Genomic DNA, 72,089 nt, shown 5'->3' on the forward strand with positions numbered 1-72,089 from the left:
GATGGAGGAAATCTGCTTCTTCTGCAGTAAGGTGAAGTCTCCACAGAATGGATGGAAGAAGAGAGGAAACGGTTCTGCTACAAGACTGGGGAGGAGACTATAGAGATTGACAGGAAGGAAATTGGATGTTGTTTATCTGAGTCCAGACCAGGTATAGTTTTCAATGTATAGCATCATTATTAAAAGATATTTTCAAGGATTAAAATTCATCACAGTTTATTTTATTGTTAAGCATATATTTCATTTTAATATATGTACTAGTGAATTATAAAGAATTTAATTCCTGGATCTTCTCTCTCTCTCTCTCTCTCTCTCTCTCTCTCTCTTTCTCTCTCCCTCTCTCTCTCTCTATGTGTGTGTGTGTATGTGCGTATTCTCATTTCTAGATTTTTAATTTATTACCTTGACTATGCTAGGCAAGCACTCTTCCACTGAGAGTTACACACAGAATTTTGTTGAGTCTCTTACAAATTAAATTGAAAATGGGTTAACTCTTTTGTTATTACCTACAAAAATGAATTCTTTCACAATTGAAATTTTTGTGAGACTCCCATTGAACACATTATAGACATTTAATGTTGCTTCTCAAATATTGATCCCAATTTTTACTGGCACTTTGAATATTTTTTGTAAGAGCCAGCCATGATAAGCTAAATATGAACTCATCACCCAAAGGAAGTTCTTTACTTCCAACCATTATCAGCTGCTACAGTAGGACTCAGCCATCAATAAGTTTAATGGAGGCTTGAGTCTCAGCAGTTTACCTTGAAGTAATACCTGGTTGCAGCAAGGACAATAGACTAAGATTACCTGAGCACCACCCAAGAACAGACCAGCCAAAGGAAATGGCTAATGTTCCAACTACTGTAGATAGGACCACCTGCCAGCACATACATACCAGGACACCCCTAGACAAATATCAGCCAATAAGGGGTCTTGAATCTCAGAAACTTCTAACCCCCACCTTTACTACTATAAAAACCCAACTCTAACTGAACGCTGGGCTCTCTATTTATTTCAATACATTGGACATGCCGAGAGACCGAGTTTACAAATTTGCATAAAATAAAGGCTCTTTGCTTTACATATGAGACTTTGTCTCCTTTTTGTCTTTTGGTGGAACTTCACAGATATGGGCATAACATTTTAAAGTATTTTTCTCTTCACAGTTCATATTGGTTGTTTCAAAAGTCATTGTTCAATCATTTCCTTCTCTATCATGTTCTCTGTACTTAAAGCAAATATATTAACTAATACACAGCACACTTACATCAATATAGATAACTTCTAGTTACCTTAGGGTTTTCTTCTACATTCCAAAAGATTCTCGAAATTTCTAGATTTCTGTTTTTGCTGACAGGTTTGTGGCTTGGTAAGTTTATCAGTTGGTTCATCTTTAAGATGGGTTTTGGTATGTACCCCACACTACCCACAAACCCTTGATCTTGGTTCTTCTTTCCTATGCTGCCTTGTTTTGTGATTAAAATCCAATCATCTCAGCATTAGCATTTAGTTACTGATCATTTTTTACTTTGAGAATTAGTGCTATTCTGCTGATCCACTGCGTGCCAGTTATATAAAATATGTTGAATAATTCTATACCTTGATATGTTTCTCTAGAGATTGTTAAGTTTTCAATTCCAAGTAACTAATTAATGAACCCAATTAATTACAGACCAGCATACTTTTGTCTACTACTTTGAAATTTAATTTGATTTATCACATTTTTCCTCTGCTGATTTGAAGAGTTTTGCATAGAGCAGGCTTTAATTTCAATAAATCAAAGAGGTGATTCTTTGAGAAGAAAAACAAATATCATCAAACCTTTGGTACAGCTAACCAGAGAAAAGAGAAAGGTGACCCAGATTAATGCAATCAAAACTGAATAGGGAAACATTGCAGCAGACACTAAAGAAGCTTCCAAGAAATAGATACAAGGGGATATTTTTAAGCCCTGTAGTCAGTTAATTGTGGCATCTAAGAGCAATTAACAAATGTTATATTCATCCAAATGCCCGATGTTAACCAAGAAGAGATCAGTTACCTAAACAGACCCATTATAAACAAGGAGAGTAAAACAAAACAAAAACTTTTCAAAACAAGATAGCCCAGGTGCAAGTGGATTCTTGTAGAATTTTCTAGACCTTCAAAGATCTATAAACAATAATTCTTAAATTATTCAAAACAAAAAGGGAGGACAGAAGGAAGAGAGAGGAAGAGAAACAAACAAATAAACAAAGAGTAAACTGTGGCCTATTTTAGTTGACTTTGCCACTCTGCTATTCTATCATTTGGGTAGAACTAAGTCAAAGATTTTCTATTTGGGAACCCTTTATGGACCAGGCTTGCAAGGGGTATATATTTTTTTCTTTATGGACTCTCAGTCATGTTATTTCCTTCACAAACTTAAAATAAAAATGCCAAATATAATTCTTTAATTCAGGAAGAACAAGCACAAACACTATTATTATATTTACTTTGTTATTTTCAATTTTAATATATAAACTAAGGAACAAAGAACATTATTTAAAATATTAGATTAAATAATGTTATCTTAAAAAACAAAAGTTCAAAAAGCCTTGGTAAAAGTTGGATTTTATTCACAGTATACTTTTTAGTCTTTAAAAGAATTAAAAATAATTGACTAATTTCAGACAAGGAAAATACAAAATATGTAATATATATATATATATATATATATATATATATATATATATATATATTTGAAACAAACAGCTCTTTCAATTTTTAAAAACTTCCTCTTACTCTGTGTGTGGGCGTGTGAGTATACGCTTTTGCACACAACTGAGTATGTGTGGCATGGAGCACCTCTGGGGTCAGACCACAGCTTTTAGGAGTTAGTTGTCTGTCTTTACCCTGAGAGCCATGGGATCAAATTTAAATGATCAGGTTTAGTGGAAAATGCTTTTACCTGCTTAACTTATGACCAGGCTAAAAACTCTTAAAAGTAAGTAACTCTTAAAAGTTAAGATTAGAGACAAAACTATGCTTAATATACAATAGGAAAATCTATAAACATAGTTCTCAAAGTCTAAAATAGTCATTAAACAAATGGAAAAATATTGAAACTTATTATTTAACTGAGAAATCCAAGTTCAGTCAGAATGAAGAGCAACTGCTTAGCTGCAGGGCTGCATGCCCTTTCCAAGCTGTCCTTTATGATTTTCACATGTTAGTTATCTTTGTTTGTAAATCTGTTTCCTTTCCGGCCCTCTTTCTTGAACTTTCATTTCTCGTCATACTCTAGGCATTCATTTGAATGCCAACATTTACCAGCTGCAAGGCCCTTCAAAGTCTACCATAGTGTTGAGTCAGACACTGATACTAAGTCTTACAGGAAGCTCAGCAACATATATTAGATTGTAGTTAAATTCAATAACATCCAAATTTAGGTAATTTAGTAATAGGACATTTTTTGCAATTGTAATTCTCATAGAGAAAAGACAGGCAGGGAAATACACAGTGAAGGCTAAAGAAAAGTATCAGTGAAGACTTCAGAACTAGCCTTAGAGTTCAAGTTACCTGAAGAATAAAGCTCAAGGCAGTTTTCTCCCTCAGTCAGATAAAAAAAAAATTAACTGTTGCCTGATGAATCAGATCTGAATAAAAGAGGCTCTCCAAATTGGACTCTTCAGTCTAAATTTTAGCAGAGATCTTTAGTCCTCAAGAATTTTCATGAAGAATTTTCAAATTTTAAGAAATATTTTTTAAGCATCTTGATTCTGCTAATATGTGATTGCCATGGTCAAAATAAAAACTGACCTGGGAAATCAAAGGAAGTTCATATAGAAGGAAGCCTTTAGTTAAGGCTGAGGTCATAGGGAGCTCCATTTGAGAGAACACTTGTTGACTGCTGAGGGGCCGTGCTTCCTGAGCCATCTGAAAGCATCCATACTGTACAGAGATGATGTGATGACTCATGAGCCATATATGTGTACTAATTGTCTGAGAACAAATTAAAAAACTTGGTCTATGTTTTTATGACATGAGAAAATTTGATATTTTGATCAAGGAATTCACCATTGATGATAGGTAGCTTAGGATCCCACCTCCCAGAGAAGTTGGGAGATAAAATCATATCCTTCTGAAGATTATAATTCAAAGGTCGTTCTTACTTTGGTCCTCCTAAATTAGAAAACCAGCAAGTGAAATTTTAAAATATTTTTCATCATCACTTTGTTTACTTAAAGATTTCATGGTCTCTTCTTGTCCTTCTCCTCCTCCTTTTTCCTCTACTTCTTATCTATTTATCGGTATGTATATATGTGTAGTTTATGTATTTACCTATTTACTGGCTCTAGAGATTCCCCTGTTTCCATTTCCCCTCCCCACAGATGGTAGTATAGACCTATACCATCATATCTGCCATATTTATGCATTCTGAGGCTCTGAATGCTTGTGTTCATGCTTGCATGGCAGACATTTTACCAGCCAAGCCATCCCTTGATTTCAATATTTTATATTCTGCTATTAGTTTTGGTTTAGTTACAACAGTAGAAATTATCCTTAAGCAAAAATCTTCTGCTGATTAGGAAAAGTACATTGAATGCCTATTACAATATACTGCTTTTTTCTAATGTTTCAAGGCCAGAGCAAGGACAAAATTGCTTTGAGTAGCTTGCTCCAGTTGCACACACACATAAGAATTTAATAGGAATAATTTCTCCTAATTGATCAAGGAAATGCATCTTTCTTCTAATAGTAAATGAGAATAAAATTGATAATGCTTGCCAGGCTCCAACTTAAGTCTTTTCTACACAGTTTGTCAAAGATGATGTGACATGAATATTATTTTGAGAGTGATTGAGGTTGAATTTAATCAGTGCCTTTTGTTTTCCTGCTATTTGCTTTGATTGCTACAGCTCTGCTCTTTAGTTCTGTTGAGTCATTATTTGTTACTCCCCATAATTCCTTACTTCTCTTTGTTCCATTAGCATCTTTATTTTATAATTACTTTACTGTTCAATCTGAAGCACACTCAATGCTTAAATGATTGTTTTTTTCTTCTTTAATGAGAAACTTTTACTTCAACGGAAAGTAATTTGAACAAATCTGACCTAAACTTTAAAATTATATATTTTTTTACGTAGCCCTGGGAGGTAGTAGCATTATAGTGAAAGTGAGAAAATTATGTGAATTCCCATCAGGTAGGAGATGCTGTATTGATTATCTCAAGTGATGATATCAGGATATCCATGCACTTTGCTACTTCTGTTATCCAGCAGTAAAAACCATTTCTTTACCCCTTGAACTTACATGGATCTTAACTTGCATTGTTGTGCAGAAAAATAATGATCTGTTCTTGCACATTCTAGGACTATAGACTCAAAGTAAAATTATTTTTTACAAGAGAGTAAGACTGGATTAGCCTAAATGAAGATTTGGACATAACTGAAGACAAAAGAGTGTTCTCAGTTTCAGCTGTCCGACATCAGGGAGCCCCCAGAAGTGCACCATAAATGAACTACAAGTGCATAGCGTTTCAAGATCAAGATCAGCTGCATTTATCCTTAGAACAGGGCTTTTTTATACAATGACACTAAAAAACAATAATACTTGTATTTCCCAACATTGAGGTTTTGTGACACTTGCTACACAGTTGTTACATAAATTCATCCAATTCTTGTTTATTACATTCGCCCATATAATTTTTTTAATTTCCTGCTGAGGGTCATGTTGCTAGCCAAGGTAGCAGGATAAATACCAAATGAACAAATGCCAATGCCACTGACAATGTTTCTCTCAATTGATATTAGTGAGAGAAATGAAAGTTGGTCTATGTCAATACCACATGGCCTTTTGTATCAGATGGGAATCAGCGTTTGCATGGTCCCTGATGGGGTACTTAACTCAGGTCAAATTGTTCTTCTGATGGTGATACCTGTGGGAAGTTTAAATTAAAATGAGAAGATACTAAATATATACAAAAATGATAACAGAGAAACCATGTTTCTTTGTTAGGGTTTTCATTGCTGCAAAGAGACACTATAACCTCAGCAACTCTTATAAAGGAACACATTTTAATCAGGGCACACTTTTAATTTCAGAGGTTCAGTTCACTATCATCATGATGGGGAGCATGGTGGCATGGAAGCAGACATGTTGCTGAAGATGAGGGTCCTATATCTTTCAGGAAACAGGAAGTCATCTAATCCACTGGGTGGTAGGTATCCTGAGCATAGGAAACCTCAAAGCTTGCGCCTACTGTGACATTCTTCTTCCAACAAGGCTATACTCATTCCAACAAAGCCATATCGCCTAGTAGTGCCACTCTCTATGAGATTATGGGGGCCAATTACATTTAAACTTCCATACCTTGTAAATTGGTTTCTAAAGTAAAGAGGAGCAAAGCATTTGTGGTAGACAGCATGTGAGAACATAAAGACACATGTGTATTTAGGAAAGATAAGTCTGGGGATCTAAGCAAAGACATGACTACAGTATAAATGTTCTTGTGCTCCAAATTCTGAGTGCAATACTGAAATTATATGAAACAATCTGAAGGTGGACAAGAACTATGGGTAATGTGGCTGTACTATCAATAGAGCTCTATAAAGCAGCTGTGGGGTAATAACTGTGTGAGTATATGTATATGTGTGTATGAGAATGTGTGTGTGTATGTGTGTGTGTGTGTGTGTGTATGTGTGTGTGTGTGTGTGTGTGTGTGTGTGTGTGTGTGTGTGTGTGTGAAGAGTTATAAAGAAGAGTTATACAGTAGAAGGCTGGTCAATAATTCATGCAAACAAAGAGAAGGATTGCTTATACATGAAACCATGAAGACCAAGCAAATGCCAAGAGTAAAAGCAAGGTTGATGTTTTAGGAAAAGCTCTCCTAAGTATTACAGAAGGAAATATACTGGACTGGATTATGCATAATGGAATGGGTAATCCAGCAATGGCCTTCTGAACACGACCTAAGCAGAGAACCAGGTTCACAGCTTGTAATACTGGACATCTCCACAACCCCAGTCCAAGGCTGGAAGCTTCCTGGAGAGGCACTGTTAAATCCACATTGAAATGTTAAGTAAGTGAGACTCTGATGTCAGCATGTGTCCAGAGAGAGATACACTCACTCAGAAATGTCTGGTTTTGTCCTCTGATGTCATTGAGACTACCAGCCAATCAGAACTGTCACCCATATTCGGGGAGGATCTTCTTCCCCTTCACTATCTTAAAAGGCTATGTTTTCTAGAAACACTCCCATCTTAGCCATCCCTAGCCATCTCCTAATCCAGTCAACTTGATAGCCAAGACAAACATCAGAGATGGGGAATTAGGCCATTATTCAAAGCAATGTCTCTTATGAGGACAATAAAAATTTAAAATAAAGGAAGGAGGGAGGGAAAAACGGGAGGAACAAGGAAGAAATCATGACAAACCCACAGAGAAGGAAAATGTAGTGTTTGACATCAATTATGTAATTGAATATTCCATGTGAATCTGTAAAATATTCTGAGGTGGTAGCTGACTGGATGATAATGTGACAAATGAATTCGAATAAGTGGCCTGGCAGTGATCTTTGGAGCTTATATTTATGCCAAAACTAGATAATTTTAATCTCTGGATTGTATCTTCATTGCTGAGAGTTCCAAAATAAAAATTTAGTAAACAACTAAATCTGGAAACCAATATTTCCAACTTCCTAGGAGACTATTTCTCTTTCCATAATCCTTTAATCTCAGAAGCCCAGAGGACTTTATAGGAATAGCGACATTAGAAAGGCTCATCTTCAAAATTTGAGTTAGATTTCAGAGATTTTTGATGCTTCTTGGTTTGGAGAGCCAGAAACTAAGTACACAGGACTGGCTGTCCTGTGGAGGCTCAAAATTCATATATAATAACACCCCCACATCTTTGCTAATATCTAATTGGCATGAACTGCATGGTAACCAGTGCTGCTCAACAAAGTTCTAGCATTTTTTGACTTTGAGGATCACAAATCTCTAGCACCCTTTTTCATTCATTTTGGAAGTTCTCACTAAGTACTGTGGACATTCTCTTGTACCTTTATCTTTGGGAAAGTTTGTGTGGGCTTTGAAGGATGAATATGTACAAAATGGCAACCTCTCTAAACAAAATAGTTATTTGGATAAATCCCACCACCGTGGAACAATAGAGGATGGTGACTCTGCGTACTTCCGTACAAATTAACAACAAGATGCTAGAAAATTTTGATAAGCAACATATGCTTGGTAAATAAGGTATATTTGATAATCAAGATTTATAAATTCCTAAGGTCTATTCAGGTTTACAATAATTATTGTCTAGCTTCATCTCTGCTCAGTTTTAAGCTTTAGTTAATTGGATAAACTAAGCCTTACAAAAAACTTTAGTGTCTGATTCCCCCATGAAAGTCTTTTTCCTAAGGTCAGGCACTTAGAAAAACCCCCATTCTCTCAGGGACTTGAGAAAATTCCTGCTTGCTAAAAAAGAGAGGTACACTCTTATCTATGGCACGGGGAACTTGTGACATTTCCATTAACACAGGACTAGTGCCTAAATCAGTGTTAACTTCCTTAATCACAAGCCACACTCCATCTCACCTGCCACTTTCTTCCATTTAATCCTTTGTGCAGTTGTGGAGTAAAAATGGTGTAGTCTTTTTTCAGTAAAGCAGTGGTCATCTCAATTCCCCTGCCATCTTGGCAGCTCCACTTTGGGACCTGAACGCCACTGAAGCAGGATTCCAACACCCCACTCATTTGACTTCCTCATATCTAACTTGAGTTTGGTATATGAGTGAGATGAGTGAGTAATACTAGGTGATGGGCTTTTCAAATGAGAGAGAGGGGGAGAGAGAGAGAGAGAGAGAGAGAGGAGAGAGAGGAGAGGAGAGAGAGAGAGAGAGAGAGAGAGAGAGAAAGCATATGAGCTGGAATGACATTTTACTGTTCTTTCTTTTGATAAATCAAGGAATTAATCAAAATATGGTGTGGTTTCTCTCTGCTCCCTTACCTCCATCCTATTCTCTTGTTCTTCTGCTGGGCCTTTCTCCTGAACTTGGGCTTTCAGTTCCTTTCACATGTTGCTACAGAGAATGGCCTTATATTGTTTGTTTGCTTGTTTCAAGACAAGGTTTCTTTATCGCTATGATGCCTTCCTGGAACTCCTATAGAACAGGCTGGCCTTGAACTCAGAGAGATCCACCTGTCTCTGCCTCCCAAGTGCTGTGTGTCACCAACAATTGTCTTAGAATGGCCTTCCTCAAGGTTTGCCTATGAACTCTTAATTCTCATAAGTATTCCCTATTCATAGTATCTAAGTTTATTCTATTTAAACTTTAAAGAGAAAAGAGGGAAACTTGACTTTATACATTTGGATTTTAATTCCAGCTGTAGGGTAGTATAATTAACAAGTTAATTAGTACAAATGATTTTTATCATTATTTATTTATTTCTCATTAAAAATTTACACTTCCTCCCTTCCTTCCCATTCTCCTCCCACTCCCCCACTCCCCCTTTTCTCTCCCCCTCCTTCCTTAAGAGAGGGCAGGGAACCCTGCCCTGTGAGAAGTCCAAGTCCCTCCCCCCTATATCCTGGCCTAGGAAGCTTTGCATCAGAATAGACTAGGGTCCCAAAAAGCCAGTACATGCAGTAGAAACAAGTCCCAGTGCCTTTATCAATGGCTTCTCAGTCAGCCCCCATTGTCAGCCATATTCAGAGAGTCCAGTTTGATCACATGCTCATTCAGCCCTGGTCCAGCTGGATTTGGTGAGCTCCCATTAGAATAGGCACACAGTCTCAGTGGGTGGACTGAACAACCCCTCGAGGTCCAGACTTTCTTGTTCATCTTCTCCCTCCTTTTGCTCTTCAACTGGACCTTGGGAGCTCAGTCCGTGGCTCTGATGAAGGTCTCTGTCTCTATCTCCATCTGTCATTGGATGAAGATTCTATGGTGATATTCGAGATAATCATCAAATGTTTTCTGTTATCTTTCTATAAAGTAATATAAATAGTCTTAATTTTGTATAAGAATATACCTGTGTGTATGTAAAAGACTATTTTTAAGATAGGTGGTATTTTAAAAATGATGAAATTGTGAAAGCTAATGTCAATGGATAAGAGAAATAGTAAACTCCTAAAGTGACTTAAAGGAGAGAAAAGTCTTACTTATGCTTAGAGGTTTAAATGGCTCTTGAAGTGTTAAATTATGTTTTTAAGAATGTATAAATATGCCAGAAAGAAATTTTTTTCAATGTCTGTGCTCAGAATATCGATTGTAGAGTATTCTAAAGGCTTCAAGTTAAAACTTTTACATTTGTATGGTGAGTCTGCAATAAATTCCAAACCACAGTTGTCTGTCTGTCTTCCATCAATTCATCTTCTTACCTGTTGTTTGTCTATATTGAGTGCTTGTGATCTACCCACAAATACACAAGCTGTGCAGTAGCAGTTTTTTCTGTCATCGGGGTGTAGAGAAATTCTGGATTTATATTTTCTAAAGAATGTTTTCATCTTTTTTTTTTTAAACTAAAAAAGGGTAACAAATGTTTTAAAATCTAATAAGTTTGACATGTTCTTTATCCAGGAATTCATTACTCAGAGAGCACATTGGTCTACAATTCAGATAGAGGTTGTGTGGTGAAAATACTAATTCGCCATTTGTTTGTCCTGTTATTCTTCTTTCTCATCATGTGTTTGTGTTGTGCGAGAGAAAGAGAAACAGAGAGAGGGAGAGACAGATCATTGGTAATCCATAAAGACATAATGAAATTGTAAGAAAATGAATTATGCCAATGGAAATACATTCTCTCCTTTTCCTGGAGAATTTACCCACACATTGATATTCATGCTATTTTAACTATTATTATAATAAATTATAATTGAATAATTATATATTATATATTATGTATTATAATAATTACATATTAAATATTACTGTTATATTACATAAACATACCATTTCATTATTTATTTATGCAGGTTCTCCCTGCATAGCCCTGACTGCCTTGGGACTCTCTATGCATATTATCCAAGCCTTCAGACTACAGTGATCACTTGTCTCTTGCTCCTGATTCCCTGTATTAAAGACATGCACCACTATAGTCAGCTCCAGGCTTATTTATAAATGTGTAAAATTGAATGTCTAAATTTCTGAAACTGTGTCTTCTCTTTATTGGACTCCAGGGAGCAGAATTTACTATTTCAACACAATAGGAGAACAATGATAGCAAACTACTTATCTTCTAGTTCCTGGCTGAACTAATATGGGTGATTCTCGGTAAAAGTTACTTAAACCCTCATTAGTGAAGAAAGTGTATGCATGAGGAATATGTAAATATGTTATAATTTTTAAAATTTATTCATCACATTTTTTTTAAATTTCTGGAAGATTGTAGTAAGGACGGTGCTTATTTGTTCCCAGCTGCTTAGCCCTGAAATAATGACACAGAAACTCTACTAATTAAAATACTGTCTTATTTTGTAAGTCTAAAGTTTTATATCAAATCTATCTTTTAAAATTATAACTATCTTTCTTCAGCTACATCAAAGACTCCAAAAGAATATAATATTACCTGAGTTAATATAAAGTGCATTGTAAGCAACTTCCAAAACTTTATAATTGACAGAGAACTATCACTACATGGACAGTCACTCAAAGTTTTTCTGTAACATTGGTGCATCTATCTTCACCTACTGGCCCACAGTATCCTGCAGGCTTTTCCATGAAGTGGGAAATTTGAAGGACTGTTTTGCCTACATTGTAAGTTTGTCAGTCACTTTCTTCTGTGTCGTGCAAAATGTCTGCCAAACTCGTTCATGAAGCAGGAACCCTGAAGGACTGTCTCACCTTTAAGCGAGTTCAGCAGTCATTTTTATGTGGGTCCTGCATGTCCAGTTCATACAGCATACTATTCAAGCAGTTCAGATGAGAATAGTTTCTTGTCCAAATAGTTAACCAACTTTATAAGGAGCCTCTTCAATGCCCATTATCCCCTTGAAGTAAATTGGTGCTGTCAGGAGCAGATGTGTCATGAAAAGGTCTAAGTTCTTTTTTTTTTCTTTTTTTTTCTTTATTTTTTTTATATTTAAAAAATTTCCATCTCCTTCCCTCCTCCTCCCCCCCCTTCCCTCCCCTCCCCTCCACCCATACCTCCCCTCCCTCCCTCTCAAGGCCAAGGAGCCATCAGGGTTCCCCAGTCTATGCTAAGACCAAGGTCCTCCCAACTCCCCCCAGGTCCAGGAAGGTGATCGACCAAGCTGAGAAGGCTCCCACAGAGCCCGTCCATGCAGAATAATCAGAGCCCAGAGCCATTGTCCTTTGCTTCTCAGTCAGCCCCCGCTGTTGGCCACATTCAGAAAGACGGGTTTGGTCGCATGATCCATCAGTCCCATTCCAACTGGAGCTGGTGATCTCCCATTAGTTCTGTCCCACCGTCTCCATGAGTGAACGCACCCCTCTCGTTCCTGACTTTCTCCCTCATGTTCTCGCTCCTTCTGCTCCTCATCAGGACCTTGGGAGCTCAGTCCAGTGCTCCAATGTGGGGCTCAGTCACCTTCCCCATCTGTCGCCAGCTGGAGGTTCCCTCACGGTCCTGACTTTCTTTCTCATATTCTCTCTCCTTCTGCTCCTCATCAGGACCTTGGGAGCTCAGTCCGGTGCTCCAATGTGGGGCTCTGTCATTTTCTTCATCTATCGTCAGGTGGAGGTTCTATGGTGATATGCAAGAAATTCATCAGTATGGCTATAGGAACTGGCCTTTTCAGGCTCCCTCTCCTCAGCTGCCCAAGGAACTAACTGGGGGCATCTCCCTGGAAACCTGGTCTAAGTTCTTAAAACACTTTAAGTGCCATATTCTCTTAGTCTTTGAAAGATTTGAAATATATCTTTGAATGGTATGCGAAATATATCTCTGTCCATCTAGAAAACCTAACAAACAAAACTATAAGTTTGACTATTATAGATGACTACCTATTAACCTGTATTTCTTAATTATACATATATTTTTAAATAAGCTGCACAAACACAATTCCTTAAACAAGAGCAGAAATACATATAATAATAAAATCAACTTAAAATTTGTATCAATAAGCCAAGATCCATACCAATGCAAAGTATTCATCTCTATATCATATCCCGCTTTAAATGTAAACATTTATAAGCAATCATTTAGGGAATTTGTGTGTAATTCTCTCCAAACAGCTTTCTGCCTTTTGTTGGGCAAAGTATTTTGGGTATTCACAGAGACCTTTTGGGTGATCTTAGTCCATCAAACCACGTTAGTCTGGAAGAAATCTGCAGGCTCTCATCATTTGTGGATACAAAAGCAAAAACTCTTTTCCAAAGCAACATATCCTTAGACCCAAATTTTGAAGTCTAAATACCTTTAAAGTATATATTTTGGTTTAGCTTAACAGCCCCTACTAAAATGTCTCCCTATACTTAGCTCATTCATAGTCAAAAAGAAAAGAAAACACAATAGTATACCTAATCCAGACACTCTTGATTATTTTCCATGTCTATGTCGCTTTTTTATTACTTCTTTGATCCATGACTATCTGTACTCCGTCTCCATATTAATGACTTAGTTTTATTTTTTAAAACTATTTATTTTTTTTACTGTCTATATTCTTTTTCTCTCTCTCCCAAGCCTTCATACATTTATTCAAAACAGTGACCCATTTAGAAGTCTTTTTTTTTAATCTGAATTTGTCCTTACTGTGTAGTTGTAATCCTTTTCTGACCAGGACTACTTCTTAAAACACTAAGCAGTGTGGCTAGGACTAAGACTGCTTTTCCTTTTGACACTGCTCAGTCCAACATGGTGGAGATCTGTTCAGCACCAGCTCTGTGAGCCATGCTCACAGCCCCATTTTCAGGCACACAGTGGGTCTATGTTGCCATTAAGCAAATTGTAGCACTCAGCTCACAGACCCCATTTAAGTGCTCTGTAGATGGACCACCCGAAAGAGTCAGAATCATTTGTATTGGCAAGCCAGGAAGCTGCTTCCTAAGGAAGCCATGCAGCCTTCCTTGCCACCACTGAGTCAGGAAGACTTCTCTTAAAGGAGTTGCTTGCTAGTAGCAAATGGAGCACATGTGAAAAAAATGCAGCTAACAAGAAGTAGCACTGAACTCTGTTTTGTTGTGTGTGTACCTAGATTTCTTTTTTAATCTCTCTCAGGTTTTAAGTGGATGTAGCTGCCCACTTTGGGTGCCAATTTGCAGGCAGAACTGCTTGTTCGTCCTGGCCTCCCAGACCCAAAATAATTACACAGAAATTGTATTAATTAAACCACTTCTTGGCCTATTATCTCTGGCTTCTTATAGGCCAGCTCTTACATTAACCCATTCCTGTTATTTTGTATTTTACCATTAGTCTTGTGGTTTATCACTAAGGTACCTAGGTGTCTGTCTCCTTTGCTGGCTACATGCATTTTTCTGACTCTACTTCTCTCTCCCAATATTTAGTTTAATTTTCCTACCTAGATCTATTCTGCCCTGCCACAGGTCAAAGAAGCTTATTTATTAACCAATGATAACAAAACATATTCACAGTATACAGAGGGGAATCTCACATCACAAATGGAATATAGACAACTCAGTAAATGAGTCTCTTAAATTTGACCTATTCCCTACAAAACCAAGGGGAAAATAAACCTAGAAACTGACACTGATTTTTTTTTAAGGACAAGCATTAGGTTCTTCCAAGGATGAGCAGTTACAAGCAAGTATATCCTAGACAATCTACTATATTTTGATGCACATCAAGTAGAGCTTTGATTGGTTCTTACAAAGCACAAATAAAAGATCAGATTTTTAATTTCAGAACCAATTGATGGGTAACTAACAATAAGCTTATTACTGTATTCTACCTATAAAAGGAGTGAATAATATATGACAATTGAAGGATGAAGATAACAAGTTTGGATTTTTATCCTAATGAAATTTTTAAGGCTTCTATTTCTCATTATGTATTCAATGGATTCACTGGGCAGGAAAATGACTTTATTATAATAACTTTCTTTGTTACATTTGTTTGTTTTCTCTTAAATCAAGGAGGAAGACAGACAAAATGACCATTTCATAGAGACTATTCTGGGAAAGATTTGAGGAATATGTATCACTTTGGAATCATATTGAAAAACTGAAGCAACAGAGGGAGATTATTGTTATTCAGAGAATGAATAAAGAAGGAAGACCACTGAGAAGACAGGAGTGACAAGCTTTGAATAACTGCACACAATGGTACTGATTTCCATAAAATTAAAATACAATAAAGTTGTGTCAATAGTTTGAAATATAAAAGGAAAATGCTTTGTTTTGATGTAATGAACTTGTCTGATGATATTTGTATGTGGTGTGTGTAGAACCTGGTGACATGAATTTTCACAATGCCACAGAATTTTATCTTTAATGTTGGGAATTCCAAGATGCTGAAATATGATTGTGTGAAAATTAACATTTAGTGGGAAATGCAAAATTTTGGAAAAATGTTCTCATCAAATTGGTTTACTTCACATCCGTAACAATTAAGAATGAAGCTATGTCAGCTAGAATCTTCTATACTAGGAACACTCTAATTTACATGAAAAATAAATTCATGTGGAGGTATTTGAGAATATGAGTGCAACAAGATCACCATTTGTCTGAGGTTATTACTCAGAAGATTCCGTAAAAGAGGTATAAATTTGCCCCAAAATAACACAGTGCATAATAACACCAATGAGCTTGTTTTGCTCTCTTTCTAAGTTTCATACCTCAGACCTTGTATTGAGTCTAGTAGTCAGCATTGTTATTCAAGTAACAATGCCAGCCATACATGGGAACATCACAACAATTGCTAAAAATGTTGCCTTTCAAGTACAGAGAGGCATGAGCTGTTTTATTTGAAAGGTTAAGTGTTTTTAGATGGGCACAATAGTGTAATACGTTGACATCAAAAACTAGAGCCGAATAATCCTAGGTTAAATCTAAGTAATTTGGCTATTTTATTGGCCTTGAAGACCAATGTCTTTGAATGTAAGTTGGGAACGATGGGGCCTAGGAAAATGTATGTCAGTCAAGTTCTTGCCTTAATTGCAAGAGTACCTGAGTTTGAAACTCCAGAATTTACATTAAAAAGCAAAAGAAGGGGAAATAGACTATGGTATTATAAAGAATTAAAGAGGAATAACAGAACAGAAAAAGATAAACTGGGTGGGGGCTGAAAGCACAGGTTAGAGAGAGAAAATACGTACAGAAATAACTAATTCTGAAACCATAATGAGAAAGTCATGTAAAAACTTACTACAGTAGAAACTTCTAGAAATAGATCCCTCCATATATAAAAATGTTCAAAGCTCTCTATAATGTGGCATCAATGTCCCCAATAACATATAAAATGTCAAATGCCAAGAATGGGATACCGTTTCTGGAAATATTGGCCAGCAAGTTCCTACAGACATCTCAATGTTACAAGCTACTATCAGTGCCCTTGACTACACTCCAGAACTTAATGGTAAGCCATTATTTTTGCAAACAACACATCCTCGATTCATATACATTGAAGAAATTAGGGGAGTGTTAACCCAAAGGCTTAACCTCAAGTGGCTATCATTTATAATGCTGGAAGACAATACAAGCTAGTGGATGAATAAAGCAATCTCACCAGTCTTACTCAGCTGTGAACCTTATATTCTACAGCAATCATCCTGGTAAGACAAGCACACTGGTGAAATAGTAACACACGTGTTATGGGACTAAACAACCACTTTATAATTGGATTTAAAGCCTGCTCTACAAATTTAAATCCATATTTGGCCCCATGATCATGGCAAAGAATCTATGGCTATAGAGGTCATATATCTAAATGAGAACCTAGTACTATTATTTTGCTAAACGGGAATGGTATCAAATTGAGTCTTACTGACTCATTATTATATCCATAGATTAGTGTATCTCTCAGCTCTCCGCAGAGAAACTTTTATTTGCAGTATATGACAATTAGCTCCATGATCACATGGTCAAGATACAGATAATCAGACGATAAAATTCTGAGCCCTAAAGGGGGACATCTACCTCACATCACTCTTCCCAGGATAAGGATCACATCAGAATTGTGTGTGGGAAGATTGTAGGAGCCAGAGCTAGTATATAACCACAAGTAAACAGTATTTTCCAGACAGAGTAAGACAGTTGGGAATTAAATTCATAATATTTCAGATGTTATGCATCTTGAACATGCCAAGCCAGAATAATGTAAGTAGGGACAGAGGAGGTAGGCATGAAGTCCCACTGGTAGGTGAGAATTTATATTAGCTAATGAAGCTACTGGGGGAAGGAAAGTCAGTTTTCTTTAAATGTGCAGCCCTTATAGATTGAGCATGCTTCAATAAAGGCCACATAATTTAATTTTTTTTAAATTTATACAATTTAAGGCTACATAATCAATACCAACTTTACTTGATAGGTAAGGAGGATGGACCCTTGAGGGTCTAGGAAAGATATTAATGTGATAAAACACATTGTATGAAGTTATCAAAGAATGAAGGCAAAAATGAGAAAAAGCACTCAACAAAGAAAACAAATCATGACTGGGAATAAGAACCTAGCAAACTAACTGGAACTACTGAGGTCAAGGATCTTGAAGAAGCAACTAGAACTGCCACATAAATGTTACTAAACCAACATATTTCCTAACTACATTGTAAATATTTATCTTTATGTGCAGAGATAAGTTTAGCTCTTATCTCACATCAAGAACCTTCTCTTTGAACAAAATGAAGGTAATTACAGAAATCTATAACCAATCAAAATGCACAGAATAGGAGATCATGGGATGCCCAGTCACAACCAGTACATCTACAGCACAAATTCTGCACCTAAGACTCAGGGAACACCACAGAAGTGGAAACATTTTAAGATCCAGAGAAATAGAATGCTGTGAGATTTGTCTCAAAGCACCATCAGAGAGATTCTTTCTGTGAAGTTTCATCAACATTGCTGCCTAAATACTGCCTTAACAATTAAAATACCAATAGAGCAAACAACATTGAGGGAGAAAATCTCATAGGACCTCAACCTAGATTGTGTGTGTGTGTGTGTGTGTATATATATATATATATATATATATATATATATATATATATATGTGTGTGTGTGTGTGTGTGTGTGTGTGTGTGTTTATGTAAACAAGAAATGCTGATGTACAGAATGAGCTGTCCTCAGGAAAGGGGACCCCCTATTGATTATTCATCACCAAGTGGTCACCACTATAATTATATGCACACACACACACACAAGTAAAATTTCAAGTAATATTCATATTGTACTTATAAATTTAGGAATATATATTGCATGTATAGATCATAAATAATTAAAGAAAAATCAGGCAATGAATTTGAGACAGACAAAGGAGTTTGCATGTAAAGGGTTGGAGGGATTAAATAAAAAGAGGAATTTAAAAGAATCATAATGAAATATTAAAAATGAGAAATATGCCAAGGGTGGTAGCAGGTAGTTATAGTCCTAGCACTGGGGAGATATAAATAGGCAGATGCTTAGTGTGTGCTATCAGGCCAGTCTACCTGTATAGTGAAACATCATATCTCCAGAAATATGGTGGACAGTTATAGAAGAACGCACCTAATGTTGCCTCCACGTGCACATGTACCAGGCACCTACACACATGTAACCAATTATTTACACACAGACATCTACAAGCACAAGAAAAATTACCAGGAAAAAATAAAGCTCAATAATGCTTTTTTGAAGATTATGATAGCTTTAGGCAAAGTAGGTGGTGTAGACTGATCATTTCTTTCTGCATTGAAATTAGGAGACTTTTATTGCACTGACTCATGTAGTCTCATGATGGTAGAGCATCCACTGAGAGCACGACCCCATGCTCTGAGGAATGACTCTGACCCAGTCTTCTCTGTGTCCCTGCTCATAATTAACTAAAGCACTTGATTTTGGTCATTAAAGGATGAGTGGGAAGAAGGGTGATTTTGTTCTTGGGACTGCTCAGAACTAAGTGACGCTAAATGGGGTCATCCCTTTTTGCTCATTCAGCACCAAGTTCCAAATAGCAGCTTTTAATTTAACTAGCTCTTGTGCACCATGCAAGGAAACTTTAAGGCAAACTTTCTTATTGAAAAGTATCTTAGTTAATTGCATGAGTAATCCCTGGCACCTTCATCCATATATAGCCTGTCTGTCATTGTGTCACTAGGAAGAATGATATGAGGAAGCACATCCACTTACCCATCCCATATTAACAGTTGGTAAATGTGGTTTCACTGAAACTAAAATGAAAAGCTAAACTCAGCAATTTAATCCCCATAATGAGATACCAATTATTTCAAGGATCTTCATGCCCCCTTTGATTATAGATTGCTGTTTCAGATATCAACTAGTCAATCATCTTCACCACAAACCTGATTATATAAAATGGTTTTAATCATTGAAGGTTTTTGAAGTTTCAGAAAGACAGCACAAAAATTTCTTAATAAAACACCCTAAATCAGCCACAATGAATTTCATCTTTATCTAGCTACAAAGAGAAAATTGAAATATTTGTTTTTGATAGATAAATAACATGGGATTTTCATTCCTGTATTGTCTCCACTAAATATATGCACAATTTGATATAGGCCTAATTTGATTAAATTATTTATGCAAAGAAAATAAAATATGAAGCTACTAGTTCAACATTAGAGGACATGTCAACTATTTAAAGTGTAACTATATTCTATACATTTAATCACACTCAAAAAAAAATCTGTCAATAGTTTGTGACATCTATAAAGTAGATGATTTAGTTACATGAATAGGCCAAACTAGTGGCCATTTTGTGTTAAAAAAAATCTTCTTTCATAACATAAGAATTAAAACATGAAGAATCAGACAACAGGGCGAATTAGAACTGCATAACTAGTTCTTGTCTACTTTGCTGGGGAAGCATTCACTCTAGCCCAGGTAACCTGGAGCTCTCTGCACTGGCTTTGAACTAAATGTAGTACTCCTACCTCAGCTTCCCAAGATCTCAGATTAAAATAGTGAGATTCCAAACCTGGCACTGTAACTAACATTTTTGTATGTTTGCTTATTTTTATTTTGAGACAGTGTCCTAGAAATTATTCCACAGACCAGGATAGTCTTGAATTTATAAAGATCCCCCTCAACTAATTTTGGTACACTATAGTCTAAGATTTTAGTAAGATGCCATAAAGTAATTCCAACCTTCAGATATATCTATCAAGAGTCAACTAGCGGGCTCTAATGGGTGCTGAAATACTAGAGTGAACAAGAGTCAATATCCATGTGGAATTACTCTAATGAAGACAAAAAGCAATGGATAAAGAATTGATCTTGTTGATCGTGCCCTGCAACAACATTTAATGGAGCTATGAGAAAAATAACAGGGTAAGCATAAAGAAAGTAATAAAGTTGCTATTTCAGACTGAGCAGAAATCTCCCTAAGGTGAAGTTAAAACTAAACGATTAAAGAAAGTGAAAGAAAAGCCACTTAGCAATTATCTGGGAAAAGGCCATTGCAAGTTTGTCATGGCAAGTGCAATGCCCCTAACAAGAAATAAACTTGGTATTGTAAGAGGCCTTAAGACCAGGGTGGTCTGGCCTCAAGAAAAGGGCAGGAAACAGAAGAGAAATAGAGAATAGTGGACCAACTCATAGTGAGATTTGGATTGTGTTCTGTAATAGGGAAGCTATGTCTATTTTTGATAGAAGAGCAAAATGGCCTGAAATGCTATCACAAGATCACCCTACAGCTGTGACATAAATGTGCAGAGAACAATGGAGTGACACTGGCTATACCAGCAACTTCCAGGGTAAGCCACATATTCTGGAATAGTTGGAAAGTATAAAATAGACTCTGTTTCTTTATTTGTTTTCCTTTTTCTTTTTATGTATGTTCTTTCTTTTTGTATATTTTAGGTTTTGTTTTAAGAGAAAGAATAACATGAAGATGAGCAGGTAGGTGGGGATCCAGGAAGAGTTGTGAAGGGAAGGAGGGAAAGGACTATGTCCTCAAGACCCAGCTATACCACTCTTAGGCATATACCCTAAAAACACTCCATTCTACCACATGGACATTTGATCAATGATGTTCGTAGCAGCTTTATTAATAGCCAGAAACTGGAAACAACCTAGATGTCCCTCAAGCAAAGAATTAATAAAGAAAATGTGGTATATTTACACAATGTGGTATTACTCAGCTGTTAAGAACAATGACATCATGAAATCGCAGACAAGTGGATGGAACTAGAGAAAATCGTCGTGAATGAGGCTACATAGATCCAAAAAGAAAAAAATGATATATACACACTTATAAGTGGATATTAGCTGTAAAGTAAAGGATAATCAAGCTACATCCACAGACTCAGAGAGGCTAAGTAACAGGGAGGGCTCTAGAGAGGACACAGGGATCTCCCTGGGAAGGGGAAATGGAATAGATTTTGTGGGTGAATAGGGAGGGTGGATATGGGACCAGGAGGGTCAGACAGGTGAGGAGGGAGGCATGGGGAGGATAGAAAACTGGAGCGAGTAATGCAGCATCTATGGGAGTTATGCAAATCTAGTGCAGTGGAAAGTTCCTGCAACCTATGAGAGTGGCTGTAGATCTGGCATCTTCTTTAACCAGGCAAGGGTCACAGTTGTAGGACTTGGACAGCAGCCCAGCCAATAAAAACCTTTGAGCCATGCCTGTCCTGCGTGCAAGATGTGCCAAGTCAGTGATGTCTTATAGCCTATGGGGATAGTAATCCAATAACTGGTCTTACTTGAGGCCCAAGTCATGATAGGGAGCCCATGCCTGATACTGTCTTTATGGCCAGGAACTAGAAGCTGGATGGTATAGAGACCTACCTAGGGTAGAACCAAAAGCAACCGATAAAAAGAAACAAACTAAAAGAAAAAGAAAAAAATGTTAGTGATATGATTCCCAATGAATTCCAAATGTCATCTAGTGATATTCTAGCGTACAGATTGGTGCCCAACCCAGTTCTCATAATAAGAGAGCTTCCTCTAGCAGCTGACGCAAGAAGATGCAAAAATACACAGCCAAACATTAGACAGATTGTGTGGAACTACACAGAAGAGAGGAAGAAGGATTGTAGAAGCCAGACGGGTCAAGGAAACCAGAAGAACACAGACTAGACAAACATGGACTCACAGGGCCTCACAGAGACTAAAGTAGCAATCCTGATGCTTACGTGCTTACATGACAAACCCTCTGCATGCATGCTGTGCTTGTTTAAGCTGGGGTTTTGATGAAATCTTAACAGTGGCAGTGGGGGTGTTTCTGATTCTTTTGCATGCTCTTGGGACTATTTTCTTCTCCTGATTTTCTTCTTCCAGTCTTGACATGAGGTATTATATCTAGTCTTATTACATCTTGTTATGCTCTCTTCAGTTGATATCCCTGGGAGACCTGCTGTTTGTTGAAGGGAAATGGAGAAGTAGCGCTTTGCACCAAGCTTTCTCTTTTATGCCATCAACCAGCTCCCAAATGATGACATGGAGAAATCTTATTAGTTATGAATGCTCAGACTTAGTTTAATTTTTCTCTTGTTAGCTCTTATAACTTAACCTGTTTCTCTTTGCCTATGTTTTGACTTGGATTTTTTTTTTTTTTTTTACTTTCTTTCTCTGTAACTTCCTTACTCTTCTCTGCTGGCAGCAGCTGCCTGGCTTCTGGACCCAGGTGTCTCCCTCATTCTCTCCTCCTTCTCTCATTCCTCTCTTGAGCCTGGATTTCTTCTTCTGTTTATTCTCTCTGCCTGGCAGTCCCACCTATCTCTCCCCTGCCTGGCTATTGATTGTTTGGCTTTCTATTAGATCAAACAAGTTCCTTAGGCGGGCAAGGTGAAACAGATGCAACACATCTTTACATAATTAAACACACATCCTTACATCATTAAACAAGTGCAGCATAAATAAATGTAAAACACCTTTACAGAGTTTAAGTAATATTCTGCAGCACAAACAAATGTAGCAAATCTTCCTTTGCCTAGTTAAAATAATTATCCACAACAGTGAATCCAGGGGAGGTGAGAGGAGACTGAGAAAAGTGGAGGGAGAGGATCTGTGACTGGGATACATTGTATGAGAGAAGAAAAATATAAAAATTAAAATTAAAAAATATTTTTTAAAAATTATATAAAAAACAAGCCCCCAAAGGTGTCACCTTTTTTTTTTTTACCCAAGTTCAACCACAGCAGTTGGTTATCCAAAATCAATGTTCATCTTGGAAATATGTATGAATATATTTCATATTCTGTATTATGTTATTCATTTTATTCATGAGCAAGTTGTTCTACATTTAGTAATATGGTTGGATGTGCAACAAAAATTCTAAATTAAGAGGTCATGAATTGAAACAGTTACATGAGAGGGTTTTCAAGGTGGAAAGAAATGGGGAAAATGTTATAATTATGTTATAATCTTAAAAAAATTAAAATATACACAAGTAACATTATGAAGACTGAACTGATTTTATATATGAATTTAGTGATATATGTGTATCTGTGTATAGAACCATTAATGAAAGAAGAAGTCATGAATCTGAAAAAGAGCAAGCAGGTGTGAAGGGAAGGACAAAATGATGTAATTATGTTAGAACCTGAAAAAATAAGTAACTAGACTTATAGTTTTCCACACTTTAAACTAAAATGGAGAGCCAAGATAAAATATGTACAGTGAAACAAATCATATTCATTTCTAAATACAGATTCATCAACTTCATTCTCATCTGCTTCAGGAAATTCTATAAACTTACTAGAAAAATAGACTGTCTATCACCACATAGAAGAGCATTTCTTCAAGATGCAGTCAATTCCAGCAAAATGAAAAATTTTTCCTTTTTATTTTTATTGAGCTCTACATTTTTCTCTGCTCCCACCCTATCTCTCCCCTCCCCTTCAACCCTCTCCAAAGGTCCCCATGCTCCCAATTCACTTTGGAGATCTTGTCTTTTTCTACTTCACATGTAGATTAAATCTATGTATGTCTCTCTTGGGGTCCTCATTGTTGTCTAAGATTTGTGGGCTCGTTTTTTTTTTTTTTTTTTTTTTTGTTTAAAATCCACTTATGAGTGAGTACTTGTGATGATTGTCTTTCTGTATCTGGGTTACCTCACTCAAAATTATGTTTTCTAGATCCATCCATTTGCCTGCAAAATTCAAGATGTTATTTTTTCTTCTGTGTAGTACCCCATTTTGTAAATGTACCACATTTTCTTTTTTTTCCAGTTTATTTATTTTTTATTAAAAATTGCCATCTCCTCCCCTCCTCCTCCCCCTTCCCTCCCCTCCCCTCCACCCACACCCCCACTCCCTCCCTCTTGAGGCCAAACAGCCATCAGGGTTCTCTACACTATGTTGAGTCCAAGGTCCTCCCAACTCCCCCCAGGTCCAGGAAGGTGAGCAACCGAACTGACAAGGCTCACACAGAGCCCGTCCATGTCGTAGAGACCAAGCCCATCGCCATTGTCCTTGGCTCCTCGGTCAGCCTCCACCATCAGCCACCCTCAGAGAGTCCGATTTGGTCGCATGTTCCATCAGTCCCATTCCAAGTGGACTTGGTGGTCTCCCATTAGTTCTGTCCTGCCGTCTCAGTGGGTGAACGCGAACTGATGGAACGGGACCAAACCGGGCTCTCTGAATGTGGCTGACGGTGGAGGAGGACTGAGAAACCAAGGACAACGGCAATGAATGTGAACTCTACAGCATGGACGGGCTCACTGTGAGCCTTAACCTTCACCTGGCGATGGATGGAAATAGAGACAGAGCCCCACATTGGAGCACCAGACTGAGCTCCCAAAGTTCTGATGAGGAGCGGATGGAGAGAGATCATGAGAAAGAAAGTCAGAACCATGAGGGACGCGTTCACATTTTCTTTATCCATTCTTCGGTAGAGGGGCATTTAGGTTGTTTCCAGATTCTGGCTATGACAAACAAAGCTGCTATGAACATAGTTGAGCACATGTCCTTGTGGCACGATTGATCATCCTTTGGATATATACCCCAAAGTGGTATTACTGGGTCTTGAGGAAGACCTAATTTTCACGAGAAATCACCACCCTGACAAACAAAGGGGCTGTACCAGCTTTCACCCCACCAGCAATGCAGGAGTGTTCCCTTTACCCCACAACCTCTCCAGCATAAGTTGTCATCAGTGTTTTTGATCTTGGCCATTCTTACAGGTGTAAGATGGAGAGAACTCTCAACAGAGGAATCAAAAATGGCTGAAAGACACTTAAGAAAATGTTCAACATCCTTAGTCATCAGAGAAATGCAAATCAAAACAACTCTGAGAATTTTTTTTGAAATCTCCAGTGTTTAGCGACTCCTGAGTTTGGGCCAATTATGTACATTGTTGTTTTCTGTATGGTTTTATAACTAGGAAAACTCTAAGATGAATAGTGATTGCTATAGCTCTCGATAAGTTTAGATGAAGATTAACAAATGAGAAAATACATCGCCAATTTTCAGGGGGAAATGTATATGGAATAAGATGATTTAAATGTAAAGTTGTAATTTTACTCAGAAAAGGACCATATATATAAGAGGGGTGAGTATGTAAGTGCATGAAATTTGAGGAAGACGTAAGCTGCCTAAGTTTAGTATTTGGTTATGATTGCAGTCTAGAGCTCAGTCCCAGCATGTTCACACTGATGTGCACCAGCAGGATTACCCAGCTCCACAGCACTTGCGTCTTCCTACCCTGAAAATGCTGACAATGAAAGCTTCCTTGTCTCTCTGCCACAGCCATGACATTCTTCTTTCTGCTCTCATCTCCTCAAATTAAGCTATATTCTTTCTTATTATAAGTAGAATCAGTGGACAGTATTTTTTCTTTTAATTTTGACTGATTTCACTTAGGATAACATCTTTAAGGTTGATCTGTGTATTTGTAGGATATGCCAGAATTTTATGTAGGTTTACATGGCATGCCACACTGGATTTCTGCATCCATACATTGCAAGACAATTGGAATGTTTCCATTTTTTTTTCTGTTATGTGCAACATTATGTAGACATCACTAACCAGATACCTGTTTATAACTGTGATTTCATGTTTTGGGGTATATATCCAGAAGTGGAGCCTGGATGAGTATCTGTGCATATTGATTTTGAAGGACTACCTTTTTTTCCTACAGAGGCTGCATCCTTTTATATTTCTAACACCTGTTCATCAGGGCTCTAATTTTCCTACAGCCTAACTAACAATTGAAAATTTTTTTAACTATAATATAGTTATGTAATTTCTCTCTTTTATTTTCTCCCTCCAAACTATCTCATATAGCACTCCCTGTTTTATTTCAAACTGATGCCTTCTTTTTTCATTCATTGCTCTTGTGTGAGTGTGTGTTCTTTGTGCACTTGTTCAGACTTCATGGGCTTTCTGGTTTTCTCCACCCACTTCACCATGTCTATTTTCATCCTTGTTCAGCTCATATTAAGGAAGTCATTATAGTGACTCTTTATTTGTGTTCTTTATTTCTGAGAAGACACATCTCATAGCAAACTCTCTGATCCTCTGGCTCTTATATTTTCCCTGCCTCTATTTTCTCAATATTTCCTGAGGCATAGGTGCAGGCCATTTTCTTTTTCTTCTATTTTGTTTTTATGAATACATGTCAAATGGATGTGCAGTAGTGTGTCGCTGGGATTATGATTCCTCATTTCCGTAATGAGCGCCTCTTCATCTACTGTTAGCTGTTGATACATGATCATTGGAGAAATGTTTTGTCTAGTTATTTGCTCAATTGTATTGTGTGTGCTGGGAATATTATAAACAGAAAATCACTGTATCTTTCAGATTTGCCTATAATTCACAATGTAGCCCAGGTTAGCCTGAAACACAGCCTTGTCCCACCTCAATTTCTCATGCGCTGGAATGACAGGTGTGTACCTCTTCAACTTGAATTTCTGTTATTGTTTATGACAAATTGTTTGAACATTGTTCTTTCTTGAGGTGTAGGATTTCCTGCTACATTTTGAGCATTATGCCATCAGTATGATTTAAAATTTCTCTCTCTCCTTTTAAAGACCGATATCTATCTGCCTAATAAAGTTCTTTAATGCAAACAATTGCTTTAAGTGCAAATTTTCCCCTTTATTTCAGTGATATCCAGCAAACCTCTATGAGATCCAATGTTGTGAAGCTTTTCTCCCATTTTAAGGAGTTTTATAATCTTATGTCTTAGATTTTGGTCTTTGATGTAGTTTGTTGATTTTTTAATATCATGCAAGAGTTGCTTCTGCCTATGATTATCCAATTTTCCCTGCACCATTTACTGAGAAAAACCTCCATTTCTCAGTGAATCATCTTGATGACTACATAGAAAATAATTTGGCTATGTGTATTAGAGCATTCTTTGGACCTCTGTATTCTATTTAATTGGCTATGTCTGTTATACAACTAACAAAATTTTTGAAGACTAGCCACTATAGTAATTTTTATATATTATTTTTAATTTCATATATTTAATTGGTAAATATTCATTGTTTAAAATAATCGGTTCCATAAAGATATTCTTATGTAAGTATATCACCTGCAGTGACCATCTTTATCTCCCACTCTCGCTCTTCGCTCTTTTCTTATCCAGCTAATGCCTTCATTCATCTAGACAGTGACACTGATTCCATGTCTACTGTACAATTTATAGGACCCAGAAGTAGAAAAAATATGTGCTACTCATGTTTTGGGTCTGGCTTGTTTTCCTTAAAAATATACATTCATTGCTATTTTTATGAATGAATAAAACTCTCCTATATCTCTCATGTACACCTCTCATCTCTGTCTTTATGTCTCTCTATCTGTCTGTGTCTGTGTCTTTGTCTCTCTGACATTTTCTTCATCAATTTTTCTATTGAGAGACATTTAGCTGACTCCTCAGCTTTCTGCTGTGAACAAACTGCAATAGACAAACACAATTGAGTATCTTTTTGATATAATGCCTTGCAATATTTAAAGCATATACCTAGTGGTAGTTCAATTGTGTCTTGTGGGAGTTCTGCATTTAATGCCTTGAGCTATTTCAATAATAAATCCAGCACTAGCCTCAACAGTTTACATTCCCACTAGCCGTATACAATGGTCTCCTGATCCCTTTGGCCTTGGGAGCATTTTTTGACTTTGTCTTCTTAATGACTCAAATGAGATGTAATCTCCCTGCAGTTTTAGTTCACACTGTCCTGATGGCCAGGGTTTTCTTTTGCATATGTTTATTGTATGTTTGGACTTCATCTATGGAAATTTCTTTCTTCTTTTCTTTACCTCATTTTTGATTGGGTGATTTGTTTTTTGGCATTTTAAAAGTTATTCATGTATTCTAAATATTTGTACTCTTTCTATAATCTTAGTGGAGATGTTTTGTAATTCAGGTTTCTTTTGATTGAATTGTTAACTTTCTTGCTCATATATTGAATTTCCACAATCTAAATTTCAATGTTTTTTCCTGTTAAATATAGAGTTATTTTGAGAAATTCCTTGATTATGTCAATCTCTTGAAGTGTTTCCCGAATGTTCTCCTTTAAGAGTTCCAGTGTCTAGTATTACATTAAGGTTATTGGTCTGTTTGGAATTGAATTTTATATAGGGTGAGAGATAAGAATAGACTTTCTTTCTTCTCCAAATATGTGCCTTGTTTCTGCAGCACCGTTTGTTCAATTGACTGTCTTTTCACACAGACACACACACACACACACACAAAGTAGTTTATCAAAAATTATAAATTATATTCAAAATTCTTACTCTCCTAAAGTATTTTCCAAAACTATGTTTCAGCCATTATCCTCTTATTTAACTTGTTATTGTTCATGTTGTATTTATTTAATTCCTCCATCAGTCACATGGCAGCTCTTTCCCCAGCTGGAATACTCTTTCCAGTCCTTCCTGAACATCTAAGCCTGATTTCTGTTTCTAATATTTTTGTTCTTTTGTTCAAAACTCACTTCACCATATCGGTCTCTACTCTACTCTAGATGACTTTAAGCTCCGAAAGTCCTGATCTCTTGTTGCAGTCATTTATTGAACCCAAACTATTTGGAAGTTATAGCCTATAACTATATTTTAACTATATTTTATTAACTATAACTATATTTTAGGTTTTAAAAGAATTTATTTATTTGTTTTTTTGTTTATTCAGTCAGTCAGTAATTTGTTCATATATTTAATATCCTATCAGCCACATGCAAAAGTCTGCTTTCACATCCCAGCATGTGGGTTTGGGAGTTTTCTTCAGGGAATGAGGCTTGATGGCAAGCTCCCTTACCTGATAAGTGAACTATCTGTCCATTATGTTTCTAAGGCTCCTTGAGATATGAATTAACATTTTTTAATCATTTGCAACCCTGAAACAGATGTTTATTTGTAGAAATTGTATTAAACACACTACATCAACTTGCTTTCATTTTACATACCATACCATTTCCCACTTCCTCTTATCCTCCCATTCCTTCCACCTATCCTCCCACCTCATCCCCATCTGCACCTCAGAGAGGGTAAGGCACATTGCTTTGGGGGAAGGGCCAAGGCCCTTGCTACTATGTGTAGGATGATCAAGGTATCCATCCAAAGAGAATGGATTCCCAAAAAGCCAGTACAAGCAGTAGGGATAAATCCAGGTGTACTACCAGTGGCCCCTCAGTCTACTCTAGCCATGCAACTGTCAACCACATTCAGAGGAACTAGTTTGATCATATGCTTGTTCCTTCCCAGTCTGGCTGGAGTTGGAAACTCCCATTAGCTGAGGTAGACTGTTTCAGTGGGTGTCCCCATCCTGATCTTGACCTTTTTGTTAATCTTCTCACTCATCTCACTCTTCACCTGAACTTTGGGAGTTCAGCCCTGTGCTCCACTGCAGGTCTCTGCCTCTGTTTCCATCAGTTGCTGGTTGAAGGTTCTATGGTGACATTTAAGTTATTCATCAAATTGATTACAGAGCAAGGCCAGTTCGGCACCCTCTCCACTATTGCTTAGGATCTTAGTGGGGGTTATTTCTGAGAATTTAAAGACTCTTATTATTGTAAGAATAACATGCTGAAAAAATGTGCAAAGTTTTACTTACTATTCATTCCCTTATGTTGACAGAGGTTTCTGTCCCACCCAGTCTCACAGCTCTTCAGTCCCAAAGATACACACAGAGATCTACATTAATTATAAACTGATTGGCCTAGTAGCTCAGGCTTCTTATTAACTCTCATAATTTAAATTAGCCTATAATTCTAGTTTATGTTAGCCATGTGGCTTGGTACCTTTTTCGGCAAGGCAGTCACATCTTGCTTCCTCTGTGTCTGGATAATGATTCATACTGAATCTTTCTTCTTCCCAGAATTCTCCTGTTTTCATTGACACACCTCTACTTCCTGCCTGACTACTGACCAATCAACATTTTATTAAAAATAATACAAGTGAAAGGATAAAAGACCATTGTCCCACAATACCTGTAAGCTGTGAAAAGTAAATTGTCAATGGTTTTAAGAAATCAAATTTGTGCAGATCAGAAAAAAGACCATGGTTATTTTCTATTGTTATTTATAATGACATAGCTTAGAATCTGACTTTACAATATAAAATGGAGTAATTCTTATCTTGAAAAGATACACACTTGACAGTAATTATCATATTCTACTAGGTACTTTCCTAGAATTTTGAGTACTGGAAGTAAAAATCAATAAGCCAACCTTGGGAATTTGAAGAGCTAGCTTCATAAATAAGTCCAAATAAAATATGCAGAATTATTCTTAAAACACTAACCTATTAGGGGACTTATAGGGACTATTAGGGGTGTTGGACTAGAAAGAGATGAATAGATATAGTAATATACATTGTATAGAAATATGGAAGTCTCACCAAAAAAAATTAAATGTCTTACATGTATAATTAATCCACAAGTTTACTCATATAATACTTAAACATTTTGTGGAAATCCTGAGTTTTTCTTCTATTATAATTGTCTTCTTACTAGTATTGCTTAAGAATATATGATTATTGCACTTATAGAACAATATTCTCTCCCAGTTTGGAAATGGAATGGGTATAATTGAATCATTTAACTTTAGCTGCCACTCCTGAGGACAATTGAAGGCAAATACTACTATTGATTCAATTATACTATATCCTCCATGTGTATACATGAATTTAAAATACTAGATTACATACAAGAAGCGGAACATGACTTCTCATACTTGTTATTGAACACATAATGTGTTAGGATGAGTATTAAATACCCATTGTGTTAGTACACGTAAGATATTAAGGGTGAGTCAATGAGAACAAACGACAATAAAATACAATGCAAACTTCTCCTAGCAGTGCATTAATTAAGTGCCCCAGTAGAGACACGGGCAAATGTAAGGAGAGTGGAATAGAGAGAGGCAGTATACAAGGAGAACGAGATGGGAAGTTCAAAGCATATGGGAAAAATAGTGTAGAAAAGGTTACTGAAGGCTCAGACAATGCCATTCTCCAAATGGTGATGTTGCTGTTCCTTTGGGTGCTTGTCAATGAGCATATGCTCTGATTTGTGCATTTAGCAATACTTTGGCAATTATCATTAATAAAGAAATGTAAGATTGACTACTGACCATTTGACAAATCAATAATCTGATATTATTCTCTTAATGTAAACATTGATTTTGATGTTGATGTCATTTATCGTATAGAAAAATCATTTTGTCACTTCAAGCAAGACTTTTAGTCCTTTGTAGAATTCTATTGTATGTGATACATTGACCTCTACAAAAATTGGATACTGAGCCAGGCGGTGGTGGCGCACGCCTTTAATCCCAGCACTCGGGAGGCAGAGGCAGGCGGATCTCTGAGTTCGAGGCCAGCCTGGTCTACAAGAGCTAGTTCCAGGACAGGCTCTAGAAACTACAGGGAAACCCTGTCTCGAAAAACCAAAAAAAAAAAAAAAACCAAAAAAAAAATTGGATACTGAGAATTCAGACGAAATTAAGCTTTCTTCTTCTTTTTTCTTTTCCTCTTCAGAAAGTGTCTATGGTAAAGTTACAAAACGTGAAAGTGATGTTCTTAGAAAAATTCAGTGTCAGCAATAATCCAATATTCCTCTAGAGGACTCTAGAAACTGTAGTGGTAGTGACTCTGACAGTATTAAGCTAGTCAGAAGTGTGAACACTTGAGGAGTGATAGTGTCTATATATAGATCTGTTGTTCATTAAATCATAAAATTCACTGCATTATGACTACTAGAAGCCATAGGCTGCAACAGAGTTCACTGGCTCCACTCCAGCTTTCAGCTCTCCTGTAATATTTTCTTACATTTTATTTGTCATTATTGTGCTTATTTCCACAGTGTGTGTGTGTGTGTGTGTGTGTGTGTGTGTATGTGTGAGCACATGTGCATGTGCTTTGGAGTGACAGTGTGTGGTGTCACAGCCCACATGTGGAGGTCAGGGAACAACATTCAGAAGTAATTTCTTTACTTCTGCTGAGTGTTCTGGGAGCTGGATTTGGATCAACAGCAGGAGTGCCAAATTTTTTACCTATTGTGCATTTTGCCAATCTGATAAACTTTTTCTAAAGAATACCTCCTTCTCATGGATGAAGGTATTTACATTAAATACCATGAGTAGAGATTTCTATGAAGATAAAAAGTCATCAAACATTGTGATGAGACCTATAAGAACAAAACATATCTTAAAAACTCTTCACACCACGACATGATTCACATTGGCTGTGATTTCATCACAAAAATTCAGTAGATTTCTCTCTCAATAGACATAAAAATAAAAAGAAAACAGTCCTTCGCTGCAATATTTTCCTATGTGACAAGTCTAGAATCAACCTGAGAAAACATAGAACTATAAACATTTCTATAAGTTTTGGTCCAACTCTCTGAGATTAATTGAGATAAAATTCCCTTGTGAAATTTCTTGTCAAATTTGTCAAGCCCTTAATCAAGATGTCAGTATTACCCAAATATAAAGATACCCCTTAATAACTTCACACTACTGACCAAATATAACCAAAATAAAATGTTCTTGTCTTTGAGCTAATAATCTTGGTACATGGGAAAAACTTCGGAGAGAATAGGTGTAAATGCAAGTTTCACGCAGTCTTACAGAGTTTAGTTATGTGGCAATATCCAACCCCCAAATTGCTTTTGGTATCAGCAGTATATTTTAAAAATTGCCAGCAAGAATTCTTTGGTTAAGAGAGGAGATAGTGTTTCACATACTTAAATGCAGTATTTGAAAATATACTGAAAGCCATAATTAATTAGTTAAAGTTCTTCAAAAGCAAAAGGAAGCAACACAATGAGTCAAAAAAAATCTTATTTCATTTGATGAAAATAAAATATTACAGGTAATTCCTACCTTGAAGGAATTTTACACAATTGTGTTTTCTAATATCACAAGCCCGAAGTCATTTTTTTGGACTACTTTCTTTAGGTTAACCTTGTTTTCTTGGTCACATTCATCTTCCTCACATGGTGTGACCTTTTAAACATTACAGTTCTCATCAGTTGCAAAGTCTTTGACCACAATAAATTAGCAAGAGACCCAACAAAGAAAAATATTAGGCTTCTAACATCCTGCCACATACTGTGATAAAAGTACAGCAAGTGTATTTTCAAAACCTCATGCTTTCTTCATGATCTTATGTTTTGGTGTCTCCCTTCCCACTCCTTGCAAGTCCCTCAGTACATTATTTTTGGGAGGGGCGTGGGGAGATGGATTGATACTGGGTTGGTATCTCAGGTGTCCCAGGCTTAACTTTGAACTTCTCACCCACCTGTCTCCATTGCTTTTGAGTGTTGGGACTATATACATACATCACTACACCCAATTATGTCATAAAGTCCAGGATTTCATACATAGTAGACAAGTACTCTACCAAATGAGATCTAACTTCAGTTCCATGCCTCAGCTTTTTCTGTCTGTTTGCAGGGACTAGTCACAGTTTCTTGTCTCCTGCATATGACAGAGGACTTCACAATTTGTCACATGAGCATTTGGTTCACTAATAAAAGGAGCAAGAGAAACAAGAAAGATAAAATACAATAAAAATCACAATCTTCCTACTTTTTGTAACAACAGTGGTTGACCTTAAGGAAAGGGTATCACAAAAGTCTATGAATAGAGCAAGGTTGAGTCTCTTCAAAGTGTTTGAAGACACCTTTAACCATATAGATATAGGACTCAGTCTCCAAAAAAGACAGCAAAAATGATAACTAAAGAATCCAAAAGTAGTTGGCCATGGAAGTGCCTGCCTTTAACCTGAGCATATGGGGGGGTCAGAAGGTAACAAAATTTTGCTACACAGAGAGTTCCATGAAAGCCAGTACTACATAATTAAACCCTTGCTCATACAATTAAATGTGTTTTTAAGGTATGTCCTTACAATAATTTTCTGGATTTCTTCTGTGTCACTTATGTCCTCCTTTTTATCTGCAATTTGTTAATTTGGATACTTTAGAAACCTATACTCTATCAAATTGGAAACTATAAAAGAAATGAATAATTTCCATGATACATGTCACATACCAAATTTAATGAAGATCAGATAAACAATTCAAACAGACCTATAATCCTCAGAAAATAAAAGCAGGGATGAAAAGTCTACCAACTAGGGAAAAATGGTTTTAACATGGAATTCTACCGTATTTTCAAATAAGAGATAATACCCAAAATTGTCAAGATATTCCACAGAATAGAAACAAAAGTGACATTGTCCAATTTATTTCATGAAGCCACAGTTAACACTGATATCCAAACCACAAAAAGTCCAAAGAAAGTTAATTATGAACTAATTTCCCTTATAAATAAATGATGGAGGAGGGTCATCTGTCTATGTGTTATTTTCATTGGTTAATTAATAAAGAAAACTGCTTGGCCTGATATGTCAGAACATAGGTGGGTGGAGTAGACAAAACAGAATGCTGGAAAGAAGGCAATGAGGCAGTCACTATGATTCTCTGATCCAAGACGGTCATAGGTAAGCAACCACCTCATGGTGCTACACAGATTATTAGAAATGGGTTAAACAAGATATGAGACTTAGCCAAGAAGAGGCTAGAACTAATGGGCCAAGCAGTGTTTAAATGAATACAATTTGTGTGTTGTTATTTCCGGTGTAAAGCTAGCTGTGTGGAAACCGGGTGGGATGAAAGGCAGATCTGTTCGCTTCCTCACTACAAATAAATATAGATGCATAAATTCTCAACAAAATACTTGCAAATTTAAACAAGAACACATAAAATGATCACCCACCATGACTGAGTAGTCTTCTTTCTAGAAATCCACAGAAGATTCAACATATGTAAATCTACCTTGTAAGCAACCTGAAAGACAAGAACCATGTGATTATCTCATTAGAGATAGAAAAGTTCTGACAAATCCAACAGCTCTTTATTATAAAAGACCCAAAGAGATTAGGGATACAAGGGCCAGGAATCCACATAATAAAGGCAGCTTACAACAAGCCCCAATCAAACAACAGCAATAAAAATAAAAACAACACATCCTGACTCAGATGAGAAAGAGTAGAGAGCAGCAGGAGATACCCATAAAAAAACTGCTTACCAAGAAGTCATGACCTAGATGTGTTTAATTCACAAACTCTATACCCCATTCTTAGTAAAGGTCTAGCAGTTACATTTATCCTAGTTTGTTTTCTTCTATGCCGATTCTGAAAGAATTCAAACACAACTAGTAAATGTGGTAGATACATTGTCAAGAGTGGAGAGGGCAAAGTAAATCATGCCAGGGAAGGGTGTCTGTCAGGTTAGTTACTGGGTATCAAACGGAGGAGCTTCATCCAATGACGCTACTCTGGGAGCCAGAATAGTGGTCAAATGATATTTCCCTTAAATGGTAATTACTGAGATACTCAGAAGTGGGCTTCTGTGAGGCATGAGATTGGCTTCAGATGACCTAGAAACACTCTTAGGTGGTCAGAGAGCCACAGGACAGAAGATGCTATAGCATCAACAGTGGCTCGTGACTTTAATGCTTTTACCACACCTGGGGGTTATTCTTTTCATGTGACAACTGTGAGGATGTAATAGTGTTGCACCAATTCTAAGATGCAGAAAACTGAGTCAGAAACATGGTATATTAGTACTCTGTATCCTCGAATTTAATAACTTTTGTGGACACCATCTGGTTTATCTTCTCATGGGGGAGCTAGATGTGGGGTAGAAAAAGTCTCATTGCTATACAAATGACAATGCATACAAAAATGAAAGAATAAAAAGCAAATAAGCACTTGTTTCTCCAAATTTTATGTAGATCTGTGGACATGACAGACAAATGAATTCCTTGGATTCTTTCAAACTTAATCATTCACATATATCAGCATGTCATTTTCTTACCTTCAGACAAGGGAAATACATATTTTTTAATTAGATATAAGAGATAACCTAACTGAAGATGAAAACTGAATTCAGTTGAATATGTTGGGAAGGAAAAAAATTCCCCAAATCCATATTTGCCAGGTATTCTGGAATATAACTTTATTTTACAGTAGAGTCTTCAAACAGGTAATTGAGTAATATTATATCAGACTATTAGCACATTTTTAAAATTCAACTAGTAAGTATTTAATAGGAGACTATTTGAAGAGTCATGAGAAGGAAGGCTATGTTGAGGCTGAGCAGAAACCGAAGTGATACAGCTGCCTACCAAGGGATACCCTGTATTACAAGAGCCTGGGAGAAGTGTGGATTTCTTTTCTAGAGCCTTTCGAAATAGTCCAGCCCTTCATACCTAACACTAGCTTTCAGAACTTTGAGAGAACACATTCATAATCTTTTCAGCTTTCTTCTGCACCGCACGCAGTTACAGATGCTCCAGGAAGCTACTATGATGTCATAGGTTGGACTGTGGCCTCTTCCCCAAATTCTTCTGCTAAAATGTCAACCACAACTCTATGTGCAACAAGAACATCTAAATTGACTAAGAAGGTACACTGAGGTGAGATACATGAGTGTTCCTTAATTCCTTAAGTAGTCCTTTTATAAAAGGAGATTAAAATGCAGAAAACACACAGTCAGGTGACATCTGTGGAACGGAAGAACTAGTCAGAACAGACCAGCTTCAAGTCAAGGACGGAAACTACATGTCTGAAGATGATGGCATCGTGGATATCAAATGCCGGCTTCAAGAACTATGACAATATAAATGGTTTTTCTTTAGGCCTAGCAGTCCATTTTGTTTTATATAAGAAACTCCTGCCACCGTGTTTTTTTTTAAGGTCCATATGTTTTGCTTTACTTCTCAGTTTATTTAAGCTCCTCCCCACACCCAACCCATTTTGTTTTCCTGAGCACTGCATTCAGTTTCGGTTAGAGTCCATAGCAGGTCAACTGAGAAACTTGGTGTAGGAGAAACTTGCATTTGAAGAACTTGGTGTAGCTCTTGCTAAATATGAAAAACATCTCCCTCTGCAATTGTTTCTTTCTACTTGTCCACATAATAGGCAGGAGATGGTTTTTCAAGCATGGCAATGATTCCTCTGGAGGGACAAAGACAGGACTGATCATGTGAATCTTGAGATAGGTGAGGTGTATTAACTGTGTGCTGACTTCTCTGTGTTGATTTCCTGTCTGAGAATGGGCAGCTTCAAGTCTGGAGGACTTTTGTATTTCCTTGGAGCTAGATGTGGTCATCTTAAGCCGGTGTTTTATATTGTGATTTTTTTTTCTAAGAGAACCTTTCCATGTAGGAAATTTCAGAAAAGAAGAGGAGCAGTGACATAAATAGAATGCAGAACAACAAGGAGCTTCATTTGCCATGTGGACTTAGGAATCCATGTGTTCAAGACTGTTTTTACTTCCAACATTGCCTACAGAGCTTGAGAGGACATGCCAAGAAAACACTGAGTGTAGGAATAAACCATGAATGTTAGATTCCTACTTCCCCAGAAATATCACATTCATTCACCTGAGTCCCATCTGTACATCAGAAGGTTAAAGAGAACACCCCTCAGGAACTTCTATTTAGTGTTGTTACACTCAAGCATGGCAGTCCCTAAAGCCTAAAGCTCCTAGGGCAAGTATTATAGTACAGGCAAGATATCAGCATAGTACAAGATGTTTCTGAATATTTTCACAATAAATTATATGGGGAGAGGAGTTACATATATATTGCCATGTGCATGTATGTGTGCATGAGGGTGCTTGTTCCTATTCATTGTTTGTAAGAGAGGACAACTTTCTGAAGTCAGTTTTCTTCTTCAACAGTATGTGACCTAGAGATGGAACTCAAATTATGAGGCTTGGCATCAGGCATGTATCTTTACCTAGTTAGTTTTCTCATTGGGACTTGTTTTTTACACACACACACACACACACACACACACACACACACACATACACACACACACACACACACACACACACACACACACAAATAATTTTAATATGGTACAATTTAACCCTGGAGTGCCCTCCCTTGTCTCTTTGTAGTTCCTCCCCACTTTTATACCTACTAATTCCAAGCTTTGTTTCTCTCTTCAGAAAACAAGTAGTGCAATAAAAAAAAACCAAATAAACCAGAATTAAAAAAGCAAACAGAGAAAAAAAAAAGACAAAACACAAGAAACATACATATTTACACACACACACATACACACACGAACCCAATAAAAACACAAAATCAGAAACTCTAATAGATAAACAAATACAACTATGGGAAAAATCACCCAAACAAAGAATTGAGAGACAAAGAAGCATCTTCAAAAATACCATTGAGTTCATTTTGGTTTGGTCATATAAAACTAGCACTCAAGCATGGGGTCTCCCTCATGTGGTTTGTATACCCAGTGTGACTCCACTTAAGAAAAGCTAGTTTTCCCTTCATGATTAGTTATCAATTGGAAATACCTTCTAAGTTAGGAATGGGGGTTCATGTCTACTTTTCCTCAGTACTGGGACCTCATCATGCTTAGACCTCTTTATTCCCTGTGCATGGTGCCACATTTGCTGTCAGTTTATAAGTTTTTCAGTTTTATTGTGCCTGGAAGGTACCTTTTCTTTGGTGTCTTCCATTTCCACTGACTCTTACAATCCATGTACCTCTCTGGGGGATTGAGGAGGAGAGTTTTAAAGAAGACAAACCTTTGAAGATTGAGTGTTCCAAGGTTTCTCTCTCTGCACATTGTTCAGTTGTGGGTCTCTGTGACAGCTCACACTTCTTGCTGGGCAGAACTTCTGATACTAGCTGAGTGAGGCACTGATTTATAGGTACAATACAATTTAATTGGGAGTCAATTTATTGCTATGTCCCTTTAGTCAAACAATATTATTTGATTTTTACCATAGGTCCATAGTCTATGCAGTCTCAGGTTCTTAGCCACCTGAGAAGAGTCAGGTATGGTCTGTTTTCTCGAAGTTGAAATTAAGTCCAATGAGAGTTGTTGCCTGAATCTACAGTTTCTGCCACAATTGCACTAATGTATTATGATGATAAGTCAACATGTAGATGGAAAAGCATGTAGCTGGTTAAAAGAAAGCTAAATCTTCTCTGGTAGTGTGCAGAGTACCTGTCAGTACTATAAACAATTAGTCATTTGGGATGAAGGCTCTAGTTAGACACATGCTAACCTTCTCTGTGTTCAGTGATATACGTAGGTGCTGTCTTTAGCAATATCACTCTACCACCTTGTTGGAAGATGACTACAAGAATGGCTCATGTTAAGCAATGCTATGGGGAACTGTGAGAGAGGCTCCGCGAAAAACGGCAGAGAGCCTTTTACCTCGAATGCATTTGCTGCCTGGATTTCTTATAGATGCAATTTCATACCTCCTGTGTTAAACATTTACATTCACTTTATAAGACAAGACATGTTTACTCTTGTTAGATGTCAGAACATAGCTACAGAACCCAATCTGGTCAATGTACCCTTAATCTGGATATGGCCTTGTGCCTTTCATAAAAGCTTTTCTAGATATAATCTATAGTCCATGCTGAGAATTGTGTTTAAATTGGCCTGACCTGAAAAAGTTCTGATGAAGGACTGCTCTGAGGAACAATGGTCTTGTAACATGTAAAGATTTGCCACTTGTATGGTTTAATAAAACACTGTTTGGTCAGTAGCTGCACAGGAAGTATAGGCAGGGCAACCAGAATAGGAGAATTCTGGAAAGAGGAAAGGTTCAGTCTGCAATCATCACCCAAATGCAGAGTAAGCAAGATAAGAATGCCTCATTGATAAAAGGTACGAAGCCATGTGGCTAACACAGACAAGAATTATGGGTTAATTTAAAATGTAAAAGTTAGCCAGGCGGTGGTGGCGCACGCCTTTAATCCCAGAACTCGGAGGCAGAGGCAGGCGGATCTCTGAGTTCGAGGCCAGCCTGGTCTACAAGAGCTAGTTCCAGGACAGGCTCTAGAAACTACAGGGAAACCCTGTCTCGAAAAACCAAAAAAAAAAAAAATGTAAAAGTTAGCTAAAAATATCCCTAAGATATTGGCCAAACAATGTTGATTTGATATAGCTTCTGTGTTTTTATTTGGGTCTGGGCAGCTGGGAAATGAACAAACAGTCTCTGCTTACAGGACTGCTCTGTTGATACTTAGTATGTGCCAACTGAAATTTATACATGTTTTTAATCATGTTTTTCTAACTCAAACAATATTCCTTGAATCTTCACTTACAGTCATGTATAAAAATACACTGAAACTGAGGTAAGGTTGGCTATAGCATTAGACTGTAGTCCAACCTATTCTTTCAGGTCCTCAGATTCCAGGTATTGCAGGCAAAGATCTGCATAGATTTACAAAAGTTGACACCATCTGGGGAGAGCATCTAATAGCCTTGGCAATAGCATGAGTTGTTTTGTGACTTTCATGAAAACACTTTGGCCAATTATTCAACTAGACATAACCAATTCCTGTTACTTGGTTTTGCTGGGTGGCAAGAGAGGTCTAGATGTGCTTTTTCTTTCAATGAATTGATTTAGATTTCTTTGGTATCTGTATACATTTTAAGAAGCTTCTTAATCCCTCAAGTGGCCTTTAGTGATAGCTTACCCTTCCTTATGCCCTTATTCCCTCTGGTCTGTGCTTAATCTTTCCATTCCAATTTCCTCCTACTACATCTTCATGACTATATATTCTATTTTCCCTACAATAAGGATTTGTTCTCTGATCTCTAATTCCTTGCTCTATACCTAATATTTATGGTTATATAGATAGTAGCATACTTTTCTAAGACTTAAAAGCTAACATCCACATATAAGATAATTCATTCCATATTTGTCTATTGAAGTCTGGATAACTTCACTCAAGATGATTTTTCTTCTAGATCCATCCAATTACCTGTGAATTTTATTATTTCATTTCTTAATTGCCAAATAATGTCCATTTGTATAACTGTGCCACATTTTCATTATCCATTCATCTGCTGATAGATATCTAGGCTATTTTCTGACTCTTAAGTAATAGAATAGCAATAAACATGGTTGAGCAAATGTCTGAGTAGTAGAAAGAAGTATCCTTTAGGATATGTCCAAGAGTGTTATAGCTGAGTCATGATGTAGATATACTCCAAGATTCCTGAGGAATTGCTGGGCTGGTTTTCATAGTGGCTGTACAAGTTGGAAATTCCACCATCAATGGATGAGTATCCTGTAGAATGAAGCGGCGGGGCTGGGTCCCACCACCCGGCTAGCTTTACCCAAAATAATTACATGGAAACTGTATTTATTTAAATACTGCCTGGCTCGTTATCTGTAGCTTCTTATTGGTTGATTTTTATATCTTGCTTTAACCCATATCTAGTAATCTGTGTAGCACCACGAGGTGGATCGCTTACCAGGAGAGATCTTAACCTGTGTCCATCTCGGAGAGGAGAAGCATGGCGACTCACTATGGCGACTGCCTGAAGCGTCTCCCCACTCCTTCTTCCCACAATTTTGTTTTGTCTACTCCACCTACCTAATTTTTTTTATCCTATTAAAGGGCCATGGCAGTATCTTTATTAATAATGAAATTAACACATAGAAAGAAGAACCTTCTACATCAGTATCCCTTTTATACCATATCCTTACAAGCATGTACTGACATTGTTTTACTGGTCTAACATAAAATCTCACAACAGTTTTGATTTGTATTTCCTTGGTGGATAAGGATGTTCAACTTTTCTCTATTTTTCTCAACTATTCGAGTTTCAGTATTGCGTACCCAATTTTCAATTGACTTATTTGTTTATTTGATTTCTATTTTTTAGTTATTCATATATTTTAATCTTCTGTCTGATGTACAGTTGGCCAAGGTCTTTTCCCATTCTTTGACATGACATCTTATCAGGGCGATTCTTTCTTTTCCCATACAAAAGTTTTTCCATTTTATGAGATCTCCTTTATTAATTGTTTTTGTAAGTACCTGTATTTAGTGCCCTGTTGAGAAAGTCATTTTCTGTGCCAATGTGTTCATGACCATTTCATATTTTCTCCACTTTCAGGTTCAGTGTATCCAGACTTAGGTTGATGTCCTGGATGCTTTTGGAGTTGAGTTTTTGCTAGACAATAAATATACATCAGGGTGCATTCTTACACTTGAGGCTATCCAGCTTGTCCAGCAGTGGTGTAGGACGGTCTTCTGTTTATGTGTTACTTTCATTGGTTAAATAAAGAAGCTGCCTTGGCATTTTGATAGACCAGCCCTTACGTGGGTGGAGTAGACAGAACAGAATTCTGGGAGGAAGAAGGCAGTGTGGCAGATGCCATGGCTCTCCTCTCTGAAACGGATGCTGGTTAGACTCATGCCAGTAAGGCACAGTCAAATGGCAATACAGATTATTAGAAATGGGTTAGATCAATGTGTGAGAGTTAGCCAATAAGAGGTTACAACTAATGGGCCAGGCAGTGTTTAAATGAATACAAGTTGTGTGTTGTTATTTTGGGGATTAAGCTAGCCAGGTGGCAGGAGGTGGCCCGCTGCTCCTCTTACAACACAGCAGCATTTGTTGAAGATGTTGCTTTTTTGCAGTATGTATCACTGGAGAATTTGTCAGAAATCAGGTGTGTCCATTGGTTTGCAGATTTACGTGTAAGTCTTCAATTAGAGTCCACTCTTCATTGAATATACTCCATTTTATTACAATACTATGTTGCTTTTTTATTACTATAGCTCTATTTAGTATCTCTTGATATTGGGTATGGTGATGCTGCCAGCATTTGCTTTTGTTTCATTTTGTTTTGGAGATTGTTTCAGCAATCATGGAATTTTTGTATTGTAATATGAGAGGGGAAAGTATTTTTTATTTGTGTTAAAAATTGTGTAGAATTTTTATGGCAATAATCTGAACATGAAGATTGTTTCAATGAAGGTAGCCATTTATGATATATTAATCCTGTAAAGCAAGGAGCATGAGAGATCTTTTCATCTTTTTGCATCTTCTTCAATTTCTTTCTTCAATGTCTTAAAGTTTGTTTATGTCTTTCACTTGCTTAGTGTTACCCCAAGGTATTTTTGAGGATATTGCAAAAAGTTGCTTCCCTGATTTCTTTCTCAGTTCATTCGTCATTTTTATATAAGAAGCATAGGTATTTTAAGATCTTGATTTTGTATCCTGATATTTTGATGAGAGCATTGATCTGTGTTATTATTTGACTTCAGCATTTCTCTGTCTTGTTATTGTCTAGGTGACCTGCCCATTGATGTGAATCAGAAAATAAAATTTTCCACTATAACTATGTGTCAATATGTGATTTTGGCTTGTAGTAGTTTTACCTGTATAAATTTGGTTGCCGGTTGCCCTTGTGGTTGGTGCATTTGTGTTTATTATTTCAATAACTTCTTGATATATTTTTCTTTTGATAAATATGTAGTATCATTCCACATCTCTTCTAATGAATTTTGTTTTAAAGACTAATTTTTCAGACATTGAAACAGCTATACTTGCTTGTTTTGAGCTTGGAGCATCTTTTTCTATCTTTTTACCCTGAAATGACATATTCTCTTGTTGCTAAGGTGGGTTTCCTGGATGTCAATGATGATTTAATTACCATTTTCTATATAATCTGTTAGTTGGTATCTTTTGATTAGGATTGAAAACATTAATATTAAGAATTATCAATGATTAGTTTTATATTATTGTTTGTATTTTGTTTTAAAGGTGTGGTTTATCCCTCTCTTTTTTATATCGACTTTATTAGATCCTTGTGGGGTTTGGGGTGTTTGCTTAATCTCTTCAGATTAAAGTTTTTCTTTTAGTACCTTCTGTAAAGCTAGACATGTGAAGAGATACTACTTTAGTTTTATCATGGTATTTTTTTCTCCATCTATTGTGACTGATATATTTTCTGGGTATAGTAATGAGGGTTGTCATCTGTTCTCTCTTAGTGATGTGAGATTCCCCTCTGTATTCTGTTAAAATGTTTTATTACCATTGGTTAATAAAGAATCTGTTTTGGCCAGTGGCTTTGCAGAATAAATCTAGGTGGGAAATCTGAATATAAATATATAAATAGAGAGAGTAAGTGGAGTCAAAGAGACACCATGTAGCTGTGAAAGGAGAAGGACTTGCTGGAACCATACTGATATACCACAACCTCATGGCAATACACAGATAGAAATGGGTTAATATAAGATGGAATAGTTAAAAGAAGCCTGAGCTAATAGACCAAGAAGTGTTGTATTTAATATAGTTTCTTTGTGATTATTGAGGTCTGGTTGTCTGGGAAATGAATAAGCAGTCTCCTTAGAGTTTGCAGACAATCTGTCTTTAACCTTCTAGCTATTTGAATCTCTATCAAGAAATCTGGTATTATTCTAATAGGTCTGCCTTTCTATGTTACTTGGTCTTTCCCCTTGAAGTTTTTAAAATTTGTTCTGCTCTGTTTTAGATTTTATATGCCTGTTTGTTTTGTTTTTCAAAACAGGGGTTCTTTGTTAAACCTTCACTGTCATATAGCTAGTTCTTTACATAAAATTGGCCTTGAACTCACAGAGATCTGTCTGCCTCTTCTTCCTGAGTCCTGGGACTAAAGCTATGTACCAAACTGCCCAGCTACCATTGTACCCTTTAGTAATATTTCTTTGTTCTGTATATTTATTGATCTGATTAGCTATCCCTGTCTATTTGGTTTTCTGTATGCTTCTTGTACCTTAACAGGCATCTCCTTTATTAGGTTAAGGAAGTTTTCTTCTTTGATTTCTTTGAAAATATTTTCTGTGCCTTTGAATTAGGTTTCTTCTCTTTCCTCTATTCATTTTATTCATAAGTTGGGTCTTTTCTACAGTCTTTCAGTCTTCCTAAGTGGGCTTGAGCTGGAATCTTTTAGATTTACCATATTTTTATTTAATTATGCATTTCTTTTTCCTTGTATTCAATGTTTGATATTCTCTCTTCCAAGTATTTTACTCTTTGGTGAGGCTGATCTGAGATTTTTGTTTTACTTTCTGAAGATTTCACTTCCAGTTTTATCTTAGCTTGAATTTTTAATGACTCTATTTCTACTTTCATGTCTTGAAATGTTTTTGTTACTTCATTTCACTTTATTTTCAAAGACTTAAAGTTAATTTATATCCCTTTTGAAGTCCTTAAATGTATTTATAATATCAAATTTAAAGTCCTTGACTTGTGCTCCCACTATATTGTATTTCTTCTATCTACTCAATTAGTTTTACTGTGTTCTGGTTCTAGACATATTTCATGTCTGTTTATGATTGTGTTTTTTGGCTGATGACTAGGCATTTGACTTGGGATAATTGTGATTATAAGTATTGATATCTGGTCTTGTCTTTGTTGGGTAGGTGACTTTCTTGGAACTTAAGCTTGGGTTGCGGCTGTGAGTTGCCTGTTGGGGACTACTTTCTACAGTTCAATGACTGGCAGAGAGAAATAGAGGTAGACTAGGAGATAAAGTTATGTTGGCTTTCAGGAATGAGCTAAGGGGATCTTGTCACATCTTGGGTGTTGTCCCCAGGAAGCTGAGAATGTAGGAAAAAGACAGGGTCCTGTAAATAGGTTAAAGCAACAGATTATCCACAGAGAGAAGGATGATAGGATTAGGTATTCTGGAGCTCTATCCATATTTGGAATCTCTAGTGGATGAAGTTGAAGTTGGAGGAGGATGCCGGTAAATAGCCTGTTACTAGGCTGATGACAAGAATGGAAAAATAGTAATGAAAGACTGGGAAAATAATGATTCACCCACCTGAGTTCCTGTCAGGTGTGACACCTGGGGTTCCCAGGTAGAAAGTGTTTCTAGTTATTGGAGGCTGGAAAACTGGTGAAGATGGCTGAGAGGGTCTACAAGAATGGTGAAATCTGGGTTCACTCCCAGGTTTGGCAGAGCATCCAGGGAATAGAGTTAGAATGAGAGGACCGACCACTGTAAGCAGCCTGCAGCAGAGTTGAGGTTGAGACTGAATCAGCCGTAATTGTAGACAGAAATGAGTCCCAGCACAGGATGGTTTTGGGGAGTCTTATGTAGAGAGTATTTCTAATTATCTGTGGCTGACACAAGTGGATGGGATGAAGGAGGATGGCTGCCTCCTCCACAAGGTTTGTTGGAGGCTCAGGAAAGGGAGGTAGATGAGAGTACAGGATCCTTCAAGATGTCTGCTACAGATCTGAGGATGAGACTGTGTTAGAGGACAGAAAGAAATACTCTCCTTTCTATCTACTGATAGATATTGTCTATCTGCATCCAGATCCACTGTGCCTACTGGGAAACTCACACAGAAAGTATTTCTAATTATTTCCAGGTAACATGAAGAGAAATGTATAGAAGGGCTGCTAGCAGAGAGAGTCTATGGGAAGGAGCTGCAAACATGGGATCTTTGCAAAGTCTCGAAGAGTAATCTAAGAATGGGGGTAGAGTAAGAGTGGAGGTCACTCTTACAAGCAGTGTGCTATAGGTCAAGATGAGAAACTCTTGTTTTATATTTTTTAAAGAAAGACTAATCCTATCTTTAATGAGAAGATATTACTATTTACAAATAATTAAGTCAAATATATTAGTTCATAGCTGTGGTTGCAGAACCTGTGAAATAGAGACAAGAAGTTCACTGTCATCCTTTATCATGTCCCTGATGGCTCTTTAGAGCCTATTTTCTATGGTGGGATGCACTGTTTAGCCTTAACAGAGGGGAAAGGAACTTTGTCCTGCCTCAACTTGATGTGCCATGCTTTTTTGATTCCCATAGGAGGTCTTAACCAAACTGAATGGAGACAGATGGGGAGTGGATGGGGATGGAAGGGGGTGGAGAGGGAACAAGCAGAAAGCGGAGAGTGGAATCTGTGGCTGCTATGTAAAATAATAAAAAAAATATTTGAACCCAAAGCAGTCAAGATTGCCGGGCAAAAATTGGGAACTTGGGGGTGGGTGGGATAGGGGTAAGGGGAGATGGGGAGAGAAAAGTGTGAAGGGGAGGATGGGGAGAGCTTGGGTGAATGGGATGGTTGGGATACAGTAACGGTGGATATGGGTGCAGGGAAGTATATATCTTAATTAAGGGAGCCATTTTAGGGTTGGCAAGATACTTGACTCTAGAGGGGTTCCCAGGTATCCAGGGAGATGCTCCCAGCTAGTTCCTTGGGCACCTGAGGAGAGGGAGCCAGAAAAGGCCAGATCCTATAGTCATACTCATGAATATCTTGCATATCACCATAGAACCTTCATCTGGCGATGGATGAAAATAGAGACAGAGCCACCCATTGGTGCACTGGACTGAGCACCCAAGGTCCAAATGAGGAGCAGAAAGAGGGAGAACATGAGCAAGGAAGTCAGGACTGCAAGGGGTCTTCCCACCCACTGAGATGGTGGGGCTGATCTAATCGGAGCTCACCAAGGCCAGCTGGACTGGGTATGAAAAAGCATGGGATAAAACCGGACTCCCTGAACATGGCCGACAATGAGGGCTGCTGAGAAACCAAGGACAATGGCACTGGATTTGGGTCCAACTACACATTCTGGCTTTGGGGGGGGGGGGGGGCTAGTCCCATTGGATGCTCACCTTCCTAGACCTGGATGGAGGGAGGAGGAACTTGGACTTCCCTTAGGGCAGGGAATCCTTACTGCTCTCTGGACAGGAGAGGGAGGGGGAGTGGAGGAGGCAGGGGGAGGTAAATGGGAGGCGGGGAGGATGCGGAAATTTTTTATATTATCAACAACTGTAAAAAATGTAAGTTCAAGTCTAATCGGTATACTTGAGACTGTAATTTATATTGCCCTGCAATCAAGCAAACAAATAAATAGTAAACTTTTCTATATGCTAAATATTTTTAAAGTAAAATTGTTGAATCTTTTAAGTTAGTAGTTTCCTGTTTCAAGCATGATACAACATGCTTTTGCTTGAGTTTTGTTGTAAAAAAATCTACTAGCTGGAGATGAAAATGCCTCTCATATTCTTCCAGATAAGTAACACCTTAGATGCTGAGCTACCACCCACTCATTGGCCAGAGGTCTACTGCTAAGGTATGAGCTACTCCAGTCCAAAGAGGTACAGGCCATGCCAGTCAGAATAACAGTGAAGACAATATCCAATTCCAAATAAAAACCAGAAATAAAAAGAGAAACATGAGAGTAGACATCAAAGAAATAAAAAAAATCATACTTCAAAAACTTGTACTTCACAAAATGGGAAAATCTAGATGAAAAGGAAAATTTTATCCATAGGTATCATTTACCAAATTTAAATGAAGATCAGATAAACAACTTAAATAGACCTGTGATAGAAATAGTCATTAAAATTCTTCCCCCACACACATGAAAAAAAAAAAAAAAGAGCCCAGGACTATATAGTTTAGTGCAGAATTCTACAAAAGAAAAGTCCAAGACCAAAATGTTTTAGTGCAGAATTCTACAAGACCTTTGAAAAAGAGCTAATTCCAATACTTCTCAGATTATTTCACAAAATAGAGACAGAAAGAACATTGCCAAATTCAATTTATAAGGCTACAGTCATTCTAATAACTAAGCCACATAAAGATTCAACATAGAGAACTGTAGAACTATTTCCCTCATGAATATTGATGTAAAAATCTTGAAGAGGATACTTATAAACTTAATCTAAGAACACATCAAAAAATCATCTATCATGACCAAGTAAGCTTCATCCCAGAGATACAGGTTCAACATAGAAAAATTTGCAAATGTAATCCAAATATAAACAAATTGAAATAAAACAAAACTAAGCAAAACATATCATCATTTCAGTAGATACTCAAAAGCCTTTTACAAAATATAACACTCCTTCATGATTAATATCTTGGAAAGATAAGAGATACAGGGGACATACTTGTATAAAGGCAATTTACAGTAAGCCTACCACATCAAACCTAAAGGAGAGAACTTTAAAACCTTTCCACTAAAATTAGGGACAGGAAAAGGCTGTCTACTTTCTTCATGTCTATTCAATATAATACTTGAAATTCTAGCTAGAGCACATAGGACAGCAAAAGGAGATAAAGGGGGTTCAAATCGAAAATGAAGAAGTCAAAATTTTACTATTTGCAGATGATATGATAATATACATAAGCAAAACCAGAATTTCTATCAGGAAACTTCTACAGATTACACACACCTTCAGAGATGTAGCTGGGTAAAAAAGTAATTTAAAAAATCAGTAACCATCCATATATAAATAATAAATGGTCAGAGAAAAATCAGGGAAACAACACCTTTTACAAAAGCCACAAATAATATAAAATATCTTAGGGTAATTGTAACCTAGCAAGTGAAAGACCTATATGGCAAGAACTTTAAGTCATTGAAGAAAAATATTGAAGAAAACATTATAAGGTGTAAAGATCTCTCATGCTCATGGATTGATATGATTAATATAGTAAAAATAGATATTTTACCAAAATCAATCTACAGATTCAATTCAATCCGTATCAAAATCACAACATAGTTTTTTAAGAGCGTGAAATAACATTACTCATCTTTTTATGGGAAAACAAAAACCCAAGATAACTAAAGACAATTCTGTACAAAATAAGAACTTCATGAGTATCACCATCCCAGATTTTAAGTGTTACTATAGAGCTATAGGAATTAAAACCACATGGTATTGGCATAAAGAAACAGGATGATCATTGTAATTGAATAAAATACCCAGACATAATTCCATACACCTATGCACATCTGATTTTTAATAAAGCAAATAGAAATGTACATTAAATAAGGAAGCATCTTCAAAAATGATGTTTGCATAAGTGGATATCAGTATATAGAAAAATGTAAATAGATTCCTATCTATTACCTTAAACTAAACTCAAATCTAAGTGGGTCAAAGACTTTAGCATAAAACCAGATGCAGTGAACCTGACAGCAGAGAAAGTGGGAAGATGCTTGAATGCATTGGTACAGTAGACAGCTTTCTGAAGAGAAGACTGACAGCAAAGTTACTAAGATCAACAGTGAGTAAATGGGACCTTATAGAGGTAAAAGCTCCTGTGAGACACAGGACACTCGATAGGGCAAAGCAAAAGTCTGTAGAATGGGAAAAGGTTTTACCACTTCCACATCTGACATGGGGCTAATATCCAAAATACATAAAGAACTTAAGAAACTAGACATCAAGAAATCAAAGAATTCTATTAAAAATGGACTATAGACCTAAACAGAATTCTCAGCAGAGGACACTCAAATGGCTGCAAAACACTTCAATAAATGTTCAACATCTTTAGCCATGAGAAAAATGAAAATAAAAACTCTGGGATTTGATTACATCTTGCACCTGTCAGAATGTCTAAGTGAAAAAAAAAAAAAACATAAGTGATAGTTCATGCTGGTGAAAATGTGGAGCAAGGGGATTACTCCTGCATTTCTGGTGGGAATTCAAACTTGTACAGCCAAGTTATAAACCAATATGGTGTTTTCTTTTAAAATTGGGAATTGATCTACCCGAAGACTCAGCTACACTATTCCTGTGTATAGGCTGAGGCTGTTTGTTCATTTCCCGGATGCCCTGATCTGAAACAATCACACAGAAACTTTATTAATTACAATGTTTGGCTAACAGCTTAAGTGTATTGCTAGCTAGTTCCTATACCTTGTAGAGATACAGAAGGTGAAGTCATGGAGAAAGACACTCACCCCAGAGCTACACTAAACTCTATTTTTTTGTGTGTGTGTATATTTTAATTTTTTTTTTAGTTTTTATGTGGATGTAGTTGCCCCATGTTAGATGCCAATTTGTAGGCTGGGGCTGCTTGTTCGCTTCCTGGCCGCCCTGACCTGAAATAATCACATAGAAACTTTATTAATTACAATACTGTTTATCCAATAGTTTAAGCATATTGCCAGCTAGATATTATATCTTAAATTAATTCATTTTTATTATTTTGTATTTTTCCATGAGGCTCATGGTTTACTAGTAAGGTTCCGGGCTGGATATTTTTCTCCTTTGGCAGCTACATGGCATCTCCCTGACTCTGCCTTCTCTCTCTCTAAAGCTCTTGTCTGATTTCCTGACTTACTTTACTCTGTTAAGGTTTTGGCTGAAAACAGCTTCTTTATTATCCAATGACAATAAAACATATTTACGGCATACATCACCTGTGCATACACGCAAAGGATATTCCATCATACCATAAGGACACTTGATCAATATACTCATAGTAGCTTTATTCATAATAGTATGGCACTGAAAATAACCTTCATGTTCCTCAGCTAAAGAATGGATAAATAAAATGTAGTACATTTATACAACGGAGTATTAGTCTTCTCCTAAAAAAGGGATGGTATCATGAAATTTGTAAGAAAATGAATTGCACTACAAAAAGAAATCATCCCGAGTTATATAATCCAGGTCCAGAAAGGTAAACATGGTATTTAGTCATTTTATGTGGATATTATTTATAAAGTAAAGGATAATCATGCTTCAATCCACAGACAGACCTAGAGAGGCTAAGTAAGTAACAAGGAGAGCTCATGGAAGGATGCTTGGATCTCCATGGGAAGAGGACAGAGAGTAGATTTTGTGGATTAATTGGGAGTGGGTGGGGATGGGAACAGGAGGAATCAGGTGGGGAGGATGAATACAAGAGTAGTGGGAGAAACAACAGGAATTGGGATTCATTTTGATGACATCTCTTGGATGATCTAGAAACCTAGTACAATGGAAACTCCCAGAAATCGAAGAGGGTGACTCTAGTGAAGACTCTTAACAATTGGGGTAATGATCCTGAGTCATCCCTCTTTGCAACCTGACAATGCTTTCAGTGTAGGAATTAGAACACCAACCCAGACACAAAACCTTCTACCTATAGTGTGTCCTGATTGCAAGGTGTAATTGAATAAAGGTGGCAAAAGGCTTGTGGGAGTGGCTAACAAATAGTTGGCCCAAATTGAGACCCATGGCACAGGATGGAGCCCATGTCTGACACTGTCTAGAAATTCAATAACCAATTTCTGGATTCTGCAGGGGTTTCTCCCTGCACCTTCTGCCCTTCTCTTCCTATCCCATCCCAGTGTCCAAAGCACCGCTCCACTCCTTAGGGGCCACAAAACCCACCCTGCTCGGCCTGTATCTGGGCCGGGAGTCCATGGTAAGGGGGGAGTTCCTTTATCTCACTCAGCTTGCCGCTGGCAAGCTGGGCCTTTGTCTGAGATACCTGCCCAGCAAAGAGCCATTAGACTGAAACAGAAGAACCAGTGGAGGGAAAGGGGTGAGAGGCTGCCCTCCAGGCAAGTCTGAGGATTCTGGCAAGGGAGTTCCGCCTCCTTCAGATTGTGCTGCAAGGTTTGCTGAGGGATACTCCATCCCACCCTGCCCCCACCTTTGCCCTTTTGTCCCTGCAGTGTCCCTCTGCTATCAGGAATCCCTGATTCAGTGCTGTGGAGTTCCATCTGGACAGGTGAGTGTGTGCTATCCTGGGGCAACCTGTCCTGGAAGAGAGCACGTCCCCCCTCCACCAGCGCCTGGTGCAGGGGTGTGTTTGGTACATACATTCCTACCTCTCCCAAGCCTACCCTAGTGTATTCAAGTGTCCTGCTTCTATACCAAGGCCACCCACACAGAGGTGACATAGGCTTCCCTCTAGGCAGGTCTGAGGATTCCGGCAAGGGAGTGCTGGCTCCTTCAGATTGTGCTGCAAGGAATAGCTCCTGCTCCGGCACTGAGGAGAGCCACCCAGATTCAGTCACAGCAAAGATTGGACCAAGACACCAAGTCTATCCTAGCTCCATTTGAAGAAAGACATGGGCAGGTGCCAATGCAAGAACTACTCCAACAACCCGAAAGGCAACATGACATCACCAGAATCCAGGCATCCCGAAACAACAAGAATTGTACACCCTACTCCAGAGGAAATAGAAGAATTAGACCTTAAATAGTACTTTATGAAAATAATAGAGGACCTTAAACAGGAGGTAAAAAACTGCCATAAAGAAATGGAGATGACAAACACAAAGGTAGACGGAATAAATAAATCTCTCAAAGATACCCAAGAAAAACAAGAAAAAGCAATCAAACACTTAAGGGAAACAGTACAAGACCTGATAAATGAAATGGAGGTAATGAAGAAAACATAATCCGAGGGAAGACTGGAAATGGAAATTTTAAGTAAATGAACAGAAACTACAGAGACAAGTGTTACCAACAGAATTTAAGAGATGGAAGAAAGAATCTCGGACTCTGAAGATAATATAGAGGAAATAAACTCAAAGATTAAAGAACAAATCAAATCCAACAAATTCTTAACATAAAACATCCAGGAAATCTGGGACACCATGAAAAGACCAAACCTAAGAATAATTGGTGTAGAAGAAGGAGAAGAATTACAACTCAAAGGCCCAGAAAATATATTCAACAAAATTATAGAAGAAAATTTCCCCAACCTAAAGAAGGATATTCCTATGAGGGTACAAGAAGCCTACAGAGTACTTCCCACTTTCTCCTCTAACAGGTTCAGTGTGTTCAGATTGATATTGAGGTCTTTAATCCATTTGGACTTGAGTTTTGTGCATGGTGATAGACACGGATCTACTTTCATTCTTCTACAGGTTGACATCCAGTTATGCCAGCACCATTTGTTGAAGATGCTTTCTTTCTTCCATTGTGTGCTTTTAGCTCCTTTATCAAAAATCAGGTGTTCATAGGTTTGTGGGTTAAGATCTGGGTCGGCAGGACAGAACTAATGGGAGACAACCAAGTCCACTTGGAATGGGACTGATGGAACATGCGACCAAATCGGACTCTCTGAGGGTGGCTGATGGTGGAGGCTGACCGAGGAGCCAAGCACAAAGGCGATGGGCTTGGTCTCTACGACATGGACAGGCTCTGTGTGAGCCTTGTCAGTTCGGTTGCTCACCTTCCTGGACCTGGGGGGAGTTGGGAGGATCTTGGACTCAACATAGTGTAGAGAACCCTGATGGCTGTTTGGGCTCAAGAGGGAGGGAGTGGGGGTGTGGGTGGAGGGGAGGGGAGGGAAGGGGGAGGAGGACGGGATGAGATGGCAATTTTTAATAAAAAATAAATAAACTGGAAAAATTTTTTTTAAAAAAAAAAAAAAAAAAGAAGCCTACAGAACACCAAATAGACTGGATCAAAAGAAAGCATCCCACGCCATATAATAATCAAAACACAAAACATACAGAATAAAAAACAGATATTAAGAGCTGCAAAGGAAAAAGGACAAGTAACATATAAAGGAAAACCTATCAGAACTACACCTGACTTCTCACTGGAAACCATGAAAGCCAGAAGATCTTGGAGAGATGTGCTACAGACACTAAGGGAACATGGATGCAAGCCCAGACTACTATACCCAGCAAAGCTTGCATTCACCATCGATGGAGAAAATAAGGTATTCCAGGACAAAAACAGATTTAAACAATACGTAGCCACAAATCCAGCCTTGCAGAAAGTAATAGAAGGAAAATCACAAATCAAGGAGTCCAACAATGCCCACAATAACTCAGACATCTAGCGACCCTTCACCAGCACAACTACAAGAAGGGAAACACACAAACTCTACTACAAAAAAATATCCAGAGTTAACAACCACTGGTCATTAATATCACTTAATATCAATGGACTCAATTCACCTATAAAAAGGCACAGGCTAAGAGACTGGATACAAAAACAGGATCCAACATTCTGCTGTCTACAAGAAACACACCTCAACCACAAGACAGACACCTACTCAGAGTAAAAGGTTGGGAAAAGGTTTATCAAGCAAATGGACCTAAGAAACAAGCCCATGTGGCCATATTAATTTCTAACAATGTTGACCTCAAACTAAAATCAATCAGAAGAGATGGAAAGGGTCATTTTATACTCATAACAGGAAAAATCCTTCAGAATGAAGTCTCAATCCTGAATATCTATGCCACTAATATAAAAGCATCCACTTATGTAAAAGAAACGTTACTAGAACTCAAGGCAGCCATAAAACCACACACATTAATAGTAGGAGACTTCAACACTCCTCTCTCACCAATGGACAGGTCAATCAGACAGAAACCTAACAGAGATTTAAAAGACTTAATGGAGGCAATGAACCAAATTGACTTAACAGACATCTATAAAACATTCCACCCAAATAAAAAAGAATATACCTTCTTCTCTGCAGCTCATGGAACCTTTTTGAAAATTGACCACATACTCGGTAACAAAGCAAACTTCAATAGTTACAACAAAATATTAGTAACCACCTGTGCCCTGTCAGATCACCATGGATTAAAATTAGAATTTAACAACAATGCTACCCCCAGAAAGCCTACAAACTCATGGAAACTGAACAGTCAACTACTGAACCACAGCTGGGTCAAGGAAGAAATAAAGAAAGAAATTAAAGTTTTTCTTGAATTTAATGAAAACAAAGACACAACATACTCAAACCTATGGGACACAATGAAGGCAGTGCTAAGAGGAAAGTTCATAGCACTAAGTGCCCACTTGAAGAAAATGGAGAAAGCACTCATTGGAGACACACCTGAATGCTCTATAATAAAAAGAAGCAGATTCACTTAGGAGGAGTAGAAGACTTAAATAATCAAACTGAGGGCAGAAATCAACAAAATGGAAACACAGAAAACAATCCAAAGAATCACTGAAACAAAAAGCTGGTTCTTGGAGAAAATCAACAAGATTGACAAACCCCTAGCCAAAGTAATCAATCAGCAGAGAGAGAACACGCAAATTAATAAGATCAGAAATGATAAGGGGGAAATAACCACAGACACAGAGGAAATTCAGAGAATCATTAGAACTTACTACAAAAGCCTATATGCAACAAAATTGGAAAATGTAAAAGAAATGGAGATTTTTTTAGATAAGTACCATATACCAAAATTAAATCAGGACCAGGTGAACATTCTAAATAGTCCTGTTAGTCGTGAAGAATTAGAAACTGTGATCAGAAACCTCCCTACCAAAAAGAGCCCAGGACCAGATGGTTTCAAGGCAGAATTCTACCAGAACTTCCAAGAAAACCTAATACCTATACTCCTTAAGGTATTTCATAATATAGAAACAGCAGAGTCATTGCCAAATTCCTTTTATGAATCTACATTTACCCTGATACGTAAACCACCCAAAGACCCAACCAAGAAAGAGAATTACAAGCCAATCTCACTCATGAACATTGACGCAAAAATTCTCAATAAAATATTGGCAAACCGAATCCAAGAACACATTAGAAAAATTATCCACTATGATCAAGTAGGCTTCATCCCAGAGATGAAGGGTTGGTTCAACATACGAAAATCTATCAATGTAGTCCATCATATAAATAAACTGAAGGAAAAAAAAAACATATGATCATCTCATTATATGCTAAAAAAGCATTTGACAAAATTCAACATCACTTTATGATAAAGGTTTTGGAGCGAAGAGGGATACAAAGGTCATTCCTAAATATAATAAAGGCTATTTACAGCAAGCCAACAGCTAACATCAAACTAAATGGAGAGAAACTCAAGGCCATCCCACTAAATTCAGGAACACGACGACAAGGCTGTCCACTCTCTCCTTATCTCTTTAATATAGTGCTTGAAGTCCTAGCAATAGCAATAAGACAACATAAGGAGATCAAGAGGATTCGAATTGGAAAGGAAGAAGTTAAACTTTCGTTATTTGCAGATGATATGATAGTGTACATAAGCGACCCCAAAACTCCACCAAAGAACTCTTACAGCTGATAAATGCCTTCAGTAATGTGGCAGGATACAAGATCAACTCCAAAAAAATCAATTGCCCTCCTATACACAAAGGATAAGGAAGCAGAGAAGGAAATCAGAGAAGTATCCCTTTCACAATAGCCACAAATAGCATAAGATATCTTGGAGTAACTCTAACCAAGGAAGTGGAGGATTTATTTGACAAGAATTTTAAGTCTTTGAAGAAAGAAATTGAAGAAGATACCAGAAAATGGAAGGACCTCCCTTGCTCTTGGATTGAGAGGATCAACATAGTAAAAATGGCAATTCTACCGAAAGCAATCTATAGATTCAATGCAATCCCCATCAAGGTCCCAACAAAATTCTTCACAGATCTTGAGAGGACAATAATCATCTTTATATGGAAAAACAAGAAACCCAGGATAGCCAAAACAATCTTATACAATAAAGGAGCTTCTGGAGGCATTACCATCCCTGACTTCAAACTCTATTACAGAGCTACAGTATTGAAAACAGCTTGGTATTGGCATAAAAACAGAGAATTTGACTTATGGAATCGAATAGAAGACCCGGATCTTAAACCACAAATCTATGAACAACTGACTTTTGATAAAGGAGCCAAAAGTGCACAATGGAAGAAAGAGGGCATCTTCAACAAATGGTGCTGGCATAACTGCATGTCAACCTGTAGAAGAATGAAAGTAGATCCATATCTATCACCACGCACAAAACTCAAGTCCAAATGGATTAAAGACCTCGATATTAATTGGAACACACTGAGCCTGACAGCGGAGAAAGTGGGAAGTACTCTACAACATATGGGTACAGGAGACTGTTTCCTTCGTATAACCCCAGCAGCACAGACATTAAGGGCAACATTGAATAAATGGGACCTCCTGAAGCTGAGCAGCTCCTGTAAAGCAAAGGACACTATCACTAAGTCACAAAGGCAGCCTACTGACTGGGAAAAATCTTCACCGACCCTGCATCTGACAAAGGTCTGATCTCTAAAATATATAAGGAACTCAAGAGACTAGACATTAAAATGCTAATTAACCCATTTAAAAAATAGGGCTCTGAACTGAACAGAGAATTCTCAACAGAAAAAGTTCAAATGGCCAAAAGACACTTAAGGGCATGCTCAAACTCCTTAGCAATCAGGGAAGTGCAAATCAAAACAACGTTGAGATACCATCTTACACCTGTCAGATTGGCTAAAATCAAAAACAACAATGATAGCTTTTGCTGGAGAGGTTGTGGGGTAAGGGGTACACTTATCCATTCCTGGTAGGAATGCACACTGTGCAACCACTTTGGAAAACAGTGTGATGGTTTCTCAGGAAATTCAGGATCAACCTACCACAGGACCCAGCAATTCCACTCTTGGGAATTTACCCAAGAGATGCCCAATCATACTACAAAAGCATCTCTTCAACTATGTTCATAGCAGCATTATTTGTAATAGCCAGAACCTGGAAACAACCTAGATGCCCTTCAATGGAAGAATGGATGAAGAAACTGTGGAATATATTCATATTAGAATACTACTCAGCGATAAAAAACAATGACATCTTGAATTTTGCAGGCAAATGGATGGAAATAGAAAACACTATTCTGAGTGAGCTAACCCAGACCCAAAAAGATGAACATGGGATGTACTCACTCATAATCGGTTTCTTTCCATAATTAAAGGACATTGAGCCTATAATTCATGATCCTTGAGAAGACAATAAGAAGATGAATCCAAATAAAAACATACAGTTATCCTCCTGGATGTTGGAAGTAGATAAGATTTCCGGGCATAAATTGGGAACTTGGGGGTGGGGTGGGATGGGGGCAAGGGGAGACGGGGAGAGAAAAGCGTGAAGGGGAGAATGGGGAGAGCTTGGGGGAATGGGATTCTTGGGATATAGGAAGGGTGGACATGGGAGCAGGGAAGCATATATCTTAATTAAGGGAGCCATCTTAGGGTTGTCAAGAGATTTGACTCTAGAGGTGTTCTCAGGTGTCCAGGGAGATGCCCCCAGCAAGTTCCTTGGGCACCTGAGGAGAGGGAGCCGAAAAAGGCCAGATCCTCTAACCATACTCATGAATGTCTTGCATATCACCATAAAACCTTCACCTGGCAATGGATGGAGATAGAGACAGAGTCCCACATTGGAGCATCAGACTGAGCTCCCAAGGTCCTGATGAGGAGCAGAAGGAGAGAGAACATGAGAAAGAAAGTCAGAACCGTGAGGAATGCGTTTACCCACTGAGACGGAGGGACAGAACTAAGGGGAGATCACCAAGTACAGTTGGAATGGGACTGATGGAACATCCGACCAAACCAGACTCTCTGAAAGTGGCTGATGGTGGAGGCTGACCGAGAAGCCAAGGACAATGGCGATGGGCTTGGTCTCTATGACAAGGAAGGGCTCTGTGTGAGCCTTGTCCGTTTGGTTGCTCACCTTCCTGGACCTGGAGGGAGTTGGGAGGACCTTGGACTCAACATAGTGTAGGGAACCCTGATGGCTCTTTGGCCTGGAGAGGGAGGGAGTGGGAGTATGGGTGGAGGGGAGGGGAGGGAAGGGGAAAGAAGAGGGGAGGAGATGGAAATTTTTAATAAAAAATAACCAATTTCTGGATAGCACAGAATCCTAAGATAAAAAACAAACATGACTAGCCAAAAAAATGTCAATGGAATGATTCCTAATGATATGGTGCTATGCTTGTAGACTGGACCTACCATAATCGTCAGCTGAGAGAATTCGTCCAGCAATCGAGGGGAACAAGTACAGATACCCACAGCCAAATAGTAGGTTGATAGGTATAGCTAGAGAAATCTTATGAAAGAAGGAAGGTGGGAGCAGAAGTGTCAAAAATACCAAAAGAAAATGGCCTACAGAACCAACTAATCTGGGCTCACAAGGGCTCACAGCGACTGAACCCACAATCAGGAAGGCTGCATGAGACTGACCTAGGTCCTCTGCCTATATGGTTATGCAGTTTGGTGTTCTTGTGGGACTCCTAACAATGGAAGCAGGGTCTGTCTCTGATTTTTTTGCATGCTTTTGAGACTCTTTTCCTCTTACTGGGTTGTCTAGTCCAGCGTTAATATGAGGGGATGGGCCTAGTCGTGTTGTAGATTGACATGTCATGTTTGGTTGATATCCCTGGGAGTCCTGCCCATTTTCTGAGGAAAGGGAAGACATATGGATCTGGTAGAAGGGCAGATGTGGGAGGAATAAAACGAGAGGAGGAGGGTAAACTGTGTTTGGGATATAATATATGAAAGAATAAATTAAAACAGAAAAGAAAGTAATACATTAGAGGTCTTCACATAGCTTCAAATTCCCTAGGGGACAAAATTGTCTCCATGCCAAGGTATGATTTTCTATACTCTTTTCTTTTAAAGTCATGTCTAAAGCAGGTAAGGGTTAACCCTCCTTTTCTAACTTTTTAAGTTTAGGTACACTTTTAACTATTTTAATAATTTGGAGTTTCAGAAATCCTTAGAATGGCAGATCTTCAATTTTTGTATTTTTCCTAGGTAATGGTCTCCTTACACAGTATAACATCAAAGTGAAGGTGATTTACTGTCCAGTAAAAGTTTTATCTTCTCCTAGGATCCAAAATATAAGATCTTACATATGAACCCAAGTACAAATTGTAGAGATTAATCTTATTAAAATGTACCAATAAGCAGAATTTTCGTCAATACAGTCAATCTCTCAGATTGATTAGAGTTCTTGAGTTTAAACCTGTGATGCTATCTTGCCCTCACTGATGACTGTAGAAATTTATGGGCAATGGGTTTACTAATAGACATGCTTATTACGTCCTCCTGAAAACATGCAGAATATATATTCTTCTGCATGTTCTTGGAAAGATAGAAAATAAGAAACTAAAAAGAACTCATGATTAGCAGAGAATCATATTTTTAATCATACACTCTTAGTAATATTTTATTTCCTATAACAAAATAGCCAAGACTGGGTTATTAGCAAAGGAATGTGACTTATTTAACTCAAAGTTTTCAAAGTCCATCCTAATGACTTATAATTGGCCTTCTGCTTCTTTACAGGATTTCAGAGAAGGGAAAAGAAGTATGCACAATTGGGCAGGACACATATATGAATAGGTGAAAGGTGTGTCAGGTCTGCTCAATAACAACTACCTCTTGAGTCCCCACAAGATCTATTAAGAACTAAATCAGCTGTTAATTACTAATTATTCACAAGTAAAGATATTAACACTCTTGACTCATGACCTCCTTGAAGCGGCGAAGATTGGAAATAACCAAAAATAGTCCTTTTATAATTACTCAATTTTAATACAAGGGGAGATAAGGGAACTTACAGAACCAAGGGTCCAGCGGAGCCGAAGGTGAGCACGGGACAGCGCAAAAGAATGGGCGCCTTCCGGCTCCCCAATCCTATTTAAGGGGAATGCTACCCCGCTGGAGCAGCCACGCCCCTGAACGCAGGGATTGGGCCAGCTGCCCCAACACCTCCTGAAGGTCCAGACTCCTTTCAGTAACACTGCATTGAGAATCATGTTGCAGCATGAGTTTTAACTGAAAAAAAAATTATTGACACCATAGCCCATGCAAGTGGATTTGCAGGCATGTTAGGATTATAGAACAAAAAGTTTTGAAATAGAAGTTATATCCAGATACCCAATCAGGAAACACTTAGAGCATAACAATCACCTGGAACAAGTCCAGTTTGTGGCAGAAAACTCTGAGGTCAACTGAGTTTAGCTTTTAGATATATTTAACACACACTAATATTCCAGAGAAGCGGAAGGCATGTGATCCTTATTCATTGATGCTGCATCTTGTAACTGTGATAAAACCTTATTTTCTATGCTTTAACAAAATGTTGCCAGTTGTATAACACCATCTAGTATGCTTTTTGTTTAATTTGTCAGAAGGAACTAACACTAGAAATGTGCTGGAGTATAACCACTGCTTTGTTTTCTTCACTGTATGCTAATTCACAAACATCTGTATCAGTCAATCAGCAAGAAGTGAGCACAGATTTCTATGTTAACATAAATTAAGAAGCACATGACTAACAGAAAAGAATGTATGGGTGGAAAGTGGATGTGCTCAACAATTCCCTGTGGCTGAAGGCAGCACTCTGCAGAGCAGTGCCAGGGTAAGGAGAACTGGCTTTTAAGTGAGGAGTAGCAGGCTACCAACTTTAGCACAACCTGCTGCTCTAACAAGACTGTCCAATTGTCCACCATTGGACAAAAAGGGGGTTAGAAATAGATGGTTTTATGACACTACCTAATTTTCTCTATTTTCAGTTTTCTCTGTTACAAAGAGTACAGCTTTTAAAATATTTAACAATGTTTTGTTTTAGCATGAAACAAGAAAATCACTGCAGTTTTAAAGCATGACTATAAAGTTTGCATCCCTGGGTTGCTTTAAATTCCATTAACCAAAGAAATGTGACTGTCTCTGTACTCCGGTGGGAATTCTGTCACACTTCCCTGGAGGATTTTATTTTATTTTAGTTTAGTTTGTATGTGACTGTGTGTGCATGTATAAGGTGTATATGTGTATGGCATGTGAGAGTGCACATGCTTACAGGCATGCCAAATCCTCAGGAAAGTGTCTGGTTTCCTCTAACTCTGGACCTTCTTCATTTTGAAGCAGGGTCTCTCACTGAAACCAGGGCTCATAGTTTATAGCCACACATACTTCCAGTAAGGTTTACTTATATCCTCCTGTTTCATCTCATGTTACTGGCATGTAAGAGATCCTTCCAGGCTTCATGCATACACTGAGATTCACATTTAGGTCCTGACACCCGTATGGCAAGCACTCTTAGCCACTTAGTCCTCTATGTTGCCACGACTAAAATTTATAGTTACAATTCATATGATGTCATAGACATGCTGTTCTAAAAGTGGTTTGAAATAAAAAGTACAAAAGGTTTGTGACCATGTTTATCAGACTTACTTTTATCCTCTCAGGATCCACAAATAAGGAAAAACCCCCACCTCATATCTTACTAATTTGTCTACATGGATGCAATGCTTCATTCTATACAGAAGTGCCAAGCAGTGCATCCAAGAAGGGGTAGCATATCTGAGTTCTTGCCTTTCCAAAGATAATATAAATGTAACTTTCAAAGGGCAAACTTAGTGTGGAATGCTGTTTGATACCATCCACGATATCCTTAGTGAATTCCAGATTTCTTGAGTATTTTATAAAAGCTTTACTAAGGAAAACTAAATATGATATTTGTTTTTATTTAAACAGGAAGCCCCAGGAGCTGAAGAGATGGGTCACTGGTTAAGAGGAAGCACATTGCTCTTACAGAGGAACTCAGTTTGATTCCAAGCACCCAGAGAAGATGACACCTTTGTTTTCTTTAGAGACACCTGCCCTTACACCAACTCTCTCACACACACAGAGATATGAATAATTCAAAACTAATAAAAATAAAATCTTATACATGTAGATACAGTAGATACCTCACAGAAAGTGCTTAATAGGCCTGAGTAATTTTCTATCAGTACTATATGTAACCCATAACCAGTTACCAAAAGACAAAGTGTCCCTTAGAAAAGCAAGAAACACTTTGTTCCTTAAAAATTAAAGTATTATGAGATTTGAAATGTCTCATATAATACTGTTAAGAGATAAAAGCTTGCCAAATTCTCAAAATTGATCAGCCAAAGATAATTGTGTTATTATGAGGTCATTTGCTTATGTGTAGATGAAAAGTCATATTTTGTTCAATCTACAAGAGCTTTGTGGTATGTCTATCTAAATTGCTTGCATTAATATATAAAAATGTATAATTTTAGTAGCATGCTGGATTAACTATCTTACAAAGTAAATGAGTCCTGTGAGCATGCTATGCAAATCATTTCCTAGAAGGTCATTTTTATTAGCAACAGTGGTCAAATCAAATATGCAATTTCTGAGATAATGTGGCACATAATATGCTGATGTGGTTAATATGCAGATACCTTCAAACGCTGTGAATGTGAAATCAGAGGAAGTCTTTTTAGAATACGAGTTATCTGTGCTTGCCTCATTCTCTTGCTTTACATGCTTTTTCCAGCAATCTATTAGCTTCTCAGTCCCAGTTTAGACACCTTGCTTCATTTGCATGTTCTGATCTTTGAAATCATAGACTGCTTTATCTCCATACCATCTAGTTTCTAGACACAAGGAGTGGCTGAGGAAAGGACTGTTAATAATATGTGTCTGAAGAAGCCTTTGTGGAATTTGTGCTGGGTTACATACATAACTGTGCGTCTCAACAACACAATGGTAGAAAATGAACAAGTTTCCTGCTTTAGGGAAATATCTTCCTTGAGAAAAGCCACAAGGAAGCCATTAAATAGATATTTCTTTGGACTACAGTAGCAGGATAGCACCATCTTTGTTTCAGTGTGGTTGCAATGGCCTCCATCTTTGTTACTCTTCGCCAGTGTGTTAGACATGGTCATCAGTGCTTCTTTGTTTAAGACAGTATTTGTGCTGTTCTGTCCTATTTTAGCGTTTCCAGGCAAAAAGGAAAAACTATAAGGTTTAAAATTAAACCCAGATTCCTGACTTTAAAAAGCCAGGGTGTAAAGTGTGACGTGAGAGATGTTTCAGAGATTAAGACAGCTTTCTGACTTGTTCTTGTAAAGGTCCTGAGTTTGTTTGCCAGCACCCATACAAGTTGGTTCATTGTCATCTGTAACCCCAAGTCCTGAGCATCTGATGCCCTTTTCTGATTACCATGGATACCTTCACACATGTGGCATGTATACACATGTCGCATACAGACATGTAGCATATACACATTTGGCATACATACATGTGGCATATGCACACAGGCATATACACAGATAAAAATAATACAAATAAATCTTTCAAAAAAGAACTTGACAGCTGAGTTTAAGACCAACATGTAGCATATACACATTTGGCATACATACATGTGGCATATGCACACAGGCATATACACAGATAAAAATAATACAAATAAATCTTTCAAAAAAGAACTTGACAGCTGAGTTTAAGACCAACATGTAGCATATACACATTTGGCATACATACATGTGGCATATGCACACAGGCATATACACAGATAAAAATAATACAAATAAATCTTTCAAAAAAGAACTTGACAGCTGAGTTTAAGACCAACTATTATTCATTGGAGCTGCTGGGCAGGTAGTATTGTGCGCTAGCCCTTTGCTTTCTCTTGTCAATTCATTTGGACCCAGTTTTGAGAACAAAATTAAAAAAATGAACTGACATTTTCTCTCCAGTCATATACTGTCATTTTTTATTCTCTCTTTTAAATGTCATCAAAAAAAGTACAAATTTGGTATAGAGAGACATAAGTTTCAAAAACAAATAGAAAAATATGTAAACAAGTTTTATGCCAGTTTTATACAATCCAATCTTTCTTCCCATCTGGGTAATTTTCCTGACCCTATGATACATATGAGTTTGAGACACTTATGCTATAGATTTTGAAATCAAGTGCATGATAATTAACTTTACTATGATGATTATTTTGAATATCCATGATATATCTATGTTATGTAATTATCTTGTATAAATCAAAACACGCACAATTTTAAATTGTATATATACCTCAATATAGTTGTGGAAAAACAAGACTACAATTGAAATTTGTTTGGGGAAAAAATAAAATTAAGAATACTTGCTTTTTAGAGGCTGACACTTTGAGACAAGTTTGTATGTCTAGGCTATCTGAACTTCAACCTGCATGTTAATAATTACTGGGGAAATTAGCTAATTAAAGGGTCCTACTTCCCTGTGCATGTTTAAATCTATCTGTAAGGGAATACACTAATCAATATTCGCACATCACTCTAAGAACAAAACATGATTAGCTATGTAAGCACACATGACTTGACTGGCAATCATTGTAGAGACCATCTAACCATTATATTTAGTATGGCACAGACACAATACAAATGATGTATTCTCCAACCCCACAAGGCTGTTGGAAAGGAGAGAGGTCCCTGGAAGGCGAAAGGAGGGAGAGGAGAGTAGTGACATTCAACTCTGGCCAGCTCTCACATTACTGTTGTAATAATGTTTCGACAGTGCAGCATGGCTCCATTTCAGATGATAGCAGCAGTAAAAAGAAGACAGCTTCAGAGCCAAAAAGAAACAAGTGTGGGAGAAACACTTTTATGAAAAATTTGCCCTGCCTCTCCACTTCTGTGTTGAATGACTGCAAGTCTACTGTGGAGCCTCATTGAGTGAGTCAGGCAAAAGTAATTATTGCAGATGTTCTATGTCAAATTCAGACATACACAGGGATACCCTGAAGATGTTTCCCAATGCCTTTCACGGGGGGTTGTGAGATGACACATAGTGCATCCATTTCACCCCAACAAGTAGAAAAGAATGCTTGCTCTCATTTTCCTTTGGTTTTGTTTAAAACTGAAAATAAAAGAAAGTAATAAAGAATTTCAAGCAATATCAGTAAATAACACCCTACATGAGAAAGAATAAAGCACAGTCTTTGAAATTTTATCAAGAAGTTGGGTATAGTTGAGAAGATAAAATTTAAAAGAGTCACGGACAATGGCGCTGGGCTCTGATTGTTCTTCATGGACGGGCTCTGTGGGAGCCTTCTCAGCTTGGTCGATCACCTTCCTGGACCGGGGGGGAGTTGGGAGGACCTTGGTCTTAGCATAGAGTGGGGAACCCTGATGGCTCCTTGGCCTTGAGAGGGAGGGAAGGGAGGTATGGGTGGAGGGGAGGGGAGGGAAGGGGGAGAAGGAGGGGAGGGAAGGGGGAGGAGTGTAGTGCGAAGCGGCGGGGCTGCTTCCCGCCACCCGGCTGCCGGCTAGCTTTACACCCGAAATAATTACACGGAAACTGTATTCTTTTAAAACACTGCCTGGCCCATAGTTTCAGCCTCTTATTGGCTAATTCTCACATCTTTCTTTAACCCATATTTAGTAATATGGGTAGCACAACGAGGTGTGGCTTACCAGGAGAGATCTTAACCTGCGTCCATCTCGGAGAGGAGCAGCATGGAGACTCACTATGCGACTCCCTGAAGCGTCTCCCCCACTCTACTTCCTTGTTCCCACAATTCTGTTCTGTCTACTCCACCTACCTAATTTTCTGTTCTTAAAGGGCCAAGGCAGTTTTCTTTATTAATTAACCAATGAAAGAAACATAGACAGATAACTCTCCTCCATCATTTCCCCTTTTTCTGTTTAAACAAAAAAGAAAGGCTTCAACTTTAACATAGCAAAATTACATGTAACAAAACAGTTATCAAGCAAGAATTACAGTTACAATATTTAAATCTATTTTATCTTTTATCATAACTAAGGAAATCTATAACTATCTATTTATTCTTCAACTCCATCAAAGACTCCAGAAGGATACAATGCTACCTAAGTAAACAAGAAATAAGTAACTTATAAAACTCTAGAAATGACAGAGACAACTCGCTGCCTGGACAGTCACCCAAAGTTCCTCTGTACCGTTGGGGCATCCATCTTCAGCCTTCAGGCCCATAGTGTCCAGCAGACTTTTTCATGAAGCAGGAAATTCCAAAGACAGTTCAGTCACTTTCTGCTGTGTCCTGCAGAACGTCTCGCAGACTCTTTCATGAATCAGGAACCCCGAAAGACCATCTCACCTTTAGGCAAGTTCAGCAGTCCTCTTTCTGTGGGTTCCTTGTGTCCAGTTTATGCAACAGTCCAGGCAAGAGCATTTTCTTGCCCAAATGGCTAACAAACTCCATAAGTAGCCTCTTCGATGCCCATCTTCCTCTCGAAGTAGATTGGTGCTGCCAGGAGCAGACGTGTCTCATTGTCATGAAAAACCCTAAGTTATTAAAACATTAAATGCCATATTCTGCAGTCTTTGAAAGATATGAAGAATGCCTATCTGAAATATATCTATGCACATCTAGAAAATGACTAACATGACTACAAGCTTGACTATTAATCGATGATTATCCATTAACAACCTATATTTCCTAATTATACATTACATTCTTTAAAATGAACTACAATCACAATAGCTTAATCAAAATCAGAAATACATATACATATAACAAATTGACCTTAAAATCCATACCAATGCAAATTATTCATATCTATATCATATCCCCCTTTAAATGTAAAAGAACATTTATAAACAATATTTGGGAATGTGGGCGCAGTTATTTCTCTCCAAACTGCTTCCTGCTGAGTGGGGGCGTTGTTATTTAGGTCTTTCATGGTATAACCTGTGTGCTAGGTTCCTCTCAGTTGGCAGTTGAGTGAAGTAATTTTTTGAAGATGTTCACAGCAACCTTTCAGGAAGGCGTGGTCTATCATACCATATTGGGATAGAAGCAATCCACAGAGTCTCGTCCTCTGTGAAAACAAAAGAAGAAACTCTTTTCCAAAGCATCATGTTCTTAGATCCAAATCCTGAAGTCATACCGTTAAGATGTCCATTCTGGTCTAGCCTGGCAGCCCATATAATGAAATGTCTCTCTGTACTTAGCTCCTTTACAGTCAAAAAAATCAAAGAAAACACAACAAAATACATAATCCAGACTCTCTGTGAATTTTCCATTTTTACGTGGCTTATTTTCACTCTATCACTTTACTTTATTCTGTCTCTTTAAAGACTTTACCCCTTTTTTAAGGCATTAACTTTATTCTCTATATATTTATTTTTTTCTCTCTCTCAAGCCTACGTACAGTCATCCAACATTGTGACCCATATGGGGGTCTTATATGTCTGAATCTGTCCTATTGTGAATCTGTAATTTTTTACTATCCAGGAGCATTTCTTAAAATGTTAAGCACTTCTTAAAAACTTAAGTTGCACCACTTATAGGTAATACCATACTGCCTGTTTCCAGCCAAGTCTAAACCTTAACTGCGCTGTTATCATGGTAATTACGATAGATCCTGCCTGAGCTCAGTACAGTTCAGCATGGCGGAGCAGAGCCAAAGCTGCTACTGCCTCAGTCATTTGGTGCCCCTGAGCTGCACAAAGTTCCAGGTGCACAGCAGTCCACATTGGAGCTGCACTCAGCAGTTTAATTTTGATACTGAGCGTGCAGCACAGAAACTCTCTTAATCCAAGTCACAGCCGAATCTGAAGCGCAGAGCACCATGCAGTCTGAAAACATCTCTCTCTCTATGGCGGCAGGAATCCGCAAATGCTGTCCCGCTCGCCTAAGCCTGATTCCGCCATCTGCCCAGGTGCAGGCAGGGAGCAGTGAGCCATTGGCATGGTCTCAGAGTACTTTCTTTCCGATACCAAGCGGGCAAGGTTTTTAAGTGGATTTAGTGACCACGTTGGAGCGCCAATCTGTAGTGTGAAGCGGCGGGGCTGTGTCCCACCGCCCGGCTAGCTCAGTCGGTAGAGCATGAGACTCTTAATCTCAGGGTCGTGGGTTTGGGCCCCACGTTGGGCGCCAATCTGTAGTGCGAAGCGGCGGGGCTGCTTCCCGCCACCCGGCTGCCGGCTAGCTTTACACCCGAAATAATTACACGGAAACTGTATTCTTTTAAAACACTGCCTGGCCCATAGTTTCAGCCTCTTATTGGCTAATTCTCACATCTTTCTTTAACCCATATTTAGTAATATGGGTAGCACAACGAGGTGTGGCTTACCAGGAGAGATCTTAACCTGCGTCCATCTCGGAGAGGAGCAGCATGGAGACTCACTATGCGACTCCCTGAAGCGTCTCCCCCACTCTACTTCCTTGTTCCCACAATTCTGTTCTGTCTACTCCACCTACCTAATTTTCTGTTCTTAAAGGGCCAAGGCAGTTTTCTTTATTAATTAACCAATGAAAGAAACATAGACAGATAACTCTCCTCCATCAGAGGAGGAGGGGAGGGAGGGGGGAGGAGGAGGGAAGGAGATGGAAATTTTTAAATATAAAAAAAAATAAACCATGAGAAAAAAAAAAAGAGTCACATAGGAATAAAATGATGGTATTCCAGAGAAAATATCTGGAATATGCTTTGTTCATAGGTGGGATTGTTTTAAGTAATTTCCTTATTCAAAAATAGTATATTCAACTATAGAATAAGTATCCAATTTCACAGTAAAATATTGAAATGTAAGGCTGATTTTAGTTCTAACTCATGTACATTTCATTCATGGTTATCATGACTACTTCTCACTGCATTTTTACCTGGTGTGAAACTGATTCTCATCTTCTTGTATCACTCATACTTAGGCACATAATGGGTATAGATTCTGACATTACTAGGAGATATAATCTCATTAAAAATTCCCTTATTCTCTGGCATTTACAATCTTTCAGCTCCATTTTCCACAATGTTCTCTGTGCCTTATGTATGGGAGTTGTTTCTGTACATGTATCCATTGAGCATGGGCTCCATATCTCTGCATATTGTTTGTTTTTCTGTAGTGCTCTCTGTATTTGATGAGGATTGAGGACTACACATGTCTATGTGTATGAGGACACATGTAGAATGTAGGGGGGAGTTATGCTGGTTTAGCGAATGGTGGTTATAGGTTCTAGTCCAAGGTTCATGACTTTGCTAAATTATGTATATTGATATAAATTTGAGATTAATTTTGTTAAAACATATTGTACATACATTTCTTGTAGACATCAGATAGGAGTTTGGTCTCTTGATCCTTTCACTTAGTTGGTATCTTTGGATTAGAGACATGAAGCCATTGCTCCCTAAAGTTATAGTGCAAATATGTGTTATTTGTGCTTGTTGTACTGTTTATTCTTCTGTTATTGTTTTCATTCACTTCATATTTCTTCCCTCCATCTTTCTGTTATGCTCATTCCTCTTTTGATCCCTTAATATAGTTTCCTGTATTTTCTTTAGAGTTGTTTTGCTGGATGTTTATATCATGAAAAGGTTTTATTTCTCCATCACTTATACCTTAATAGATTTGCTTCTGCTGACTGTCATAGTTTTTTAAGACACTGCATGCATCAATCTAGGCTCTGTGGCTTTCAATGTTTCTGTTGAAATATCAGCCTTTATCAGATAGCTTTTCTTTTAGATGTGACCTTTTTCTATTTCATCCTTGAATATACTTCCTTGTTGAGTATACTTATTTAGTGGTTTAATTATGAATCACTCTAGGGAGTTTTTCTTATCTTGTCTATGTGACATTGTTTGTGCTTCTTGTATCTGTATGCATATGCCTTTCTTTAGTTTGTGGAAGTTATCTACTATGATCTTATTGAGAGTCTGTCTGGTGTCTACCAATGATTTAGGTGATTTCTCTCCCATCTACACCTGTAATTCAGGGGTTTTCTGTTTGTTTGTTTCTTTGTTTTCGGTTTGTTTCCTTTTCATGGTATCACCATTTCTTTTCTGTTTGTTCCTTTTCTGTCTTTCAACAATTTGTACTCTTTATTTGGTTGAGATTCTCTATTTTTCTTCACATACTAATATTCTATATTCCACACCATTCACCCTGTTAGATTTTCCTTTGAATTTTCTGGTGCATTATTGGATTTTTAAATTATATCTTTATTTTAGCTTGAGTCTCATTCAATTTATCTTCTTATTAGATTCCATTCTCAAGTCTGGGATTGTGTTTGTCGTTTCTAGCAGCCATAGGGTTGCAATATTGTGAGCATCACTAAGGTGTTTATTTTCCCTAAGGTTTTTTTTTTTAATTTTATTGGGTTTTTTCTTTGTGTTTTTTAAAAACTCCTTGAATTCTTTGATGAAGTTTATGATTGCCCTTTTAAATTATTTGTTCTAGGGTCTATCTAGATAGTTTTTATTAACAAATATTTCTATAGGACAAGTAGGTTTTGGAAAGAATGTACTATACATTCTTTCATTACTATACATTACTATACATTCTATACATTAAATATATAAAAATATATTTAATATTGTATGTATTTTTGTCATGAGATTTGGGTATTGTGTACATCTTTTGTTAGTTCTAATCTTAAACGAACAGAGAAGGTTAGGCAAGAAGAGAGGATGTGTGGGTAGTTTGGACATAGATGTTTGATGTGGAATGAAGTCAGGTAGACATAGAAAAGTGGGATGGCATACAGAATGTACCTACTCATCGAAGCTTAGAGTA

The sequence above is a fragment of the Arvicola amphibius genome, chromosome 12 (genome assembly GCF_903992535.2).
Source record: "Arvicola amphibius chromosome 12, mArvAmp1.2, whole genome shotgun sequence".
Taxonomy (NCBI): Eukaryota; Metazoa; Chordata; class Mammalia; order Rodentia; family Cricetidae; genus Arvicola; species Arvicola amphibius.